The sequence below is a fragment of the Coturnix japonica genome, chromosome 4 (assembly GCF_001577835.2).
Source record: "Coturnix japonica isolate 7356 chromosome 4, Coturnix japonica 2.1, whole genome shotgun sequence".
NCBI classification, from domain to species: Eukaryota; Metazoa; Chordata; class Aves; order Galliformes; family Phasianidae; genus Coturnix; species Coturnix japonica.
In genome coordinates, this window is record NC_029519.1 from 59,075,663 (window position 1) to 59,147,751 (window position 72,089).

The 72,089-nt window shown below is 40.3% G+C and overlaps 1 protein-coding gene and 1 long non-coding RNA gene across 3 annotated transcripts; one reads left to right on the forward strand and one right to left on the reverse strand.

The window, feature by feature from the left end:
* Positions 1 to 5,410: 5,410 nt before the first annotated feature.
* Positions 5,411 to 8,639, reverse strand: LOC107313757. Of its 2 annotated transcripts, none has more exons than XR_001555174.2 (4): positions 8,544 to 8,639; positions 7,734 to 7,856; positions 6,424 to 6,532; positions 5,411 to 5,682 (listed from the first exon to the last, which is right to left on the reverse strand). It is a non-coding gene; the product is annotated as an uncharacterized LOC107313757 (long non-coding RNA). The 2 variants fall into 2 exon arrangements; XR_001555175.2 differs by having other exon boundaries at positions 6,424 to 6,529; positions 8,544 to 8,638.
* Positions 8,640 to 8,690: 51 nt separating this feature from the next.
* Positions 8,691 to 35,224, forward strand: CHIC2 (cysteine rich hydrophobic domain 2). Its single transcript, XM_015862339.2, has 6 exons — positions 8,691 to 8,951; positions 15,799 to 15,853; positions 16,001 to 16,156; positions 25,125 to 25,181; positions 25,348 to 25,407; positions 28,210 to 35,224. Exons 1-6 carry the CDS (start codon positions 8,833 to 8,835, stop codon positions 28,258 to 28,260), a joined length of 498 nt encoding a protein of 165 aa, XP_015717825.1. The 5' UTR covers positions 8,691 to 8,832; the 3' UTR covers positions 28,261 to 35,224.
* Positions 35,225 to 72,089: the final 36,865 nt, after the last annotated feature.

Genomic DNA, 72,089 nt, shown 5'->3' on the forward strand with positions numbered 1-72,089 from the left:
TTCCCTTCTCTGCCTGCAGGGTTAAATTTCTTTAACTTAATGATCTTTTTCTCCCGCTGTTTCTTCTTCTTATTATTATTGTTAATAGTAGTAGTAACCTTCATTAAATACTTAAAGGGAGCTTATAAAAAAAGATGAAGACCAACTTTTTACATGGTCTGATAGTGATAGGACAAGATAGTTTTAAACTAAAAGAGGGAAAAGTTAAATTAGATGTTAGGAGGAAATTCTTTACTCAGAGGGTGCTGTGGCTGCCCCTCCCTGGAGGCATTCAAGGCCAGGCTGGATGGGGCACTGGGCAATATGACCTGCTGGGTAGCAGCCCCATCCACGATAGGCAGATGGAACTGGGTGAGTTTAAGTTCCTTCTAACCCAGGCCATTTTATGAGTCTACAGTTCTGTGATTCTTGGCTTAGACTTGTGAGGCTTTGCCATGTCCTTAACTACATGGGGCAACACCGGGCCAGACTTCAGTCTGAGTCCTAGTTTCAGGAAGGACCTTTATTTAGAGCTCTTGCAGCTAAAATTGTTACCTGCCACAGATGACTGAACACAGCATCCATGACCGGAATTGGTTTTTACACTGACGTATCACAAAGTAACACAGGAGTGCTACAATTTATTATGATAGGGACAAAGAATACAAGCTTCTATTCTTTTGTCAATTATCCTATTTCATTTCTGTTCTTGAAATTACACCCTCAAGCATTTAAACCCTTGGAAGTCATGCTTAGGTTGAAGCGTTCTGTTTGGGAGTGACAAAAAAGTGGTCTTTTGAATTTTCTACCAGAGGTAATGCTACTTTTCTTAGATAGACAGGCAGGAATGAACATTAAGCATGGATTGTGAGGAAAAATTGAGGTAATAAAACTTACTATGGTAATGCAGGATCTGCCTTTCCACAGACTGAATATTGTATGAATATTGAGTTCAACTCATCCACACTGAACAAATCAAATGGTGTTCATTTTTTATGTTTATTTTTAGTTTTGGTGTTCTTCTGGAATACAAATGTGGATGAGGGGTAGTTCAAGAACTGCAAAGCAATGGAGGAATTTCCTAGAGGAGATATGGTGCTACCCCTGCAGGCACAGAATATACAGGGGAACACAACAAACAATGGATGTCCTTGAATGCTACTCTCAGAGACAGCTGAATTAGTTGTAATTCTTGCTGTGACCAGTAGGACTACTGCATTCACAACAGAGTATAAAACTACTCACATTCATAGTCTTGGCTATACTTTTTGCTTTACATTACTCATTATAAGGAAAAGTCAGAATCTGTGGAGGGTGGTACATTGTACTGGAATGAAGGGGTGAAATGATAGAGAAGTAAAGAGATAGAAGTGCAATTACAAAGCAAATGTAACCACTGGCACATTAATCCAAGGTTATGAAACATCAGTGTGGCATGGCCAAATGATGAGTGAATGCAATTACACAGCATAAGCAGCAGTATAATTCCACTGAAGTCACTGCATGGGAAAACCTTGTCTGTCGGAGGGTAGAGCTTTGGATGCCCATATTCAGGAAGGACTAAATGAGAACAAGTCTAGAGAATAGCATGAGGAGTATGAGTGGAATGTGAACCCTCAAGATGCACAGAGAATGGATTATTTAGGAAAATGAAGGCTTGGAGTAGGTGTGCTTTTTGCATACCTCAGGGAAGTATGTACTCATGAGGGAGAAGAACTGTTCCATCTAAAGAAGTTTGAAAAAGGAACAAAAACGTGTGTTACATGAAGCAGAGTCTTAGTAAAGTACGGGCTAGAGGCACTCAGCCTCTCACTGCAAGGAAAAATGGGCCTTCTTACAGAAGCACACAATATGAGTGTGTGGAAATGGAACCCAAATTCAGATTTTTATTAAAACAATATGAGGAATTTTTGCACAGCTTGTCTCTTTTTATTTATGACAAATATATTTTCCAAGCTTGTATTCAAAGCTTTCTCTTTGAAAAACCCTAGAAACAAAGGATTTTCTGAAAATGGAAGATTTTCCATAGGTATACTAGCTCAAAGACTCAAAGACTGTTTATTCTGCTACAGAATTGAGGTGACACTGAAACCTAATGGAAAAACATTCAATAGCAGAAGTTTATGAGATTCAGAGCTCTGCTTTAGTGGTAAGAAAAGAGACTGAAATGGAAAAATATACAGTGTGAAGCTTCTAAAAAAGAAAGAAGTACTAGAACCTAAACCATAGAAGGGAAATTGGAAGAATTACCCAACTTCTATTGTAAAGCATGAGAGATGAGAATAACTTGCAACTCGAAAAGTGTTTTCCTTTCAGAGCAAGAGAGATATTGGAAAAATAATTGCCTGTCTTTGCGATCCTGTTCTTTCTTTGGCTCCAGTTCATTTTTGGCTGCTGGTAGCCTTGCGCTGGCCATCAAACTTGTTGTAGCAGATACATACTTCCTTGATGAATGTTTGAAAGAGTGAAGGACTGTCCATGTGATTCAAAGGCAGTTTTAATCAGATTTGTAAATCTTGGTATGACACTGAAACAGAGTTGTTTTCTGTCTCCAAAGAGAGGAGAGTAACAATTCCAGCCTGCAGTAGAGAATAAAAAAATAGTAATACTGGTCACTTTGTACTCAATGGACAACTTTTACCAGAATCTACCTGAGGGCAGAATAGCCTGTAGAAATTCTTAACCACAAAGGAATGGGGAAGCTGCATTAGGGTTCCTTTGCATTAACAGTTTTTAAAGTTCAATTGATCAGATTCAACGGACTTTGCAATTCTGAAAAGATCACTTGTGAAGCAATTCCTAGAACAAGAGCATCTATTTTTTTTCTTCTTGGTTTTAGAGCGATTATTGGTCAAGACTGATACTATCATAGAGAAAAAAATATTTCCTTGGAAGCACAAAAGACACTATTCAAAGATGATCAGAAATAAAGTTGTCCTATCTGAAACAGAAATGCTAGGAATATGTCTTTGCTTGTGTGCAGAAGGTATGAACATGTTAGTATATCCAAATATCAGTGAACGTTAAAGTGCTTACAGAAAATTGTTATTCATGTTTTGAGGACTTTACATGAAAGCCATCCTTCCTTATTCTCTTTAGATCAACATTTGTCACAGTAATTAATGAGGAAGTAATTATAATGTAATTTGTCAGAATAATCTGACAGGCAAAGAATTATGTTCTCAATCCTAAAAGAATACGCAGTTCTAGTTTTCCGACTGATTGGGTAGATGTGGGTGGCATAGCAGAAGGTATTTGCCCTTAAGCAGGATAAAAATGTTGGCACTTTCTATTCTCAAGCAAAAATGGGCAGAGTCATTGTCTAACTCTCTTAAATATGTCATAATAATGCATTTCATCTTAACAGATTAGTAAATCTGATATTTGAATCTTCATATAAAAGTTATTTCATGGTATAGTGAAGATTTACAGCTCACTTGCAGTAGTTAGGTAGTCATCGCTATTTATTGTAGCCAGACTCTGCTCCTTTATATGGTGAGTAAACAACTTAGGCATTCAGCCATGTGTACTAAGAGAAAAATACTGTCCTTGAAATAAACACAAGCTGTCAGGTGAGGCTTTAATGGAGGTAAAACCAGTAAAACTAGGTAAAATAAAGATGATGTTCAATGGGATATGAGTAATCACATCATTAACAGCTAGAAAATCCTCAAGTTTGTCTTTGCCTTTTCTGGTCCTTTTAAAGCTGCACCTTTACTCAAATAACAGCATCTGCATCTCTAACAGCACAGAGAATCTGGCCCTCAGTAATCCTTGGAACTTGTTTTCAACAGTGCCAACAATACTCTTCTATAAGGTGATCTTCAGAAGAAAAGTCAGGTACTGCACATTTGCCATTTGTGCATCTTAAGGACCTTCATCTTACTGGTCTGTTTGTACTTCTAAATGGATTTGCTGTTTGTATTCAGCAGACTTCACACTTCTGTACCTGCAGTGTGAAAATATGCCATCAGTTTCAGTGCTATATCCATCTCACCAAATGACAAATGAAGACTTTGTGTTTTTTTTCTGCTTGACTGATGTGATTGTTATCAATAAATACATTAAAAAATAAATAACCAAGAAGTATAGCATCAGATTTTCCTATTGATGGGAAGGGGTGAAACATGACCACATATATTTCCTACATCAGCAGGTTCTACTGAAGATTAAAAAAATAAAAGAAGTCATGTCTAAAAATATTCAAGAACTTATCTTGGCTGCCGGTTATGTGGAATATAAGGAAGTCTTTAACTTTAGAGTATTCCAAATTCTTTTTGGATTAGCAAATTCTGCCTTCAATAATGTGTTGTCATGTATTTCTTGAAGGAGCAGAAACATTCAGCTGCACCTCTCCAGTTTTAGCAGACTTGAAACTGCAAGAACCCTATTATTCACTTTGATATATGTAGGCTGCACCAAAAGTAAAGCTTTCATAATGTAACACAAATCTGATTCTCATTTTGTTTTGTTGAAACTCCAGAGGTCAAGGTGACTGATACCATAGTCCTACATTGTCAGTCAGGTTTGTGGATAGCAATGAGACAGAGGAGCCAACTCAGAGAGGAGAGGCTGTGTGGCAAGGGAAAGGCTCGTGTGAGAGGTGGTCTATATAATAAGTACAGCACGAAATGAAGTGAACATCTTCAGAAGTCTGCTACAGTCCTACGGCTTTTCTCAACTCCCTGTGTAGCATCAAGTGCTGTATATTATGGTCCACTATTTCTACCTTATCTCTGACTTCATGCCCTGTCCTCCTCTGCTTGCTCTCTTCCCTTGCTATCGCCATCCACCTTTGTTTTTCCTCTTACTACCTCTTTTCCCTTAATTAATCAGAGAAAGTAAAAGAGAAGTTGTTCTTGTCAGCTTTGCTTTGCTGTTTAGTGGTAGGAGTTCAAAGAACAAGGTTACCACTGCACCCGCTGCTCTTTCTTTGATTTTTCACTTTTGAGTGGGAGTTTCCTTCAGGAGCTGAACACCACACTAATTAACAAAGGAAAAGACAGGGAGAAACAAGCCAGCGTGTATGGCAGCAATGAGGCAAATGAAACAGAGATGTTAGGGAAACAGAGGGAGGGATAAATGGCAAAGGGGAAAGTGGGAAAGAAGCACAGAACCAGGAGAGGAGCAAGCAGTAAAGAAAGGAGAGGGAAATAAATATATCAGGCAGAAAAAGATGAAGAGAGGGAGCTGGTATAATGAGCTGCCAATAAATAAATAAATAAAGGGGGAAAAAATAGCAGCAACAGTTAAGAAGCCCCTTAGATTGCAGTATGTGGCTCTTACAGGGCAGCTCTTGAGGGCAGTTCGTACTTTGGTCAAACTGATTTGTGTGTGGCACCAGTTCCATCCCACTGAACAGGCAGGTGCAGAAAACAAATTAATGGGGCAGGGAAATCCTGCTTGAAACAACAGCAAAGCACTTCTCAAGTTGAACTTTAAACCCACCATCTTTTATTTAGATATCAAGAGAATAAGTGGCTTAAAAATACAATCAGTACAAGACTGGCAATATTCATATTGTTCCTTGTAAAAGGACAATGCACTGTTGATAGGAGAGGTATCTCACCATTTTGGGCAAGTAAATGTGGTGATAAGGAGGCACAGATGGGCTCTATTCTGGCCGAGCAAGTGTCTCATGGCTGACAGTGAGTGGCTGCCAGGGGTCCAGCAGTGAAGGTGTGACTACTTGTGTGATATCCACTGAAAGACAGGAGAGAGGCCCAACGTAAGTCCTTCTGCAGCATGTGCTGGGACACCAAGATCATGAACCATGGAATCTGCTGCCTCTAAAGGCAGTCCATTACGTGTCTGGGAAAGATTTCTGGCAAATGAGACAAAGAGACATAGCAACCTGGTGGTTAAGGCATAACATTTCTGCCTAACTGCCAAACTTTAGGCTAGCTGTTCCTATGTGAGATGATGGAAAAGTTCCTTAAACCAAACCTTTCAGAGGTGGTTGCTATCTGTATGTACTTTGTGAGATGCTGAAGTAGCTGGTGCTCACTACCCTTTAGTCACACGCTACAGAACGCAGTGTGCTGAAACATCATGGCCATCTCAGCCTAGGAACTTGCTACTACAGTTCAATATTTGTCACAGCTTTTCCTCTGTTCAGGTAACCATAGAAAACAGGTAATGTATACTTCATATGATGAGCAAGTATTCTGGGACTATTTTTTCCTGCTCTTGTCTCAAACCTATTGAGATAGCAAACCAAGCTTGCCACAGTATGCAACACAGGGACTGCAGACCTCAAACAGGACAGCTGGCTTGTGTAGGTCTACTATAAGAACTCATATGTAGTGTTGGTAAATCCACTCCTGAAAAACCATTTCCAGCACGGTGCTGCACTGCATTAACTCCAGTTATCTGGCTGCTACAGTGAAACAGCCATTTGAAAAGAAAAACAAGAAAAAAGAAAAAGAAAACAAGAAAAGTTACCCAATTCATTTGTGGAGTGAACTCGCATATGAAGCTTCACTGAAACCAGTGGGTTTTCACTAGCTTTTGCCAATATGAAACTTGGCCAGTTTTCCCAGTTTTAGGACTGCTAGGTAGAAGCAATTAGTCATCAGTATCACAAACTCCAGTTTCTACGTGCGAGACATACACAAGAACATTCACTAGATAAAAATACAAAACACAAACAACAGAACGACCCACACATAAGGATACTATTATGAAAGCAAGAAATTACTCAGCGGGAAATTTGTGTTATTCTGCAGAATCTTGTTATTTGGTAAGTGAAACCTGTTACAAGTAGGTCATGACATAGAAATACAGTTTTCCAGTGTGACAGTGACAGATAATACATTATTTTTTCCCCTCTGTGGCAAATGTAGAGTTCTCTCTTCACTTAAATAATATAAAACAAACTAAAACCAGGTTCATCCCCTGAAAGTTTCTGAAGAAGTTTTCCATGTCCCCATATCTGTATTATCTACCCATGACCCATGAGTTTCCTGCCCAATACAAATATCTTTCTCCTCATTTAAATATCACGTAGCCAAAAACAACTCAGTGCTGCCTTCCTCTGCCTTCACAGCAGCCAAGAGCTCACCTGCTGTTTGGGCTGTCACAGTCTCACTGGCTTTGCTTTAGGTTTTGAAGTCGGTATAAGGCCTGGTCCTGTTTAATATCTTTATTGGTGGTCTGGATGAGGGGATTGAGTGCACCCTCAGTAGTTTGCAAATAACACCAAGTTGGGAGGAAGTGTGGAACCATCTGAAGGTAGGGAGGTCCTACAGAGTGATCTGTTTAGGCTGGATTGATGGCCTGAGGCCAATTGTATGAGGCTCAGCAAGACCACAGGCCCAGTCCCACATTTAGATTCACAACAGCACCATGCATTGTTTCAGGCTTGGGGCAGAGTGGCTGAAACAATGCATGGAGGAAAAGGATCTAGGGGTGTTAACTGACAGCTGGCTGAACACAAGCCAGCAGTATGCACAACTACCCAAAGAGGCCAATGGCATTCTGGCTTGTATCAGAAATAGTGCAGCCAGCAGGAGAAGAGAGGTGATCATCCCTCTGTACTCTGCACTAGTGAGGCCACACCTTGAGTAGTGTGTTCAGTTTTGAGCTGCTCACTACAGGAAAAACAGGTTCTGGATTGTGTCCAGAGAACAGCAACGAAGCTGTGAAGGGTCTGGAGCAAAAGGGAAAGTTCAGGTTGGACATTAGGAAAGAATTATTCTCAGAAAGAGTGGTTACGCATTGGAATGGGCTGCTCAGGGAGGTCAGGGACTCACCATCCCCAGAGGTGTTCAGGGAATGTGTAGATGTAGCATTTACAGACATGGTTAGTGGGCACAGTGATGATGGGCTGACAGCTGGACCAGATGGTTTTTGAGGTCTTTTCCAACCTTAATAAACTGTGGAATGAGAATCTCAACTCGCTTTCAGGGATTCATGGTTTATTTTAACATGCATTATCCAAAAAGGACCATTCTCCTGCAATCTCTCTGCTTTGCCCTCCACGCACAGAGGACCGGACAGGCTCCCAGAAGGCTGCAGTACTCAGACACACTCACCGCACCAATACGTTTTGGGCTGACAATAGCAGGACACGGGGAAATGGTTTTAAGTTAAAAGAGGGAAGATTTAGGTTGGATGTTAGGGGGAAGTTCTTCACTAGGAGAGTGGTTAGGCCCTGGAACAGGCTGCCCAGGGAGGTTGTGGATGCCCCGTCCTTGGAGGTGTTCAAGACCAGGTTGGATGAGGCCCTGGGCAACCTGATCTAGTAAATGTGGATGTTTGGTGGCCCTGCCAGGCAGGGGGTTGAAACTACATGATCCTTGAGGTCCCTTCCAACCCGGGTCATTCTGTGATTCTGTGATTCTGTTTTGCACATCCCCCATGCGAGCAGCAAAGCAGCCATTGCTGGAGACCACCTTCCTCACAGAGACCTCAGCTAAGCCATTAGTCCCAACAGACACCGGTCGGTTGACAGCAGACCCCCAACCCGCCTCACTACTTCTGCGGACACCCCATAACAGAGCACAGACACACACTTAACACCCACCCAACCCCACTCGGCCGTACCGCCCCCCGTTACCCACCAGCGCAGCGCCCGCCCCCGCCGCCCATGGCGTGTTCCCGTGCGTTGCGGGGCGTGGCGTGCTGCCGGCCGGATGTTGTTGTTGTTGTTCCTGCCCCGCCTCTCGCCCCCTCCCCCCGCGGAGGGTGACGGGCGCTTCCTCGCCCGTAGCCGCGGTCTCGCAGCCGCCGTCTCCCCGCGGGCCTGCGGCCGCCCGCTCCGACCCCGGGACCTGGGGCCTCCCGCGGCCCTCCCCAGCCCGGCCCGCCGCCTCGGCTTCTCGCTTCGACCTTCCCCTCCCGGGCCCGGCCATGGCGGACTTCGACGAGATCTACGAAGAGGAGGAGGACGAGGAACGGGCGCTGGAGGAGCAGCTCCTCAAGTATTCTCCCGACCCGGTGGTGGTGCGCGGATCCGGCCATGTCACCGTGTAAGGGCCGCGCCGGGGCCTGCGCGCTGGGGGCGGGGGGAGGCCGGGGACGGGCGGCGGGCCGAGCTGCGGACGGCAACCGGAGCTGCTGCCGCTGCCTCGGTGCTGCTGCCCCGCTGCCGGCCTGGGCCCCGTGGGGGTCGCTTGGGGCTCGCAGGGAACTGCGGGAGGCGAGGAAGATGCGGGGCTGTGAGTAAGAGAGGAATGCGAAGCACGGGTCCTAAGCGCTGAGGTGTCAGGAAGTCAGGTGCGTGGGGCTGCGTGGGATCAGGAACTCGCTGCCGAGCTGTCTGCCTGCCCGCTGCACACCCGCCGTCCACCCCCGAGGGCTCTCGGGGGGCAGGAGGAGCCCCTGGGACACGCGGGTACGTGTGCGGTCGCGTTGGGTTGCGGTGGGTGCACGTGGTTTCACTTTGTCTGACACGGGAGTCGCTGCGAGTTTTGGTTTGCAAATATCCCCGGCGCTAACGCTGTGAGTTGGTGTGGGGCTCCTCAATAATTAAACAACTGAGGGTGGCTTCCCTCCAGTCGCTTCCATCGGGCTCGCGCTGTTGAGGCATAGGGTTGTCAGCTGTGATGTACAGCTTCAAATACTGAAATAACAACGTAGAGAAAGCACCGTGCGACAGACTTTATGTAGATACTTCTGTTTGTGTGCGTATACATTTAAAAAAGTATATTTTAACTGTTCAACAGGACTAGCCTGGCAGCAGAAGCATCAGAGTTGAAGGTCTTGTGTTCTTCTACTCTGACTCCTGTGACCTCTGCTGATTTCCAGATACTGACTCGTCCAGAAATCTGGGTTTAACTTCAGAATAGTTTGGTGGCGCTTTGATTCATCACTGCTATAATTGATTGATATTATGAAATGCTGACGACGAGGTGGTGCAGATTGTCAGCTGGCTATAAACAGGAAACAAGATGTGATAGACAGAGTGGTTTGGAAGCTTGGGAGGGTGTGGAGTGGGCAGGAGGCTGTGAAGCCCTCTGAAGGAAAACATATCCAAAATATTCAGTGGCTGACTTTGTATTTCAGTTCAGGGTGATCAGGAAGTTTTTGTTATCCAGTGGCTGTTTGCCATCTGTGAAAATAAGCTGGTAGCCTTCATTTTTCTTTCTGGTGAGCGATCAAGGACATTGATGGTTGTCTTATTGACAGATGGAAGTGTATCAAGAGCTGAAATTGAGGCAAACTCTGGTTTCTTCTCCAGTACATGAAGACCAGTTGTGCATGATCTGTTCGTAAAGTCATGAGGAAGCTTGCATACCATGTCTGTGACTGGTATGGACTTTGTGGCTGAAGGATAGCTGCCTCATTAATTGTTTATTAATGGTCACCGGTTCATTATAACTGTAATACCTTCCTCAAAATATTAGTTCTGTAGCTTCTGGATGAGTAAAGAAGTGTGAGCGTGGACCTCCAACATCATGCAATTGGATTTTAATGAACTTTGTTTATTGTACTGGGCACACAAACAGTTCCCTGAATAGTGGTAACCACTTTCACCTTCCTACAGCCTATAACATTTTTCTTAGTGATGGAGAAGCTTATTACTAGTACTTAGATCACTGTCAGGACATTCACTCGTTGAATTTAAGAAACAGGACAAGGTGTACATGTCTAATCAGTTTGTTCTGCCTGGCATAAAAGCATGTATGTGCTTTGAAGGCCTGGCCAAAAAGTAAAATAAAAATCAGTGGTTAAATAAAGTGAATGCTGGGTTGGTCTGTCTCTGACTCTGCTGTTTAAAGAGGTACTGACTGCTTTTGCTGTGTGTGTACTTAAATAGAAGCTCTCTTCTTCATTGACCTTTGTCATATCCTCTGATCTTCTATAGGAGTCATAATGTTTTGTTTGAAATACGTCACTTCTATGACTACAGATTTATGTCAGGAAGGCATTTACTATGACTCGATTTCATCCAACAGACAGTGGAAGTGTGTGAGAGTCCTTTCTAAGCTGAGTAGTTTAAAGAGAGTCAAAAGAATATATTATATTGTATATATAAGTATATGTATCCTGGTACTCAGTAGTAGTATTTGAGGTGGCAAGTTGGACATGTGCCTTCACAGCCCAGAAAGCCAACCTTATCCTAGGCTGCATCAACAGGAGTGCAGCCAGCAGGGGGAAGGAGGGTGATCCTGCCCCTCTGATCTGCACTTGGTGAGGCCTCTTCTGTGGAGTACTGTGTCCACATGTGGAGTTCTCAGTGCAGGAAGGACATGGACCTGGAGTGTGTCTACAGGATGGCCACAAATATGATCCGAGGGATGGAACACCTCCCCTGTGAGGAAAGGCTGAGAGATCTGGAGCTGTTCAGTCTGGAGAAGAGAAGGCTCTGGAGTGACCAGATAGCTGCCTTTCATTCTCTAAAAGGGGGCCATGAGAAAGAAGGGAACATTCTCTAGCAGGGTCTGTTGCGATAGAACAAGGGGAAATGGGTTCAAACTAAAACGGGGGAGATGTAGATTGGTTATAAGGAAGAAGTTTTCTACAATAAGGGTAGTGAAGCACTGGAAAAGGTTTCCCAGAGATTTGGATGCAGTGTCCTTAGACACATTCAAGGTCAGGCTGGATGGGGCTCTGAGCAACCCGATCTAGCTGTGTAGGTGTCCTTGTTCATTGCAGTTGGACTACATGACCTTTAAGGGTCCCTTCCAACTATGATTCTGTGATAGATAAGAAGAATGGAAAAAATGGTTCAGTGTCTCAATAACAGACGACAAAGAGGAGGGAGATAATGGCTATCAATTTTATGTGTTAGGAAGATCAGAGCTGCAGCCTGAGAAAAGGTGTGTTGGCTGAGCCCTATACTGTAGTTTCTGTCCTTTGAAGATTCCGCCTCTCACCATTTCTTTCTCCCCACTGTAAACAAGGGAGGAACTCAGCCGTGCCTTTCAAGCAGAGACATGTTTAAGAAACACTTTTTCAGGTTCCAGGAAGGTTAAAGGAAGTGCTCGTTTGTGAGGTGAGCGTGCATATATTGAAAACATGGAGGTCGTGGTATGAAAAGAGGAAGGGCATAGAGCAGGCAGGGGAATGTATGCTTTACTGAGGATGGAGCATAGTACAAAAGACATGTAGTGCTAAATGAGGACAGCTGTCTGAGAAGTGCAGCTCCAGGATTTTACTTCACATGTTTGATTTTAAGGCAGTTTTTGCTGCTTTTCCCAGAGCTCCTGTATCATTACAGTGAAACTGTAGAAGTGTCATGTGTAGTTCCTAATCTTTTAATTTCCAAATTACAGCGTGCAGTCAACAGTGATAACACTGGGATTGTATCACTTACTTACCAGAGCATTTGAAGTATGGAGTCATCATTTTTTACCACCTACATGTGGCAACTGTAAAATAGAAAGCTCAGAATGCTATTGGTAGCTGGTGAGCTTTGATGTTTCAGTTTGGCTATCCCAACATATATTAAATGTTGCCACAAATCTTGAATAATGAATTTTAGTCTCATTTGCTTGTGGCTTTACCAAAGTGCATCTGTATTGGTCAGAAGTTTCCATGCTGGAAAGCCACTTTTGAAGCAATTTACAATCACACTGAGGCAATGTGACCGTTTCCAAATAGAAGAGTGGGGAAGAATATTTTGTTTACTATAAATACTGATGTTTCATTCTAAAAGACTCCAGTAACTCTGGAGCTTTCGAGTTGGGTTGTCTTTGTCAGGCAGATGTGCTGTAATCTCCATGAATATTGGCTTGTGTTTGAAGCTGTGAGTATTTAAATACTTCTGGATCATACATTTACAAAAAAAACCCCTTGTTTTTATTCTGCTGTTTTCCCAACCAAACTTCAGCATGAGACTGCAGTTATGTTGTTTTGTGATTTCACTGGGAACATGGGAACATAAGCTTTTGCTTTACTTGCTCGTGCCTTGAGGTAAAGACTTCCCTTAGCATTGCAGGTAGAGGAACAGCTGAAATTCTTTCATCTCTTGATGCAAGGCTCAGCCTTACTTCTGTTTGAGGACCAAGAGTTGCTTTGGATGGATTTATCCTTACAGCTGGCCACTCCTTTATTGTATTAGTTCACATTTAATCTTTTCTGGGTGTTGAAGTATCAGGTACATAAGATTGCTTTATGATTCATTCTTTGAAGATGAGATGTTTTAGAGGAAGCATGTCCCTGTTGAGTAGATGAACTTACAATGTAGTAGCGTGGTGTCACCAGGCTCGGCTGCATATGAAATATGTGTGGATATGTGAGGTTTTTTTTTTCAGCACTTAGTTTCGTCTTCAGCCTACTGGCAGTTTAAGTAGCTTAACTAATAAGACATGATGCTTCTGACATAACCTTTGCCTGGGTACTAGGTTTCACTCAAGATTTTGGGGAAATGTAGGAAGGTCTTCCTGCCATGGAATATTCCACAGAACTTTCAGTTGTAAAGTTGTATTTCCAATAAGTGTGTGTGTTATGTCTTGAAATGGTTAACTTGCCTTACATTTTTCTAGCTAAGTTTCTGTTCTTCAGTTTTGAGGGATTTCTACTTAAAATGTTCCACTGTGTTAGATGACTTAGGTGTAAGTTAAGGTACTGTATGCTGTCAGTGGCAGGGGTATGACTTATCTAACTTCTGAAGAACATATGTAGGGGTTACAGAATCACAGAATGACCCAGGTTGGAAGGAACCTCAAGGATCATGTAGTTCCACCCCCCCTGCCTGGCAGGGCCACCAAACATACACCTTTACTAGATCAGGTTGCCCAGGGCCCCGTCCAACCTGGTCTTGTACACCTCCAAGGACGGGGCATCCACAACCTCCCTGGGCAGCCTGTTCCAGGGCCTAACCACTCTCCTAGTGAAGAAAGGGTTACCTATGACATCCAATTGATAAGCCATCTATCCTGGCATGATTTTGCAAACTGTGGCAGTGGACGTTGCTGTTTGAAGGCTGTGTGAAACCCTAGCTTTCCTGGCATCTGTTTGCCCTATAGTCTCTGGCATCTGCAGCTGTGTATGGGTAATATAGACTTTGACATTTTTTTTCCTTTAGTGCTTGTTTGACTGGGAACTTGTCTAATCTGCCTTAAAAATCTGTTGGCACAGTCTGCCTCTATAATCTCAAGTGAAAATAAACCCAGGAATTTGCTACTTGCAGTTTAAAGAAGCTCTTGCCTTATCTGTTTAAAGCCAGTCTCCTGCCAGCTTCATCCCTCTGTTGTGGGATTTGGTGATTAATGGTTGATCATTCACCTTAACCACTCCTTTCTTGAATCTTTGTGCTTCAATCCCATAACCCCTTCAGCCTTCTGTTTTCCAAGTTAATGTCAGCCTCATGGTCTTATAAGGCAGCTGTTCTACTCCCTTAGTTATATCAGTCTTTCTTCTCCCTGCTTTCTCTTAACTCCAAGTTCTCCATGAGATGTGGATGCCAGAAGAGCAACCAGTACTGAACATGTGGGTGTACAAGGGTTTTATGAAGAGTCAACATGATACCCTGTGTTGTGGTCTTAATTGTCTAGCTAATGATTCCTAGTCTTCCCATGCCACTTCTTGTGGCAGCTGCTATTTAATTCATGTTTTAAGAGAATCATGCCTTGAGAGCTCTAGTTGCCAAACTAAGTTGAGCATCATATAAGCATAGTTTAGTTTAGCTTTCCCAAGATTCAGCACCTCTGATTTAAGTTCACGTACCACTTTTTGCCCACTTGGTTTTGTGCAGTCTGTCTGCATTGACCTCTCCATTGGTGAAGCACTGAACTGCTCATTGACCATTTACATACTTGGACACACTTGTCCATTGGCAAGCAGAGCATTCAGTTTAGTAAAAAAAAAAAGATTGTCTGAGGAATACCTTGCTGCTCAATCAGTGTGTTCTCTAATAATTTCTTTAAAATTGTCGTATATCAGCACTTGAGTTACCTTGAGCACAACTGAGCTGTGTAATTGGTCTTGTTGTCAACACTGAAGTCTTGCATAGTTTAATTTCTGATTTGGTGTGTAGTATCTGCTGGTAAGTCTGCATTGGTTTGTATTCAGGGAGTTGGTAATTGCAAATTAAATTTGACCTGAGTGTTGTTTTCCAAATTAGTAACCTGTCATATGGTTTTGTTATCACCTTTTTCAGACTGTATAGTCCCTAAGCTACAACCCAGACTGAATGCCAGAAAGCATTCAAGTTTTCTTTGAGGTGTTTCCATTCATGAACCCTGTCAGCCAACTGTAAGATAGAAAACAAACAGGATTTTCAGTCTTCTTGTTTTTTTGAAGACAAGGTGACACTCATTACTTCCATGACCTAGAACAGCCAGTAATCCTAGTTCATCTAAGACTTTTTCATAGCTTTCAATTCTCAATTGATATGGATGTTTGTTTGTTTCAAGTTAGCACTTAAACCACATTTAGTAAGTTTCAGAACACAAAATACAATCTAACTAGTTATTGTTATTATTTCTGAATAAGCAAGGTGTTACTGAACCCATTTCTATGCTTAGACCAATTTGGTGTTACTCTGCTTAGATCCTGCTAAATGAGCTTCTCTTCAAGATGCGTATGTACTGGGTGGAGTGGGAGGATTTGTACTGTCTTGTTACCTTTCCTCCTTTAAATTCTTCTCCTTTTTCATATTTGATACAGTTGCTTATAAAGATTTTGCTGAGTTTAAGGAAGAGTCTGCAAATGTCAAGGGAACTTTAAAAGAGACTGGAGGCAAGATGAATTCCAGACTGTTTATAATTGCATATTTCTGTCTGGTAGGATGGTAATTACCTTTAGGAAATACTTTTTTTTTTTTTTTTTTTTTTTTTTTTTTTTTCTTAAATTGATGCTGTTCTTAGGGTTCATATCAGGTATTCATAGCTTTCTGATTCTGGTATGAATATCATTTTGTTTTTTCAGGTTTGGACTAAGCAACAAATTTGAAGCAGAATTTCCTTCATCTTTAACTGGAAAGGTGAGTATCTGAACAGCATCAACAACAAAAAAATAGAATTTGATTTAAGACTTTTGCTATTAAAAAAGCAAAAGCTTAAGTCATGGTCCATTCACAGAGTAATAAATCACACTGTTGTGGTAATAGGTAGTTTGTTTTTTCTTGTAGGTTGCTCCTGAGGAATTTAAAGCCAGCATCAGTAGAGTTAACAGTTGTCTTAAGAAGAACCTTCCAGTTAATGTACGATGGCTACTTTGTGGATGCCTTTGCTGCTGCTGCACTTTAGGTTGTAGTATGTGGCCAGTTATCTGCCTCAGTAAAAGAGTAAGTTGAACTATTCTTATTTTTGTAAGTCAGAATTGTATTGGCTTTGCTCCTTTATTTTTCCTCTTTTTTCTCATATCCTCTTTTTTCTTGGCAGCTTTAATAAAATATACTACTGCTTACGTAGATGAGTTTGATTTCATATGTTTTGATCTCTCTTGTCTGTCATACCACTTAAAATAGGCACCAGTCAGAATGCTGAGCTTACAACTCTGTGACTCGTAGTTTAGCACAGTGTCTCTGCTAGAGCCATGTGCTGTACAGCACTTACTGTTAAAGTAATAACTGTGCATTTTTAATAGCTTCTCTGTGATTCTGTTAGGAATCATCAGAATTGGGCATTGACTGTTGTGAAAGGTATTTATGAGTAGTTTCTAGTTATACTGTGACCTAAGTAGCCATATGCTTGCATTTACAAATGAATTTTTTAAAGATTGTTTTACCTTTCTTCCAAGCTGGAGATGAGTAAGGTATTTTTTTCTTGCACTGACAGCTAGAAATTAGTGTTTTGTCTGAGTCTGCAACACTTGGTGTGTTGTTCATAACAAAAGCTTTTTGCATGTGCCTAATTTTTTACCTCCCTAATCCCATTGCAAGTAATTTTGCAACCCTCCCCATCTCTTCTGTTCTCACATGTGTAAAAATTTTGGCTAATCCCATTTCACTTATTTGCAAGAAGTCTCTGTGCATTGCCATCCTCTTCTTGTATTGGCACTGTAAATCTTTCCAGTTCACGGTGATGCTTGTGTGTAATCCATCTTGTGTAATACCCGTTAATGCTGCAAATCATTGTACTGTACACTGAGCGCTATCGTGCTTTTCTTTACTGAGGACCTCATTTTACACAGTCAGTAAATCAATGCTCTAAAATTGACAGTGATTGTATGCTTCTGCAATGTGAGCTTATAATTTTATTTGCTCATCTTTTCAATACTGATCAAGCATTTGCAGATGAAGGCTTCTGCACAAATGCACACCTGCTTGAGCAAGTGGTGTTGCTAAAACCAGAAGTTGTGCAAGCTCCTTTTGTAGTTTTAGTATTGGTATTACCATTATATGTTATAAAAGCTATGTCTGAACTCCTGAAACTCCCATGTACTGAAAGCAAACAAACAGAAAAGAATAGAGCAGATTTCTTTTGTCCAATTTTTTGTGTAAATCTTAACAAATACTCTCTTGAAGGGATTACTTTAAATTAGTTTTAAATGTATGTAGATTAACCTGCTGGTAATATTGGAGTCCTTGGAAAGATACAGTTGTCAGTTTGAATTATTTCAAGCCCTTGGTTTTGTACCTTTAAGCTGTTACGAACTAGTGAGTTTCCTGTAGGATGACTGTATATCCATATCCTGAAAGTCTACTGCAGGAAATCAGCTGATTCATTCAACAGATAAATTGGTGCCCTAACCAGCTTGCAGAGATAACTATTTTCTGTTCCAGTCTAGCTCTGTTTGTTAAAAACACAAGGGAAACTCACATCTCTACTGTCCCTGTGTAACTTCAAAGCCGAAAGCTTCTGATGTTCTTAAGTTTTGTCCCTCTTCTCAAGTAATGAGCTGTTGTAGCAGAATGTAACATGGTCATAAAAGTAAAGCTGCTTTTGGGAGGACGAGGCTGATGCCCCTTAATCCAGCACTGAAAGTCACTACTAGTAATCAACTTCTTAATTCATTGTTTAATAGTCAGAGAAAAGGTAAGGGCTCATAGTATCTGGAGCCAGGAAACAGAGTTTCAGTCTGAGGAAAGAGGTTCTGTGTATGAACCTAGTGAAGCAACAGAGGAGTGCTTCAGTTGAAGTTAGCTTGGGATGGGAGTTATGGCAAGCTCTCTTCCTGAAGGATAAATCTGGAAACAATGTATGGATGCCCTGTTCAGAAGAAATTACTTAAGGAATTCCATACTTTTTCCTGCACTGAAGATGAGTGATTCATGCTGGATTTACAAGCTTAAACCCCAGTGAAATTAAAGGTAGGACTCAGCTGCCTGAACATTGTGTTGTGCCACTGTGAGTGGTGTAGTGGCACTAGAATTTATGCCTATAGCCTTTTTGATAGCACTGAATACATTTGTTCAGGCTGTTTGATTATTGCTGTGGAATAAAAATCCTTTAAGTCAGATGTTGTGGCAACATCATTTGTCTGTATCAGCAGCACAACATATAGATGTCTGCTTAGAGGATTATTGTCTATCAGGTGAAGACCTGTGAACTCAGTCGGGTGAGCTGATGACTATAATATAGAGGAGAGTTAATTAACTAGCAAGTACAGGAGTGCTTTCCCAAATTGAACTCTTAATCCTGGAACTGGCTGAGGAAGACTTGAAATGAAAACAGCAATTTCAGAGTTTTGAATAATAATAAATAAACAGTAATTCTCTTGTTTTTTTTTTCTTTGCTGCTCACAATGACTTTTTGAATTCTAATATGTGAATGCAGTCACAAATGTAACATATTTTGAAGCTACACACTTCGAATGGTTGCTTATATAACAAGCATATATGCTTATTTTTGTGCATTTATGTGAAAATTAAGTTATGGATTTGTCTTGTTAAATCAAGTCCTTCAAACTAGGCATTTTTTAAATCATAGGCATTTGCAAGCCTGATTGTTAGTTTTATCACTTTAATGTATTTCCATACAGTGAAAGCTTTCCCTTCACTGTGTTTTTCTTCTCATTACTTTGCTCAGCGTAGGCTCTGAAATCTTTGTACAGTATTGTTTCCTTTCTTCTTTTGCAGTGAGATATTAGAGAAAAAGCCTGGTACTCTTCACCAGTAGACTGTTTAATTTGATTTAGTATCTTACTGCCTCTTTCCTTTAATGTGGTCTTGATTGGATTTAGATGAATAAAAGCTGCAAGAAAATTTCAGGAAGTACAGTCCCTTATTTGCAGATCTAGATCATCAGTGATCTTCAGCAGTTGTACATAGATTGTACCATCCTTCCTGGGACAATATCCATGTTATACAGATGGACAATAAGTCACTGAGGTTTTTTTTCTTTGAATCAAAAGAATGACTTAGTGAGCTGTAAGTCAAAAATCCCTACAGGCTGAGATGCCCATTTGAAGCCACTTTTTCAAATTAATTGACAGTTTTCAGTACAAGTGCTGTTGTTCTTGATGTGTAAATGGGGTAAATGTTTTCAACAGAAACAGTAACAGTGAAAACTATTATAAAATACCATATCTCTAGATTTCTTAATAGCTAATATGCTGCATGGAAATTGTGTGCTTCATAAGGTTCATGGGCAGTCTCTCAAAATGAGTAGAATGAGAGATTTAAGAGCAGTCTGCACTAGTACTTTCAAGAGCTGCTTGTTTGTTTTTGAATTCAAACAAAGCTGATGAATGCTGCTTAAACCCTGTTATTAATTGTCACTAACATAGCAATTTACATCTTCAGAGTGCTGTATAAACATAAGCTAATTACAACTTCCAAACTGCTGATTAAATTAAACGTACAGTAGAGACGCAGGATTAAATTTATGGGTGATAGCAATAAAGCGTATCAGTTCTGTTTATTGTTGCTATTAATATATTTCATTTATTTTCAAAATCGAAGGAAAAAAAAAGATTTTCTTCTCTACATACCTGCCAGGAACTTGAGACGGGAGATGCTCTGATATGAGAATAATTTTCCAAATTGTTTCAAGGGACAATCATATAAAACATATTAATAAGTGAAACCTGGGAGTGTTCCTAGGAATTAGAGCTTTATAATTTGTACTTGTAGGAAGGTTCGTGGCAGGCGTTGGTCCTGTATTGTGTAACAATTTCTAGGCATTATCAGGGTGCTCCAGACACTATGGGTGGTTCAGAAAATGAAAACTTACTAATGGAGATGTCAGCTCTTCCCTGCCAGCTGGCTTCAACTGAATGGGAAAGTTTCTGGGCACAGCTTCATTTCCTCATACAGTTGTAACCTGAGATCGTTGAGTTTCTCCACCTACACTGGCTTTGAACTATATTCTGTAGCATGTTACTAGATACTTTGGCAGATTCTGTTCTGTTCTCATCCCTGCTGTGGTCAGTTCTACCTTCCACATTCTGTGCGGCCCTTCTTGTGATGGTGTCATTCAGCAGGTGGGTAAATGCCTTCCTCGTGTCCAGAAATGAATCTATTTGGAGGGATGGAGATTTGTGGGTTTAATGACAGATTCAGAGCTGGAATTTCATCTTGGTATGAAAGAATTAAAAGTCCTTATTTACCAATTCAAGTTTGGGGTAACAATATTAGTTATCATCTTGATGCTTCAGGGATTGAGTCAATATCTGTCTGTCCAGGAAATGTGTTTTTCCATATCAGTTAGGCCTTCTCAGGGGAATACTGCTAGTTTTGCCAAGGTCAAGACTTTTCACTATAAGGCTTCTCCACAGTACGATGTTTCCAGCAGAAATGCTGTGTTTGTTTCCAGGTATTATTCTGTCCATGTAGTATGGGTTTCAGTCACTTTCTTGCACAGATGCTGCAGTGGCTTCTGATATAAGCCTGCTTAAGCTTGTCTTTAGAAAGAATTATCTTAGCTGCTAACAGGAGAGGTGATGCAAGATACACTTACGTGGTCTAACAGACACCTTTTTAAACATCTATAAAGATACTTGTACTTCAGTTATGTATGTATTGATATTTTCATGCCATTAATATAATATTTAAAACTGTTTAGATTTCTTTCACAGTCCACAGTTACAAACTCTACAGAAGGCATTTTAGTACTAGAAGCAACATGCTACTTAGTGATGCTATCTGCAGTATCAAGACCTCCTCCATCTAAGCTCCACCCATAGAATGTTTTTACATTTTTCACACAAAGGTGATTAATCAATATTGATATTGCCTGAGCATAACTATATACTCACACTTTTTTTCAAACTCTTTCTGAAAGTATTGAATCTCTGAAATAATTTGTTTGTGACAGAGGTAGTTCGGGGATGTTCTCTCTTGCTGAAAGCAAGCATATGACTATGTGACTTGGTTAGCTTGGAACTTTATAGGTCCCTATTAGGGGTGATAACAAAATTACTTGAGTGTGAATTTTGCAGACCAGTGTGTCTTTGTCTGGAAAATTAATAGACTCTTACTTCAATCATTGTTTTTTCTTTGAATGAAGGGAGATAGTGGAGTTCAGAGTTCTGATAGGATTCTAAGCTGATTTTCCTTGAGTTGTATTTGAAATTTGGGCTGTATGACCATCAACAAAAAGCTTTTTGAATTGGTCTCCTTGTGTTGTGAAATTTGAGCTTAAAGTATGTTTATTTTTTTCAGTGCAATATTCGTGATTTTTAATACTTGACTGTGTTAAAGTCTTGTATTTGAAAGTCTCCTTGTGCAGCTTATGGGGCTAGCATGTAAAGGGAACTTCTGCTGTTTCCAGACAGCTGTGAATAAAGTTGGTGATGATGAATAGTGTTGTTACTGTTTGCACTGTTTCTCCACTTAAAGCAAAGGAGTTACTCAAACAAGCACAACTTTGGTTATCACATAAGACCTTTTGTTTAGTATTATGCTAGTCATTCACTGGGTTACAGCATGAGATGAGGGAGCTTTGGCTCATTTGCTGGTACTGCTTGATGCAATGTGTATGTTCTGGGTCAGGCACTGCAAGGAGCCTTATATCTGTACAGCCTCACAGTCCATGACTGCATCTGGAACTGCAACCTAACATCACTAGACACAGTGAAGGCATAAGAGGAAGCTCTTGCAGTTGATAGTACAAGTGGTGCTTTGTTTGTAACAATTACTTCCTTTTTGTGTGTGTGTGTGAAGAGTTCATAGTTAGTTTTTCTGATACTTTTCATGTTCCGGGCAAGAGTTTATCTAATTGAGAGCAACACAGATTGGTAAATACTCATTCTGACTTGGGCTTTTTTGGTAGTCTGAATTTCCAAAGAATACAGTCATACATTAACATCTTTAAACATCTTGAAAGTCATTTTATAGAGATTCTTTCATTAAAGGCTGCATCTAGACTGAAGAGCTCTATGTCACAAAAACACTTAGACAACATTAAACGCTGTCTGCTATTTTACAGAATATGTTACAAAGTAAACCTTCACATCATTGCTATTCTAAAAACTATATTTGAATTGCAGTTTAATATTTGATTAGATATTAATGTGTTTTCTAAGAAAAAATGTAAAAGCTGGATAGTGTTAGATCTTTTTAATAAGCAAGTCTCTCTTCCACTTAATTTGTGCTTTTGTTGTGGCTAACAAATAATTTGCTGTATAGGTTTTTCTGTACACCATTGACAGAATATATAAGCTTGTCATCCTAGTGTGTTGGAAATGCTACACTCAAATCAAGTGTTCCTTTCTGGTTTTGTATATCCTCACCTGCTCCTCACTGTAAATCATTGAGATGTCAAGAGCAGTGATTAATTAAGCTGCACGTGCAAGTGCTTTTTTTCACCTGTCAAGTAGGAAGAAAACTTACTATAGTGAATTGTGTGATGCTGCTTAATTCATTTCTTTTTATTCCAAGCACTGAGATTTGCAAAAATAATTTACATTCTAATTTTCATTAACATTCTACTATATGTAATGTGGTGTGATTTGAGACTTGTGTGTCTCCCAGTTTATACTCCAGGATGGTTTGGATGTACATCCTTGGGAACACAAATTATCATGGTCACAAGGCTGCGTGTGTTTTTATCTAATGCTGCTCAAATGACTTTAAACTGGGTTCCTATTTAAGACAACCAATTAATACTACATAACTACCTATCAGTTTCTTATTTATGTGTATGCATTGTAATATATTTGTAATTTTATTGGAGTTTGAAAAGCTTAGATGTTTTTCACACTCTTTTGGGCAAACAATGAAATTAAATTGTATAGTGATCTTAATCTATTATTAAGAGGTCCCGGCGAGGAAGATTACAAGGTAGATTCAGGTTTTGAATCGGTTTTGCCATTGGTTTAGCAGCGGGTGGGCAGGCAGATGCCTGCTCAGAGTAGAACCTATTGCCATTTTTCACCATTGATAGAGTAGCCTTTCAGAGTCAATGAGCTCTGTCAATGTGAGCTTGTCAAGGCTACAACTTCATAGACCTGAGAGGCGGTTTGAGAGGTCAGCCCTTTTCAGGTTTGCTGTGATGCAAATGAACTTTAATGCTTAAACAACTATTGGAATTTTTATGTCTGCTCCTTGTTCTTTTTTCTTCACAAAGTCATTGACGAGACATTCAGTGCTTTTTAAATTGGAAGTTGCATTGTGCTAAAGACCTAGTACAGATTTACGGAGGGCTGAAAGCAGTTAGATCATGTTCTTTTCATGGTGCGATTAGAATCAAATCGATTTCCCTACAGCCTTCAGCATTCAGATGGCAATTTTAACAAAGCTTGGGGGCTAGACAAGGGACAAAACGACTGAACTGAATGTTAATTACACTCTGCAGCCTTATTTTCTTTTGATTTGGAGCTGACTGGCAACTAAATTAACAAAAGTGTGACCATAACTGCTGCCCTATTTTCATTTAAAAGGAGAGCAGACTCTAAAAGGCTATCTTTACAAAGAAACAAGTGAGGTCTACTGATTATTGTTAAAGGGCACTGTCTTTAAAAACATAATAATAACAATAACCCCCAAAACGCTCAATTCCAAACTGAAGTGATAAATTAGTCGCTGGCACCTCCACCTTTGGATAATTCCTTGACTTACGCTTTTTAAAATACAGAATAATAAAAATTCAGTTTAATGAGTATTTATGGATGGCAATGATCTAATTTTTAATCACGTGACCTCAGTCCGTGCTCAGACGTGCTTCCCTGTAGCCACCACAATATTGTGTCGGAGAGTAACTGGAGTTTTTAAAGCAGAAAATGTTGTTATATGATGGGAAATGAATAATTTGTTGTCTGATTTTTAGTTTGCTCAGACATTCTTGTTTGCCAGGACAGCATTTAGCTTGATTTGTTAAGGTTCATTTACAGTACTTGTATTTTGTAGTAATAGCAGCAAGATGCTTTCTCATCCCTTCCCCTCACCCCTCTGTGCCTTGTAAGGAAGCTGCAGCTGCACTAAGTTGTATTTGATCCTTGTCATTGCTCCGTCCTTTTGCACCTGCAGCTCTGTTGGTCTCATCTTAACACCTGGCACCATGAATTATCCTCTATTTATTCATAGTCAGTAGCAAATCCCATTTAGAGCTAAGCAGTATATATTCTGGCAGTCAAATGACCATAAATGTCAGAATGTATTTCTCAAATGTAAATACAACAGAATAATTATATTCAAAATGCCGTGAAACTTTACAGCGCAGAAAGTCCTTTAATGCTCGTGTGTGTGGTTTGAAAAAGCTGCGAAGAAACAGATTTTGGAATTCTCTATCTGAAGTGTCAGCTGTGGAAAAGACAGGCATTCAAACTTGGCTTTAGAATCCTAAATACTGGGTTTGCTCTTTATACAAATCATAGGCTTTCTAACATTCGCTTCTGTTGAGTTACTGAAACTTCTTGCGTTTTGGATTCGCTCCCTAAAATCTGAGTATAAAAGTAACAACTCCTTTTTTGTTTGCTTTAATAGACTACTGCATGTTTGTACTCAACCTATGACACTGTAAAATACTGTTTGCAACTTTAGTCTGCTGAAATGCTGACCTTCTAAGAAGCAGCGTTTAGACCGCTGGTACTTCTGAGCTACGCTCCTGCATTTATACTTAGGTCACGTTAAAGTTTCTGTAACAGGTTTTGAAGCTGTAACTGCTACGAAGGTGAATATATGCGAACAGATTTTGTTCCAAACTGGTTATATCTTTCTACACTGTTTTGTCAATAGTTACTTGTGTGTCAAAAAAAGCAGTTTTCCCCACTGGTTACTTTTTAAAACCAGGGAAGTTTTGGTAGTGCTGCAGACCACCCTGTACTCAGTCACTGTCCTGTACCTCTCTCCTTTTCACACAAAAGCAGCTGCAAAACAAAGTTTTTCTAAAACCACTCAAGAGTAAAATTCTTTCTCATTTGTCTTCCAGACACGAAGATCGATTGAGAAGTTATTAGAATGGGAAAACAATAGGTTATACCACAAGGTGAGTGCCGCAGGGAGCAGCTTCGTACTGTTGGAGTTTGAATTGCACAGTATGGAAACAGATGCTTTTGTTGAACGAAAAATATGAAAGGTGGACAAATGGGCCAGTCTGTGTGCTGCAATAAAATACAGCTCATTTTTCTTCTTTTTCTTTCCTCCTTGTCTAGCTGTGCTTGCATTGGAGACTAAGCAAAAGGAAATGTGAAACGAATAACATGATGGAATATGTAAGTTAAAGGGCTGTTTTGTGAGTTTCTCTATTAAATGATCATTTATTTTGCTTCTGATCTTATTCTTTTCGTGATTATTAATCAGTAAAGGTGTCAGGAGCTTAATCGCCTTGAGTGCAAGGATTTTCTACGGTTCACAGATGCATGGTTTCATGTGCAGGACTGATTTATAAAGTTATGAATGACTTGAAAACAAGGCTTCACTGTGTTCTAAAAAATAATAAATTAATTGCCAAGATAAAATAGCTCAAACATGAGCTGATGGAGTGTGAAATTTTAGATGCTGTATAAAGAATAATCACAACTTTGGTTACGCAGCAAGTCAGATATGGCTGTTTTATATGATGCTAATCAAGTCTAAAAGTATGGAAGAAGACCTTTCAATTAAGCTGTTGGAGCTTAAGAAACCTTTAGCCTTTTTGGGTTTTAACTGCCCCTTATCTCAAATGTCCTGAGAGTGTCTTTATCTCAAATCAACATCACTATAATATTTTTAAGTTTAGCTTTTAATTTAGTTTAATTTTAGCTTTTAAGTTTAGTTTTTAATTTAAAATTAAAACTCCAGTCTTTGGCTGAGACCACGTAAGCCTTTTGAAGATCTGCACAGTGATAAGTTTTATGTATAATGTATCGTGTCCTATGTAGAATTTCAGTTTGTTTAGCTGGCAGTATTCCTGCGAGTTCTTGATGCTGTTAATGTTTCCATTCTAAAAATCTCTTGGAGGTGGACAAAGGGTACTAGATAGGGTGAAATTAAGCTGTTAAAATGTAAGGTTTATCTGAATTTGCACAGTTTTGTTTAACCCTGTAGGTGACAAGAGGAGTTAAATATTTTTTTAAATAAAGAATAATCTTTGAGAAATATCTACTGTATTACTTCTAACTTATCCATGATCTTTCATTGAACTTGCATGTTTTTTGAAACAGCAAAGCTATCAGGCATGTAAAATTGATTTTAAACTTGATTAAATAGTAGGAAATTATATTAGCATTTTCCTTTTAGCCTTTTCTATTTTCCTGTTTCTACATTAGATCTGATTTCTAGCCTGAAACATAAGATTTTCAAGTTCCTTTTTCTTCTGCAGAATTGCTCTACTCAGTTCACTGAATAAGCAGACGCTTTGTATCACCTTTTCTACAAAACTTGTTAATTTAGATATATTTGCATAAAGCAAACTTCACAAAGTAAATTGGAGTTTCTCCTGAATTAAGAATTTTACGTCACTGATTTATTTTTCTAAAGAAAAACTTGGTTCTGTCCAATGTTTTGCAGATTCAATTGAAAAAGAACAACAGCAAAAAAAAATCCCTGACATACACACAGATAGTTTTCAAATACTGCGGCTCAGCAGCATTTTAAATGATCATTTATTATGTTAAATATGTTTTAAAATGATTTGAACTGTTTGCATTAATAATATCTAAGAATGGATGTAGAGCTTTGCAGGGTGATAACCTAAGATTTTATTTTCAGTTTGTGATATGGGACATTGAATATGCAAAATATGAATATGTATAATCAGATTTTTAAAGCTTCCTTATATCGTTCTCTCAGTTTCAGTTAAATAATTTGCTAGTCTCTTAAATAAAGAAACTACCCTTAATGTTGTAGTTCTGATTTAATTTTGAATAGTTTTTTGGTTTTTTTTTTTCAAAATAAGTGATTAAATTATGCTTCTGTACACAAAATCTGCAGCTTTGTTTGCTTCACATTCTGCACCCACTTTTGGAGATGCTAAATTGTTTAAGGTTGTCATACTCCCTTGGCATAAGCACCAGACTTTCAGCTGTTCTTTTTGCTCTCTTTTTAAACCTTACCTGAATTTCAGAAGCCCTGAGAGTTCCCCAGCATCCAGTGGTCAACTCATGTCAGTGGGTTTTGAGCTGTTTGCATTGCCTCAGAATATCAAACCACTTCTGAGTATTTCTAATACTATTTACATACCATTCAATTTTATTCAAAAGACTTGGCCTCAAGTCATATCAGAGACATTTTTTCTTTTGTTGTGTTCAGTATGTAATCAGGCAATCAGATAATTTATTTATACCCTAAGCAGCCAAATTCTATTATTCTTTTGATAAAAAATGTTTAGAAATCCTTTTTTTAACTCGGTAGAAGACCAAGCTCCCCTTTCAAGTAAATGAAATCTTTAGTTATATTACTAAATGTGTTCATTTTTTACTAGTACAACCATTGTGGTATTTGGTAGTCTCATGAAGAATGAAAATGTGCACTTAAACTCTTGGAGCTTTCTATTTAAATATAAAACAAGGTAACTGCTTGAATTGCGTTTCTGACCTTACAGAACTGGGTCTGTATAGTTAAAATTTGAATAGGGACCTGAAGCATAATCATACAGAAACATCAGTTATGTTTCCTGTTAAATACTTGCAGCTTTGTTTGATATGCACATTTTTCAGTGGTCGATATGAATTTCTACATGAGTTTCGAAGTGTAGACTTGCTTTTAGAATCCTATACTGAGTGGAAATTATTTCTAAGAGAATTACATACGTAATTGAAAGTAAATGTTGAACACAGTTTTGGTTCTTTCAGTTTGTTAAAATGTGTTTAGTGTTAGCAGACAGATTTCTGTTTCCTCTTGGTTCTTTACTAGTTAGGATTTTCTTCCTCCAAAACATTGTGTTTAACTTGATTTTCATACCTGGTGGAAGTATTATTACCTAGTTGACTTCAAAATAAAACCAAACACCACCACCAACAGAAAGTGAATTATCGTTGTTATTTATCACAGAGTTGCTACTGTCATTTAATAATTTCTTTTTTCTTTTTGTGCAGGTCATCCTTATAGAATTTTTACCAAAGACACCGATTTTTCGACCAGATTAGCATTCGATTTATTTTTAGAGACTTATTCAAGTATGTTGTCTTTCCAATGGTGCCTTGCTTGGTGCTCTCCTGGTGGTGACATAGCATTGGTTCTACAGACTCTTGTGGTGTTTCCATTCTTTCATTTTTTGTTTTATTTTTGTTTGTCCATTTGTTTTAAGAGCATGTTCAAAGTGCATTTGGTCAAACTCTGCAAAGTCATTTCATGCAAATGTTAACTACTACTTAAGTTATTACTTTTACTACTTCTGTTTGTTAATGTATCTTGATTTTCAGAGAGTCTTTTATGTGTGCGCGCGTGTGTACATATATTACTATAAATACACAGCTGAAAATGTTCTACAAGTGAGCAGGTATTTTTTTTTACCCCAAAATAACAGAACTGTTCGATTGTACATTGTGCAAGTCCTTTTCATTATTAGTTTATGTGCTGAAATACCATCAAAGATCTACCTAAACTTTTGTCAGTGACTAGTCAGTTGTAAATAGTTTTGTTTCTTTTTGGATATTGGCTAGCTTCTTCCAACAAAAGAGGGTAATAAAGTTCCTTTTGAAATTGTGCTTTTTGGAACTCATATGCCATTGCATTAGTAGGAATCTCTGCTTTTCATGAAGAAATCCTGTCAGCTGGTTCTGAAGAAGTTCTAAACTGAGAAGAAAAAAAGCGATATAGATTTACTTTACTCATAATAGAAAATGGTTGAGAGAATTGCATGCATCCAATTAGTAGAATTCAAGATTTCAACAATATATTAGTATATATAAACCAATATTTTACATTGGTTTACAATGTAGCAGTTTTAATTCAGGCTAATGCCATGTATCATTTTCTTTGTGTTGTTTACCAGATACAGTACACAGGGGTGCAGAAGGAATTGTTATACTGATTTTTTTTTTTTCTCCAAGCAGATCTTTCAGGGTTCTTTTTATTTTTTTCATTTTTCATTTTATTTTAAGCCACATAAGCCGAAAAAAAGTTATTGGGCTAATCTTGAATAGGACAATTCTGGACACAAGTGCAGGTGCCACGTATCAGAAGTAATCAAAGCAAGGTATGCTGGTCAGCAGTGTAAATTTATGTTCTATAATCATGTACTGCACCCTTCTGCTCATTGCTTTTGGTTTACAAAGCTTTCTGCACAGTATAAAGACGTTTTTTTGTTTTTTTTTTAAACTGGATGTATGATATATGCTTGGGTCAGGCCAGTTGTATTTTATTTCCTCTGCTTGTATCTTAGTTGTACATATCTTCACACATAGCTTTTCTAAATTGCTACTCAATCATATTTTGAAGTTTCCTTTATGTATCTAAAATTACTGTACATGAACATTAATGTAAGCTATGAATATCTTCCTTGTACAGTTGTGGTAGCAAGCAATAATGTGAATATATGAAAAACAAATATTATACTCTGCTTAATATTTGTATGAATGAGAAGTTGATACCACTACAAGAGTAATTTTCTCTTTTTAATCTTTTAAATACAAGTTTTATTTCAAGGTAATATATTACAGGTACCTTGATGCTGTGAACTATTTTTCTATGTCTTCAAAATATTTATTCTCTGTAAAATATTCTCTAGTGAGTATTATGTTCCTAAATGTTTGATAGTGGGAGTGGTCTAGGAAGTTTTAAGTTTTCTTAAGTTCGTATCCCTGCATCAGCTTTCCCAAACCATCCATTGCTCAGCTTTTGTCTGAATTCCCGCTGTTTACTTTGAAAGTAGCTCAGCTCTGCTTTTCATACAAGCCTACAAATGTTTCTTTGATTTGACTGAAGGTGATTTTGTCATTAACAAGGATCACTTTTGTGCTGTCTAGGTCTTCTGGGGCCCACAGTGGTTTCTCTCCAAAGAAACTAGTTACAATGTTTATTTCTATTTTCATTTTAAATCAGTTACAGCCTCTTCTTTAATACAAATCTGGTCTGCAGCACTCCTCACGCTTAGAAGTATTGTTGTAATCTTGGACCAATTTCAGCCTGTGGAGGAGGACAGAAGCTTAACGTTAATGGCAGCTGAGGCTCTGGAGGTTGGGAATTGCAGGGATGAGGTGGAAAATGAACCAAAATAATAACTAGTGTTAAATATTGGTGACCAGAAATGCATATTGATTTCTTGAAGTCTCAGTTTTCAATAAAATGAATATTGAATATGCCATGCCTATACTTTATTATCAGTGTTCTCAGTTGACAGTGCTGGCAGATTTATTGAGTGGATGCAGTTTTTTACTGTTAGTTTTTTAGTTCAGATGTGTAAGTTGGCAATGGCTTGTAATAAGCTCATAGCTGTACTGGGCTGGGTGTCAGCCAATGACCTTAGTTTGTTTCCCAAACTTCCCATACTATATTCTAGAACACTGTGACTGCCTTGCCAAACCTACTGATTTTTCAAGCTAATTTGAGATTGGTATGTGCTGAAACAAGTGCAGTGAATGCAGTCTGACTTAAAGATTAGCAGAGAACATCTTGTCAGTAAAAATACCACATAAGCAGCAGTGCTTTCTAAGAACTCATCTATTTTAGGTGCATCTGCTGTTAGGTATTTCTGTATTTTCCCTATCAGTTACTCTCTGAGAATTCTATTTGTAGAGGGCCCAAAGTAGGGCTTTGAGCAAACAAAAACCTAAATCCCACAGTAAAGGTGATAGACTAGTTGCCTTTTAAAAAATTTCTTATTTATATCTCTGAGCATACTAGACAGAAAACTTGAAAAAGTGCATTAACATATAGGTGAGTTTTGCTCAGAAGCATTACTCCCTGTTGAGGTAGTACCCTTGTCTAGTAAGAATGTTTCCAAGCATTTTAGCACAATTCCTTTCCATTCAGTAATTATAATAACAAAAATTGAACTGAGGAAAAACTTCAGTAAATTTCCTACTTAAAGCCTGCAATCAACAGGATTTTTCTTTTTTTTTTAATGTAAAATATTTAGATTTTATTTTGATGCTGGTAAGAATACATATTTTACCTTATTTTTGTCCAACTGACCAGAGTTGAAATTGTTTGACCAGATCAGCTGTAGTAGAACTTATAAGACATAGGCTGTTCTTTGCTAAAATAATTATTACATTAGACTAACCTATTCAGCTTCTAGTAACTCAGCAATTCCTACAGATCTTATCTATTCCGAATTTCCTTCAATAGTGAAATTTAGATAGCTACTTGATATTAATCATTTAACAAATGATTGTTGCTAATTATGTCTATTTCACCTTTAGCCTGAGTAACTACTGGTAGAAGCATCATTGACTCCCTGTGAAAGCTAATTATTGTTTGTAGGTATAGTGGCCTTCAGCTAGTCATTAAAGAGTTATTCTGTAACATAATAATAATAATATTCTTTTAGTGGTAGCTAGAAATAAATTTGGGGCAGAAGGGATTTCTTTCTGACCATACATAAGAATTCTGTAGAGTTTATCTCTTGATAAATAATTATCATGTGAAGTTTAAACTGGGATTAGCAAATTTCACCAGAAATCAAAATGTTTGGAAATAGGTTATATCGTGTAATAGTTTTAATAGGCTGTGTATGCAAATCCAAAAACAACTGTAGCAAATCTATAATTTCTTACAATATGGAAAACCAGGTGAAGTATATTATAAGAGCTTATTTACAGTACTTGGATGTAAGCTAAAATCTGGAAATTCATTTGTTAAGTGATACTTTCATTTTGTAACTCTCAAGACTGTGTTCTAAAAAAACACATTCTTTCTGAGTAACTTGCTTACTTAAAGTCAGTTTTCATTCAAGTCATTATCTAGCCCCAAAGGTTGTAAGGGAGAACTTTAGAACACAATTTGTAACTGCTTGGAAGGCAGAAGTCAAAGAGAAAGAACTTGTGTTCGTTCCCTCCTCCCAGCCCCCATCCCAGAGTCTTAATTTTAAATGAATCCCCTTGTTTTGGGAGCCCTAGCTTATAGTTTTTGAGCAGCTGGCAATAATGCAAATTGTCCACCAAAAAGCCCACCATTTGAATTCTGAATGATTTAGAGATCACTTTAATTGAAGAGGCAAAAGACTTGTTAAGCAAAGAAAATCCCTGGTTCTTTTAAGTTCTTTAAGCACTGCTGTTGAGTAATTAAAAGAAGGATCATGATGACCCTACATTTGGTCAAAATCTAGATGATTTCATGTAAAGGAAATGCTCAATTAGAGAGGTCTCAGAGCCCCAAATGTCTGTATTCACAGTAGCAATTTATTAATGAAGGGCAAGAGGAGCTGGCTGCTTTGTATTCATGACTAAAATAATTTATGTTATTCTTCAGCTACCTTGCTTACAAAAATAAAGCATTTTAAAAATGCAGTCTGTATTTGTCACCACTAATTTGCTGTTATTTCCGTGCTGCTTCTTCCTAAAGCCACATTGCATTTCCGTTACGAACAACTAAGTGTAATGGTGGTTATAATGCCTTTAATAGCCATATTGTAGGTAGAAATATATTAACTACTCAGGGACTAATAGGAAATAGGAAAATGGAGTTTATAAGCTGAATGCCTATCTGCATGAAGGCTCACTTGCAAGTGGCACCCCGGAAAACTTCTGATTGTATTATGCATGACCATTGTGAATGTTACCAATATATGGCAACGAGAGCTCTATTTACCCTGTATTATTAGGCTGTTGAATGTTATAGTATGTTGAATAAGGATAAATGAACTTTTTTTTTGCTGATTTGGACAGAGTGATTATTTCTAACGGTGCTACCTTCTTCATTACTGTGCTTGTTCTTTCTGTGAAGTTCACTCTTCAGGCTGGATGAATCATGAAGTGCTGGTAATGAGGAAACTGTCATTCATAGGGAAGTAGAAACATTTCAGGGGGGAGAAGTACTCGAAAGCAAACACTTTCAATGCAAACAAAAAGACCACCAACAAAAACCCCAACCAAACCCAGCATCCTGCATTTGTTCTTTGGTTACAGGTATCCATTCAGGCTGTTTTGCTCATAACAGCGTTCGGTAGTTGGTTAATTTCTTAATCTTATATCTCAATGGTGTTTCAGTCAGCGTGGGCTGAATTAGAAATTATTCTTGCACATTGTTAAAGAGGTGTCCCTGTATGAAACTTTGCCTCTTGACACTTGTTCAGATGTGCTTATCTCCACCACGTGGCATTTGGATAATGCGTCTTCTAGTAACGAAATGTTATTGTGCTTATTAGAAATTCTTCTGCTTCAATTAGCTCGTTAATATTTCATTAAGATTTATTGTCTTGAAAGAGATTAATAAATGCTTGACTCTTGAAAACACAACAGACCATTAGGAGAAATTAAATGGAGTGTAGGAGAAGTGACATACGAAAGACTGAACACCAGGTTTAGGTTTGAAATTGTGTGTATTGGAAAACAGTTCTGAACCATATGAAATGACATTAAATAATGAAAGTGAAGTAAAGGCTAGTAGTCCATGTCAATAATTACATGGAGTGTCTTCATTACTATTGTAGCTTTGTTACAACAAGCGTGCTGTTATGCAGATAGGGAAACAAACATACTTTGTAACTCAGCGTCTTTTGATTTAAAATATCCAGACCAAAAAGAAGTTGGTGGTGAGAGCTGCACAGTGAGTCCAGCCCAGTCTTTTCCTGGGTTGGGGCCTGTAATGCACGGCTGATGGCTTCCAAAGAAAATTCTTGACTTGCCCAGACAGCTCCAGTCATGTGACAGTATATCTAAGGGCTGCATCCAGTGAGGGTAGCTTAAGTTCAGGTAAGTAAAAGACACCTTTGTAGTTAGCTTGCTTTTAGTTCTATGCAGAAGGGAACCATTAATAAATGCTCATTTTTGTAGGGCAGATCTTAGAAGATATGCCGAAACAGGCTTTCTCTCCTCATTTACATCACTGATAGTTAATTTGCCTCATGCTGGAAACTAAGTAATTAGCTGATGTTTTTTTTTGTTTGTTTGTTTTTTGTTTTTTTTTCTGTTACAGAGCTTTAGGTTTGTGAATCCATTTTTTTGTGATCACGCTTAGAAATTAAGCGAAACAAAAGTCAGATGCAATATAGCTCTTAGTTTTAATGTCTCTGTTTAAACGAATTTAATTGTACCAGTGCACACGTCTCACTCATTAACTGTAAATATCACTGCTCCTCTGCACTTGCAACAGGCTTTCTAACTTGTTGGGATATTCAGTGTGTTAATTGCGTGGTAATTTTGCCAATGAGTGGCTTGGTTCAGTGAGGTAACAAGGAAATGCAGGGCAGTTAGAGATCTGGAAAGTGTAACCCGATTCTTATTTCTGTAGGAGACTGAATATAGCAAATACTAATTCCAAACATAAAAGGAACAATAAACGTAAAAATGGTGCCTGAACGTTGTGTGCTAAACTAGCCCGACGTAATTCATTTTGTTTTAAAAGGTTGCAGACTGTGCTTGGGAAGAGCTTCTTAAACATGAAAAGCAGTAGCAGAAAGTGAGTCACTTAAGGGGTGGTAGCTTTCAAGGTGGCAGATGTTTAAATAGAAGAGATATTTTGCATCTATGCTAGGTCTATGAAACAGAAAATGCATAAGCAATAATTTAGCACGGAACTGGATGTGAAGAAGCTGCTATTTATACGGACTCAGTGATAATGCCTGCAGAGGGTTCCCTTTAAATGAAGTGTTTAGGAAGTTGGGGTTGCTGTGATTTTTGCTATTGTAACATTCCTCTTCGGATATTTGAAGTCTGGATGAGAGTCTGAAAGCTTAGAGGCCAGCACTGTGCTCACAGGGCTTTGGAGAGAGAAGATAGGAAGAAAGGGACTTCTTTTTAAGGCTGCACAATTGTAAATACACATATTTAAGACTATTTAACCACGAAAATTACTGAAGTTAATCTACTGTCGAATTATAGGATATTATTTAATACATCAACATTGTTTTTCCTGACCTGACCCAGAATTGGAATGGACTCCAATATAATTTTTTAAGTGTTTCTTAAGTTGTCTGTATTACAAACAAATAAAATGTTTGTTAATTTACCTGCTAAGCCTTAACTATTTTTTGCCTGTGTAGTAGTTTGGTTGGGGGGGAAACAAAAAGAAAAGAGAATGTGTACATAAATGTGAGGTATTTCAGTGTTCTCTCCTAATTTCTACTCAGTGTTGGTTGGGTTGGGGTTGGGGGGAGAAGGAAATGGTAATTTAGTGATCTAGCTGTAATCCAAGAGTCACCCAACCCGGAGGAATTGCCTGCCTTAAAACGTTCGGGCTGGCATTAAATCTGCTTTTGGAGTTATTCAAGCTTTTCACACCGTAGTGCCAGTACGAGCAGTTGTGTGTGTTACCGTCGTGGCTGGGTGATTATGGTGAAGCTGTTTGCTCTCTTTTAACGTGCTATTTCTCTCCTCATGTACTTCCCATCTCGTTAAAGCAGACACCCTTGTGAATATAAGGGAATCACTCCATCCATGTAATTCCAATATGTGGAGGGCTCCGACGCAAGCAGACCTGAGCCCAGCAAGCAGAATGTGCATCCCGCGCTCTGGGGCTTGGTGTTGTTTATAAGGAGCTGGCATTTTCTCCTGCATGCAGAACACTTTATAGCTCTTGGGTTATTCGAGTGTAGCGATCTTAGCAGCCTCCTAATACCGTGGATGTATGATATGTGCGTGTATGATTTATGTGCGTGTCTGCGCCAGCGTGCACCAAACCGAGTGCGTGCGGGAGGGTGCTCAGCCAGGGGCTGTGAAGCGTTCCGTGTTGTAATTTGGCCTTGCAAAGCGGTATGATACAATGTTGCTGAGCAGAAAAGCGCACGATAGATTTAATGTAGCCAATTGTGTACTTTTGAAAAAAAGAGTAACTGTTCGGTGTGAGTTAATTTTGGATTTTTTCAGCATCTCTCTTTTAGGCTTTGTGCTGCATTCTTCTAGACAAATGCGTATTCCATGTGGGCCACTGTTCTGCTAAATGCTCTCAGTTCTCCTTTTGCAATCAAGATTATGTTGCTAAGGAGATTTTGCTTTTATTGGTGCCATTGATTTGTGTTAATACGTTTTGAATACCTCTCGGTATTCTTCCGTAGACAAGGCCAAAAGAAAAACTTCCCTGAGTTTCCCGATTTACATTACAAATGGAGCGGTGGTGTAATGAAGCCGATATAAAGTGGGCAGTTGAAAGGGAACTAAAGAAGGGCACTCAAGTGAGAAATGAAGAAATGTGCCGAGAGCGGTCTGCGGCCGCCTTCGGCCCAGCTGCAGGAGCTGGCTCAGGACAGCGGCCGGGCAGCGCGGAGCCCGTGCCTCGTCCCCGCGGACCACCCAGTCGCTGCGGAGGGCTCCCCGGATTACCCTGGAGCTTCCGACCACGGCGGGGCCGGCGGGCGGCCACAAAGCGGGGCCCCCCCGGGCCCCTTCCCAGCGCCCCGCCGATGGGGAGCGGGGCCCCGGCCCTGCGGAAGCGCTGCGGGCTTCTCTCGTTCCGCACCCAGCGCGAGGAGGGGAAGGGGCGGGGGGCGTTCGCACATCGGACGCGTCTCAGCCGGAGCTCAGACAAAAACCGAGTTTCGACAAAAACAAAAGCAAGCCATTCCCCCTTCCCCAACGACAAGCTTCCTTCGTGCTCGGAGGTGGTTCTGTCCGAGAACGGCCCCAGAAGGGCATCGGGCTTACCATCCCTGTGTGCCTGGACAAGGCCTCTTCAGATGCTCTCCTTCCAGGTTACGTGGGAGGACTCAAAGACCTGGTCATTTTGTATATGAGGAGGATGAAGATTCACATCCCAAACACAACGAGAGTGCCCATCCCTTCCAAGCAGAAATCTCCAGCCTGTGGTGACCTCAGGCCCACCCGATGTCAGGTTGATGCAGCTGCGTGAAGGGCCTTGGCTGAGCAATGTCTGTGTTTGCCAAAGCAATAGTGGCCGAGCTGCAGGCATTTAGAGGTAAGATCTGTGCTGCACAGCATCCTGTTGTCACAGGAAGTCCCATCCCATGTACCCAGGCCAGAGCTGGGAAGGTTGCTGGTTTGGACACCTCATTTGGGTTGTACTTCTCCCCTGATTCACTGGCTAGGTGGTGGTAGCAGAAAAGTGCAGCCTCCTGCATTTGACCTTTAGAGAATGTCATGTATGTAATGAGTTTTGCTTGAAGATCTGGATCATAGAATCAGGGAATGGTCTGGGTTGAAAAGGACCTCAAAGATCATCTAGTTTCAGCCCCCTGCTATGTGCAGGGTCACCAACCACCAGACCAGGCTGCCCAGAGCCACATCCAGCCTTGTCTTGAAAGCCTCCAATGATGGGGCATCCACAGCCTCTCTGAACAGTCTTGGATAATTAATGAAATGACACTGAAAGACATAATGGTAGCTACTGTATCCTAATTCTGTAAGTGTTATTTCAGCATAGCATCATACTTGCAATTTTGTGCTGTTCTGTATTAGCATCACAGTTCTAAGTGAAATCCATTGTGGTGTTCCATGAGTCTATCCCTAAAGACATTGTCTTTCATATCCTTTTCCATACCTTTTCCAATAAACTCTATGTAAAAGGCTGGATTTTATATGAGATAATGAGTTTTGAGGTTAATGAGGATAGGGCCCAGCATTCCTACTGTATTGTGTGCCATTGAGTATACAGTAGAAATAAATTAAGAGAGGCAGACAATGTTTTAAAATCCTCTTTCATTTAGGCATTTTGTTTAGCATTCAGAACACAGCCACATTACATGATTAGCTGATTTTAATGAGTGTCCTCTAATCAGTTAAAAGGGTGTGTGGAAAACCTAAAAAGATTACTTTACATTTTCAGAGACAGTCTGTTTACATTGTTATACCTCAGCTAAGAGGATATTTGGCATGTATGATGCATCTAAGAAAAAAAATGTGGAAGGCCAAAGAAACCTTGAAGACAATCGGATCCAGCCCATTCTCCCTTTCCCCATAATGCAAGCTCTGATGACTTAGTATTTTAATTAATGTCAACCCTTACCATCAGTGCTCATGGGAGCAATCATTAAACCAACACAAAAACATTTTAAATGGCTGGCAACCTACCAGATACTGAGCTAAGCATTCCCATGGTAGAGTGGACAGTTTCACAGCCAATTCTGCTCTGGATTAAATACATTCTCCACTAGTACTGCCCTGAAAACCTATTATTTTCATACTAAACAATACAATATGGTTTCTAAGTTCTATTTTAAAGTGTTTTTATATTTACTTCCCAATGCTGGTATCGATGTTATTTATATTGGTGTGGCTGAATTTCACTTTGTTGCTACTAAGACTTGTTTTTCTTTTTCCTCCTTTCCCCCCATTCTGGTTTCCTTGCTGCTAAACCAAAACCATAGTTTTTTTCCCTCCCAGATAATTCACATGATCAGGCACAGCCTAAACCAGCTCTGAAAATCGCTGGCTGAGTCATTTTTTTAAAACAGGATGACTTATTTATGTATGTTTGGTTTTGCAAGGTAGGAAGTTGGGCACATTTCTGTCTATCCCATGGGTACTCTGCCCTCCTTGCAGCTGTGATATTTGTTTACCAAGTATACCAAGCAGTGTGATCTTTCCAGTTCCTCGAAGGCTTTTTCCTCACTCCTATCTTCCGTGTTTCCTGTTTGCTCAAATGGTTTAAACATGCAGCTCAATGACAGGCTGTTAGTGCTGACTGGAGCCACACATAATGCAGCCACATGTTGTGTGAGCTTCACAACTTGTCTGATAATTCGCCTCAGGCCTGACCTGAAATACCCTTGCTATTCTCATTCTTGGCCCTTACTGAGAGGAGGAGACACTCTTGTCTGCTTGGTGAGTGTTGGGGAGGTCCAGATCCCTAGATGTGATGTCAGAGCCCTCAGCGAATCTGCCCAAGGAAGGAAAGAAGATGAAGCCAATGGTGTGGAGTGAGGAAAGGGAGGAGGGCAGTGCTCATCCCTCTTCTGTGCTGTGCATGGGGTGGGAAAACTCACCAATGTGGCATTGGGTGCTGGTGTATATTTTCCATGGAGAGGCTACATGCTGCAAGGAAGGAAGCCCAGGTGGGCAGATGGGGAGGACAGCATTCTCCAGTCTTTTTGTCAAGAGTTGCTGATGGCACTTAAACGGATATGAAAAGGAGGGAGATTTTGGTTGGCGTCAGTTGGCTCAAAAAGGGCCGTGCATCTGAGACCAAACCAAGGATAACAGAAAACACAGTGGAACGTTGCGGCTCTGAGAATTTACTCATTAGAAGAAATGCTTGTTGGACAGCAAATAAATGAGCCTGGAGGAATCCAAAAGACAGAAAGTAACAAGAAGAGTGCAGGTACACTGCTATCCAGCAAAAGGCATTAGTTGGTGAACTGGATTTCAAGTGATGAGGTAATTTGCAATACAAGTACTCACAGTATATTGAGCTGTAGGATTGATGGGTTGACAGGGCTGGTCAGGGAGTGGAAATACAGGAAATCTAAAAGGCCATGGAAGCCCCAGCAAGAAACAGTGCTAAAATAGTCTGTAAGGTCAAGAGCAGACTGGAAAGGGGGAACAAGAAAGTTTTGGGAGGGTGGAATTTAGGGAGAGCATGTAAATTGAAGGGTAGGGAAAAGCAGTGGATTTTGAGCAAGGGGGGACAAATAGCGCACACATGCAAAGAGTAAGTAAAAAAATAAAAAGTAAGGAGGAAATTCCAAAGACCAGAAAGGAAAGGATTTAGAGGTGAAATGGAGAGAGTTATGTGAATTAAAACCATGGGGAGAAAAGTGACGTGGTCACAAAGAAAAGGGCAAAAAAAATGGAGTGTGGTCTCTTGTCATGAGCAACAACGCATAGTTTGTATATGGTCTCTTTGGGAATATTTCAAAGCCTTCAAAACATGGACAGCCTTGGAAACTTGGAAGACCGTGGTCACAATCTGTGTTTCAGTGTATTCATTTTATAGGAAAAATGGGGACAATCGTTACTATTCCCAACTGATGAATAAACTTCATATGCATGTCTTTTGTTGTTGCTTTTTTTAAAATTCCTGGGAATCTTGTCACCATGAAATGCATCAGATATTGTGTCCCGTCTATCTCAGACATCAAGACCCACAACACACTCCTGTGTTGTTTTCAGATCCTTGTCCAGCATTTCTTCATTCACTGTTTGAATTCCCCGATGTGGGGAGATAGAGTGGCAGAAGGGAGGAGAGGCATTTACATTTCCTAAGTTACTGCAAACAGATTTCCCTGTTAAACTGTGTCTTTCCTTGAGGATGAAGGGCTGTTTTCAAACACACTGTAAGGATCTAATCACTTTTGGATTTTTTTTCCTTTCTTTCAGTTTATGACCCATAGTACAAATACATGTTGTAAAATCTGTGGTTACCACAATGTCCAGAAAGTCTCTGGCAAAGTCATCATCTGTTACATGAAGGTGAAATCTGTTGCAGACAGATTTCTCTAGCTGAGGCGTGTAATTACACCAACAGAATTTTCATGCAGATTTCTCCCCCAGGAATAATGAAGAAATATACAGAATTTAGTACGCCACGTCAGACCGCTGGCTCAGGACAGTTGTTCAGAGGATCGAAAAGAACTGGGGCTGGGCAGATAAAGGCAGTTTAAAGTTGATGCACTTACACATGTGACAAAGATCTCGTCTCTTCTTGTAATTCGACTATGAAGCGTCTGGTGCTCTCATTTACATAGCAAATAGAGGTTCTTATTTATAGAGCAAAGCTGAGAAGTTCAAATTAGGCTAGCAAACATTTTTCTGTGTGTTATACAAATACATGTGTTAGGGTTGGACCTTGTTCCAAAGAACGTGCAAGTAGTTAAACAAGAGAGGCAAACAACACCTGATATGAGCATGGTATCCTCTTAGTTCCCTTAGAAATAATGATGCTTCTTCACCATTTACTCCTGCTTGTTTCAAGTGTGCCAAAGCTAGCGCTGCCTGTCACTGCTACTGCATACCAAGCATCTCTGTCACCCTCACAGCAAGGGTTTACTTTGGGATCTGTGTGTTAATCAGCAGGATCTTTCTGCGGTGTTCTTTTCTTTTCTGTTTTTTGTTGATTTTTTTTCCTTCCTTCTAAGAAGCAATTATCTTTCTCAGGTCTAGTATGAATAAAGTGAAAGAGGAAAGAGACAGAACAGCTGACACAAAAAGCTCAGGACAGTTTGTTTTTCTTCTCCGAATGCGAGGCGTCTCACCCCTGAGAAGTTTTGCTTCTTTCTAGCAAAGTACAGATCTCTTGCTTTTCCCCATTCAGGTTAGTTGAATGTTAAAACTGATTTGCAAAGATCCTTTTTTTCTTCTTCTGTGGTCAGCAGAGAACTGACTCAGCATCCCAACAACAATGCATTTAGAGCGGGCATTAGTTTTGAAAATGTTGATTCAACTCCATGAGAGACCATGGCAACAAAGATAGGATGAAGACCTTTGAAGAAACCTTTGAATACTGTTTAGAAGGAGTAGAATGGATAGGAAAACAGAGGGAAGGAGAGTAGGATTCATTTGCTTCTTAGCGATGCTACCGTTTTAAGGGGCAGTACTAATTCCTATAATAGATTTCACTCCTGGGCAAAGAATGCTAGCGAAAAGCCTCAAATGAGCGCCACTTCCCATTGAGATAATGTCTAAGGTTGTAGGGAGGCTTTTTTTCCCCGTGTTTGTTTTGACAAGTAGATTCTTTTGCTTTATCTCTCTTAAACAAGAGAAGTTTTAAGGCTTAAAGATTTGAGCCCTCTGAGAAATCAAAACTTCAGCCTTTGAGATTGCGCTAAGTATATTTACTCAAGATTTATGACAAATCCCACAGAAGGAAGGAGAATGCTTAATACAATTCAAATAGGCTGGAACTTACCATCTAAATAAGGACTAATCTATTGCCCGCCTGTGCTTCCCTAGGAAGAGACAGCACCACTCTTGGTGTAAAACAATAGGGGACTTCAGGGAAATAGAAAGTCTGAGAATCCTCAATATCTATTCAGTGGTTGTCTCCTTTTAACTGACATTTCAAAAGTTATGCCCGCTCATGATAAGTGCAGTTTTGGGGTTTTGCAACTTTCATTCTTTTTATGATTTTCTGTCCGTGCTAAGGAATTTCTATAATACCCTATCTGCTCTAACTATAAAAGTGGAAGAATTTTGATCAAAGGAGGCTATTTTAACAGCTGTCTTTTAAGGCAGCACGCGCAGATCTCTTGGCAGCTTCAGCTATTAGGTTTAGAAGAAAACAGAAGTCTTTGCATGTCTGAGGTGTCAAAAATATTGAATACATTGTCTTTCCTTTGGGATCTCAAAGCCACGGTCAGGCAATAAAAAAGCCCTGCAGCAGGAACCCTTGATTTAGTTCAAAGAGATTGGGATGATTGCTTTTGTGTGGTGTTTTGTTTTCCAAAAGTGTTCGTAACCTGCCCTATCCAGCTCTTTGTTGGCAGAAATAGAATTTTATTTTCTTGGATAAATATGGTCTGGGATTAGTTACAGGAGAAAAGCAGGGCCCGTTGCTCTTTTTGCTGAAGCAGAGAAGAGGGACTCCCCTCCCATTACCTTTTCACAGCCAGGGGAAATGAACACTTCCATTATGCTGGACAATGAGGAGCAGGAGGAGCAGGTGGTGACTGCTACTAATCAGGAAGTTAAGTAATAGCAGTACTTGAGCACTTTCTAAAGAATTACTGTTTATGGGAAGATTTCTCCTCTATCTGGGCACCACTGGAAAGAAAACAGAGAAAGAAAGATGAAAAGGTGCCTATTAGTAAAAGATTTTCCATCCCCTCCCCAGCTCCTCACACACACATACACGCACTGCCCACTGCCCTCCCTCTCCTGCCCCAAATGTTCAAACTACTCCAGCAGACAACTGGTAAACCCGTAAGAACAGATCCTTCACTTAATCCCATCCCTGATCCTTCACAAACTAAAAAGTCCAGCTAGAGTCTAGGCACAACCTGCTGCTTGGCTGACTTGACACACTTAGACATCTAAGCCCTTGACCTGCAACCACGCTTTTTTTGGCTTGAAGGAAAAGAAAGCTATTATTGACATTTTCATATATTACCTGAGAGATACCCATAAGGCCTGAATTTATTGAAGAGAAACAACTGTGCATCCCAACCATTCTCTGTAAGGTATCACAGTGCTAATGTGCCATTATAGAAGTTTTGTCTGGTTGACTGCCAAATCTCATCATCTTCACAGTTGACTTGAGGAGTTTTCCACATCTTCAAATGTGAGCGACACTGTTTCAAACCTTTCCTTTATCTATCTCTTGCAGCTTTTTCTAGTCTCAGGTCAAAAATGACACATCGCTCAGATGCACAAATGTAAAAGTAAATCAGATTTGATACACAAATCAAATACTGAGCTTTAGAACTGCCAAACTCATGAGCTCCATCAGAATCCCAGCATCCCACAGGCTGCCCTGAGATCCCAAGGGGATTCAGAGCCAGGACCCAGCAAGCTGTCCCATGGAATTTGCTGCTTTTTGTGTGGAGAGAAGAGAGAGTAAGTAGTGGACTCACTGTGACTTAGCACTGCCCCACTCCCACTGAGGAGAGGCTAGGGCATGTATTTCATACACCTTCTTGAATTTAACCACAGGTCACAGCTATCTCAAGTATATTAGGAGCTCTTGTTTGAGGTTACCTTTTTAGATGGTACTCCGTGGGGCTGATATTTTTTTTTAATTCTTGAATCAATACAGCACGTGCCAATCCTTCATGTCATGAACCACATTTTTGCAGGTCATGCCTCTGAACTAATGTGATTTCTGCGAATTAATTGTGACCCTGGGCTTTGCTGTGCTGCCAGCATGGCCTGGAAGCAAAAAGGACTGTCCTACAGATCACCAAGCACAAAGCTCTCTACATCTGCCACAACTCCTCCAGGACAAAACCTTCTTTTAAATACTGTTTGCTCCAGCCATTTTAGTGCCACTGTTTGCTTTCTTATGTGTTGACATTATGGCTTAGCTTCCCCCGAACATTTTTGTCTGAAAGATCATTATTTTCTTTTCCAAGAGGCCCATGAACAGACTGATTGTGCTTCATCAATCTTAAATTTTGACTGTCGGCCAATTGCTTCCTAATCTAAAGCCAATCAAAATTTAAGAAGATTCAGAAAACAGTGAAAGAGGAGCACATCCACTTAAAACCCAACCCTTTGTCGTTGTTGTTCCATTTTGTCTCAGATTCTATAATGATGGCTTTCAGCATCTTGGCTCCCCTCACAAGCCCTTGTTTAAAGCACAGTGCTGCACCCACCCTTCCCCAGGACTGGGGCACAAGCACATCGTTGTGCTGCTCAGAGTTTGCATTCCAACCCATGCTGGTTCCTGATTCCCATCTCAGGAACTACTGTCAAGAGAGGTACCTTCTATAGCTCCCTTTAGGAGGGTGACTTCTTACACCGTCTAATAGTGATGGAACAAGGGAGAATGGCTTTAAACTGAAAGAGGGTAAATTTAGGTTAGATGTTAGGAAATAAATTCTCTGCTCAAAGGATGGTGAAGCAGTGGCACAGCTGCCCAGAGAAGCTGTGGATGGCCCATCCCTGGAGGCACTCAAGGCCTGATTGGATGGGGCCTTGGGCAGACTGAGTTGGTGAGTGGCAGTCCTGCCCACAGCAGAGGGTTAGAACTGCTTGGGCTTTAGGGTCCTTTCCAACCCAAGCCATACAATTGAAACATTTTCCAAGCCAAGTTCTATGATATGATTCTGTATGTGTGTGTAAGGACTTCTTTTTCACAGCTACTGATTATCATAGCATGACTTGGAAAAGCTGTAGAAAGGCTGTGTGTTTTGGTAGATGTTTGGTTTTGCTTGTTTTAATGGACTAAAGATAAATCAATTTATTGGTTTCAGATATTTTATGATTAAGACTCACCTAGCTGCATGCCTGGGAGCTAATAAATTCCATTGGTGCACAAAATAACTCAGGTCCAATGCTGCATTGATTCTCGGGACCAAAATTATTCACGCTTTAACAACTTTGACATCAAGATGATACCTCAAGGATGAATTTGATGAAGTTTCCATTAAAAAAAAGGGGGAAGTTCAGCAGAAATCATAAGAAGAAATGTAAAATCCTAGAGATGTATCTCAGATTTTCAGGCTGAGCTGCTTTTCTGATTGTGGGATCTACATCATCTGAACAGGTATAGGTGAGGTTGCTGCTTGCATGAGCTTGCCTCTGTGGTCATCAGGAAACACTGCACATTGGAGGGTGGGCAGGGAAATTCCTGGTTTACAGGGATGCCTCTTCAGGCTCACACTGGCACCTGAAAGATACACTGCAAGTGTTTTTAGTCAATTTTTGTTCCAAACTAAGACAAAAATGATGACAGCTGTGATTCTGTATTTGTGAAGACCTCTTTAAATATCCAGTATTTCCGTGCAGTTCATTTAAGAACAAAAGCTTTGGAAAATATTATTTTTTGACTGTTTAGAGGCTTCTTGTCTTCTCTGTGTCAATGGTTTGGAAGGTATTTTGGCTTCAGAGTTAGAAAAACAAACAGCAAAAGGGAGATTCTGCTCATGTAAATGTATTAGGACTTTCACCATATTCCTTATACATAAGAAAAGAGCTTGGCAACAGGCAGAAGACAAACATTACTAGCAGTTTACCAATTAACAGTGCTAATAATGAATGCTGTTATTACTACAGCCGTTGAAGGTGACAACACATGCTGCTGGGGTTCACTTTGGGGGCCGTAATAGAGGGATCTGTGTTTACTCTGTGCTAAGTGTGTGAATAGAGGCAAGCCAAAAGGGCAGCTAGTAGACAGCTTTGTCTCTGATAAATCAAGCTCTGTACACAGAAGGTGGGCACGCATGCTGAAGCAGTGGACTCAAGGTGGAAAACTACTTTTCAGAAACCAGCTTAAAGCATATGACTGCATCTATGTCCCTTGGGAGAGGAAAGAAGAACTACTTCCCACTGCTTCTTTTCTGCCAAACTCTGAATGAAAAACATTGCCCAGGGCAGGTGCCAGTGTCCAGAGGAGGATTTCCAGACTGTGAGCCTCAGCCTCAGGGAAGGGAGATGACCCAGAGGGGTCTGCATTTCTTCAGTGTTCCAACAGTGCTGCCTTTGGTTTCTCTCTGGTCAGTGCACTGGCAGCTGCAGACTCTGTTCAGGTACTCCTAACTCTCTCTTTACAATGTGTTAGACTATTTTCTGCAGGAAATATGGTGTCTTATTCAGGAATGTAGCTCTGGAAAGCATAAACTAGAAGTTATGAGTGGCAATGAAGAGTATAATCCTTGTGGTTCAGGCCAAAAGCCAAGGGAGATGTACTGTGACTGTGCATGGCTTGTTCTAGGAAATCAGGCTAACCCCTCCTATTTTTTCTTAGTGTTGACAATAGCTAAATGTAGAATAAAAGAAGAGTACAAAATACCAAGAAAAGTAAAAAATGGGTGAACTCAGTTGTAGTTTAATTTTCAGCAAAATGAATATGGATGGCCTCAAAGTATCTCCTAAATAAGTATTATTATTTTTATATATTTAAAATAATAGTTTGTAGAATGCTGTCTAAAAGTGCTAAGCTGAAAAGAGGACTAAATTTATAAAGTACTTAAGACCAAATTATATAGGTCTGAAAAGAACACAGGAAGAGACAGTGTTTGGACTTGATGATCTTGGCGGTCTGTTCCAATCTTAGCGATTTTATGTTCCTCTGATTTTTTCATAGAATTAATCAACCTCAATCAGTGTTAAGGATAACTATTTTTCCAGTAATGGAGCAGTGTGTAACATTATCAGATCTTGTATAGAGAAGTCAGAAAAACTGGAGGCACAGAAAGGCTGGGTTTGTTTTCTTTGGAAGAGTCAGCTTTAGCGTATCTTAGGCAGCAAACAGCGGGGTAGTTGGGCTCTTGTTCACTTCTTTCACTGTGCTCTCACCCTCCTGCAAGAACTCTTTCCTCCTCTTACCTATTGCTGTCTCTCAGGCCGTTGTCATCACCTTTACAAAAGCTTCTTTAAACACAGCAACTTTATTTAGGAAAAAAAACAGCTTTATTTAGTATGAAAAATCTTGGCTTTATTTAGCATTGTGCAAAGAACAAAATATCATTTTAGATGTAGTTTAGGTGGTTATGAGTCTGGCATATCTGATACTGATGTACAATATGATGGGGAGAGTGCTCTCATTAGGATCCAGACATTAAGAAAAATTAATGTGTGAATCATCCACCTACAACCTTAATTGAACTGAAAGGTTACTAGGCTGCACAAACCACCAGCATCGTCTAAAGAAGGGAAAAGAAACAAATGTTTAAGTCATTGAGCATCCCACACACACTCCACTCGTTAGTTCCACTCAGCCTGTACTAACATTGCAGTTGTGCATCAGTGATGTGCTGTGACCATCTGGCTTCCCTTGGAAGGACATGTGGACAGCTTATCTTCAAAGATACAGCACTAACAGCTGTATCAGGCTGAAGAATGGAAAATAGATCTAAGTTCATCTTCTTCCATGAAGGACCAAATGACCTGCATTTGGCAGTGCTGTTTTAAATGAAGGCACTTAGGTTAGATCTTCATATACCTCCCTGTCTCTTTGTAAAATGTGCTATACATCTGATTTTAGTTTAAAAACACCAGTTATAGAGTGCATCCATAGGACATACTGGCAGATGGATATTCTTTCCTTAGCTAATGAAAATGAGGAATACTCTGTAAGATTAAAGTTAGAAAAATTACCCATTATAGACCATATGATCTTTAGCCTTCTCTTCCTAGTAAACACTAAATAATTACTGTGAGATGTTTACGACTGTCCTTTAACTCTTGCAAAGTTACATCCACAGAATTAAAAAAGCAGCTTTGGATAGAAACGTAGAATTTCCTTCTCAAATCAAGGTCATACATCCCATTTAGTTCTGAGAGGTATTGCATTGCTTCCTAAATTACTCAGTGTCTTTACTTCCTGCTTACCTGTTGTGAAACTAATGTGTTCCAGAAAAGTCAGAGTGACTTGAGCATCTGAATTCCTGCAGAGAGTGTGGGGGTGAAGTACTTTTTAATTGTTTTGACTCTGCAAATGATATGAAACCAAGGACATGGTGAAAAGACTCCCTATCAAAATGTGTGCTGCTTCATTCATCACAAGAAGGGATCGTGAATCATACATACAAACTGAGATTTGATTCTTTCTGTCTCTTGACTGTTGTATTATTTTTCCCCATTCATTTTCTGTGAAACAGGAAATTACTTGTCTTCTCCCTTAAGAGAACACCTTCACATAATCTGCTTTGTTAAACGACTCCTAAAGATTAATTCTCTTTGTGAAAGCCTATCCACAGGGAAGATGCTGAGTGTACACTTGCCACTAGTAAAGTACAAGGGACATGCAGAATTGTCCACTAAATATTATAAAATAAAAGCGAGAAATGATTTTCACTTTTTAAAGGGCAGTTCCACTGTTACCTGCATATAAATGAGAGTGGTATACTATGGTACTGAATAGGTCACAGTGCAGGGAGCTTGCAGTGGTTTTACAATTTCTGGTCAGACTTCCTACAGAAATGTGCATGCATCTGTATAAATGTCCTTTGTAAAATGATCTTTCCAGTGTCAAACTTCCAAGGAGACATTATTCAGGCAAGATCACTCCCTGCACCTAACCAAGAGACAGAAAAACGAGGAGATGGGCATTCATAACACTTTGCTAATTGATTCCTTTTATCTTAAGGCATTCTCTTTCTTCTAAGCGCCAGTATGAGCAGCGTGCATGGCAACTACAGATGTATGACAGTGCGCTGGAAAGATAAAGGGCAGGTAGAAAAAATTCCTCTGATCTTTTCTTATCCCTCCATCTGTAGGGTGCCCTGGATAAGCAAATGGAATAAACAAGACATGCAGATCCACATCCAGAGCAGCTTTCTGGAGGCATGGCTGTCACCAGGCCCTGCTGGCACTTCCCAAAGGAACCACCACTAGCTTGCACATCCAAATGCAGTATCTTCTGCTGTGTTGACACACATGGTTTTTTTTGGTTTGTTTTCTTTTTAGAGGACACTATCCTCCAACCCTTCAGCAACTAACCACAGGGCCTTGCAGAGAAACAGATCAAATGTCACATTGGCAGCTTAAACACACACCTTTCTCCCACATCACTTGTCCTCCCACTGCCCCCAAGCCCAATTGGTTATATAAACCCTAAGATCATTCCACTCCTAGTTTACTTCTTAAATCATAGACTAGCTTACTTTGGACAGAACCTAGAAGATTCTTAAAGACCTCCCACCATGTACAGGGTTAACAACCATTAGATCAGTAAAAGCTAACTGGGAACTGAACTCAGCTGCACCTCATTCCTGAGGTAATTGCAGGCATTTCTACAGCTGCTTCAGGGATGTCTGATGCTTCAAATGTGTAGTGGTAGGGTAGTGCTTGTTTTCTAAACTTAGGCTTATTGCTAGCATAACTATGGTTGGTTTTCTTACTGATGCTGACAGGATGAAAATACCTTGGTGCTAAATGCTGTTTCTTTCACAGGAAGAGACTCTTCATGTCTGCAGCAGACACTGAAGGTACAGGTTTTATTTTCAAGTGTGTTGCTAATTTGTAATTAGACACATATGGTACATTCATTAGGAGTTAACTTGAAAATTTTTTTTATCATTTGACTTACTTTTGCAAGCTTTTGATCGTGGTGTAGAGACAGCAAAGAAGAAGAAATTGAACCCTTGCTCTGAATGCTTCTGAAAGTACTTTAAGCTGTTTGGTGTGATGTTTTATTTCATGTCAGTGTTTTAGATTTAGAAGTTATATCTAGCAGTCCAGGCAATATTCAGTAGCTTTGACCATAATGTCAGTAGCTTTTATTTTTCTTCTGTGTAACTCACAACAGTCCCTGATAGTGTGGAGTTCTGCAGCACTGCTACAAACTGTATTTCATGCACTTGGAAGGCCAGGATCTTGGGGACTGAAGGCTGTAAATATAGACGGAATGCAAAAGGCACATTTGAGCTTCTAAGCGGTTCTGCGTGAGAAATGACTCATCCTTTGCTAATTTAGAATATATGTTGTAGGGTTCTATATCTTTGCTCAGCAGAAGTCTTAGCTGTAGACTCCTTAAAGCTGGAAGGGACCTCTGAAGGTCATCTAGTCCAAATTCCCCTGCAATGAACAGGGGTATGCACAGCTAAATCAGGTAGCCCAGGGCCTGGTCCAGATTCAACTTGAAAGTCTCCTGGTATGGGGCATCCATGGCATCCACTGCATCTCTGGGCAACCTCACCATCCCCACTGTAAGAGACTTCTTCCTTATATTCAACTTATATCTACTCTCTTTAATCTTGAAACCATTTTGCCTTGTTCTATCACAATGAATCTGGCTAAAGAGTCTGTCCCCATTTTTCCTTGTAGCTCCCCTTTAGATGCTGAAACACCACTATCAGGTCACTTTGGAGCCTTCTCCAGGCTGAACAGCCCCAGCTATTTCAGCCTGTCCTCATAGCAGAGATGTTCCATCCCTTAGATAATTTTTGTGGCCACCTTCTGGGTGGATTCGAACAGTTCCTTGTTTGTCCTGTACTGAGGACTTCACATCCGGATGCGGTACTCCAGATGAGATCTCACTAGCACAGAGTAGAGGAGCAGGATCACCTCCTTCTACCTACTGGCCACACTTCTTTTGATGAAGCCCAGGATACATCTTTGTCCACCTAGAAATGATTCTGTACATCCCCGAGAGTATGCTTTGTTCTTCCCTCAACAATTGTGAATGCTGTCTGGCAGCATCTTCAGTCACTGTGTGGGAACTTGCTCCTCGTCAGTATTTGTATGCTACTTGAAAAGGTAAAAGAAAATTAATTCTTCAGCAGAGAAATGGTTGTTTTCTATGAAAGAAATGAAAGAAGCACTTTCATTTGAACACAACACACTTGTTTCTTACATGCTGAAGTTGGTGCAAACAGTGGTAATTTCACTGCAATATGTATGTTGCTCACAACATAATTTAGCACTCACATTTCTCTTCTAGTTGATTATATAATTGTATTTAATGTTTAAGGTAATAAAATACATTTTAAAATCTCTTATATGTTTATCCAATGTTTGTCAGTACTGCAAAAAACAGTGATTATATTTTAGTTTTACTATAGTCACAGGGTAAAGTGCTCCATAGGGATAGCTAGAACAACTTATTACTTACTGTCTGCGCATCTGTGTGAGCTGCACATCTTGAAGGAAAAGGCTTCCCTTCCCCAGACACATGGCTCTGTACATGTTAGGCAAATTCACCGCTGGGGAGAAAAGGGAATTCATCTCCAGTATCAAAATGGAAGCAGTCAGGTTCTCAGGCACAGTGTGCATCTGATCAGTGAGTAATTCTTGAGTAAACCTCTACTTGGAAATATTACAGATAAAGCCTTTCAAAAAAAGAAAAAGGAAAAAAAAAAAAAAAAGAGAGTATTCTTTCTTCTATTCTCCTATTTTTGGGATAAAGTACTCTCATGTGTGTCAAGAGATCCATTTCTAGGTGGACCTCCTGAAGTTATTCCAGTATAATTCACTTCCAACTTATATAATACATTAAAATATCTCATCTGCTAGTCTCTGTCCAAACTGACCCAGAGATGCATACTGAGGACTGCTTTATAAGGAAAACTTGGTTGAGCACAGAGAAACAGATGTTTCCTGCCTAGGAGCATGAAGCTTATTAGTGTGTTGGAAAGCCATCTACAGTTGATGGAAGGACATCCAGGATTGCAGTTGCTATGATATTTTTCCCCAAGCAGTTTCAGGACTAAAGATTTTGATTGTTAGCAGCTTTAGAGAGGAACTAGCGTCCATTGTGGATGCGATTGCAAAAGCAGACTGAGAAGGAGAGAGGATGATGGCTGGCTCAGGAAAGGGTAGTGAGTGACTCCAAGATGAGGGCGTTGGTCTCAATTACTGTCAGTCCTGGGGGATGCTGCATGGCATGGCTGCATGAGTGTAGGGCTGCAGAGATGCATTGGTTTCCCTGTCCTGAGGTACTCTGGAAGTCCTTGAAAACCCAGATTTAGGAGTTCAATGGCCACAGAAACAGTTTAAATAAAGAAGAGAGGGGGAACAAAAGGACTACAGTTTTCCAGAATGTGGCACTGCTGTGTGTCGTATTTCCTTCTGCTTAACACAACCTCCATGTGCATAACGAGGGTTAAAAATATGCATATTCCACTCACCCAGGGAGGGCCTTTTTCTATTTGTCCTCCAGCATCTTGGAATGCATGGAAGAATATTCAGTGTTTCTCAGGAAATACAGAAAAAGTTAACAAAGCAAAGAGACATGGAGCTACATGTGGCAAGAGGCTTGTGTTGCGGGTGTGTTTTTGACTATTTCTCAATTTTGTTGCATGAATAACTTCAGAAAGCTGATTGTCTATGTGGTATAGAAACTACAGATTTAATTAGGTTTTTTTTGTTTTGTATTTGTTTTACAGAGACAAATGTTACTTCAGATAACTCCAGTGACAGAACAGGGCAGAAGAGTGATGGGTTCAGGAATGGTAAGTCTCGGGTTCATTAGTACTGTATGCAAACACAGTGACTCATGCAGTCTGCAGCTCTTGCTTAGAGGAATCATACAGGCGGCTGTTGGCTGGAAACTGAAAAATTAATAGAAAGCTAGTGGGCAGATCAGCACCCTGTAATCACTGCTTGAACTGATTTCTAATGAGTTTAGGATTTCTGTCAATCTTCTCTTCCCACAAGGCTTCCTGAAAGAGACTGTGCAAAATGAAACCAAGGAAGGAAAAAGCGTACTGAAAGACTATGAGTGTGCGCAAGGCCTTCTGCATAGTGGTTGGTGATGTGGTGTGTGATGATATTTGGAAAATGCTCAAAAAAGTGTGATAGTGGCTTTAGTGTAGGATCTCCTTTGAGAACAAGAAGTAATTTGAGCATTGTGTATAAATTTAGTCAGGAGAAATACTCTTTCACTTTTTCTAAAACATTCAGGTAATTATTGCTTTCATTGATTTGTGGTCACATTCTTTTAAGAGCTGAGTATTAGATATCTGATGAAACTGCATAACACGCCTGTATTACATAGAAAATAAGTCTGACTTAGGAACGAGGATAGCATTGCTTCATTTTTACCCATGAATGCTGAGGTGTGTATGCTTTAGGTGTGCTACACTGCATGAAGAAGAGGTCACAGTTGGGAAGCTGCTTAGCAGGATTAGGAGACTGGGAAACTGTTGTTTTTAGACTCAAGTTTTCTGTTTTTTCAGTGTTTTGTATGAGGGAGAAAACTGGAAATGAATTGAACGCGAGGGATTCATGAAGAGAGGAGGCTGTTCTTGATATCCTAATGGGGCTGGTGGAGTTTCATGAATTACATGGTTTCACTTGCTAGATTTTCTGGGGAAGGCCAACACAGATGAATGTGCTTTTAATGGGTTGCATCTCTCTGTGATCCTGTGACCCCAAAGCCTCCCAGCTCTGTATGAAGGAGAAGGCTGCCTCTGATTGAGATGATCTGTGCAGCTTCGGAACAGTACTCTCTGCAGATTTGTTCTTTCAGCTATCACATACCAGATGAGAGCAGATGAAGCCTCTTTCATGTTAAGGAATAAGATGAGGTCTGGAGAAGCTAGCAGGTGGCTTGATAAGAGAATACAGACCATTATTTCTAGGCCTGGCTTTTCAGTAGTGTGGTGAGCTACTGGATCCAGTAGATAGCAGTTCTTAATTTAGTACAATAATTGTGAATTTGAAATGATGCAGATATACTTCTTGTTTTTTTGTTTTTTTTTTGTTTTTTTTTTTTTGTTTGTTTGTTTTTTTGTTTGTTTTTTTAATGGCTCACAAATCCCTAAAGGAAAATAGGGGAAAGATCACTCTGTTGGCTTCCATTTCCAAACATTAAGATATTGCTGTGATTACACAATGTCTTCTTTTCAAAACAGTCACAGTAGATCTATTACAGACTATTTTCTGCTCCTGGTTTTCTTCAGGTCAGTGACTGAAGGGATATCAGTGGCCTGTGTTGGGGAAGGCTCAAAGGTCTCCTGTATTTGCTTGAAAGTTGCTTTCTACTATTCATAGGGGTTCCCATGGTATGTAATATTAGCATGGACAATGTAGCTGCTGCCTTGAAGATTCAGTGGTGGCTCATTTGTGAAAGTCATCCTTTTCCACCCATGGTCAGGATAATTCCAGTGCTCTCTCTGGGCTTGGCTCTGCTCTCATTTCCCAGGATGGGGCAATTCTTCTTCAGTTACATCAGATCTTGTTTCTGGCTACTGGTTCCTGAAGTTTCTTCAGTATTTGTCATGTTTGCACATAAGACTGCAGATGGGAATAATGTTTTGAATTCTTAAGTTTTCCAGTGATTCTTCTACTAACACATTTGCCTTGGCACAGTGAGCACACACAGATAGAAGGAAAAACTCCCTAAGTTATCTGCCTGAATTCCCAGTGCACACTGAGGTTTGCCTGATTCCGGTTCAGCGTGGTGGCAGAGGTCCCACACTGGGCACTGACAATGGAATGGGTGAGGCTGCTGCCTGGAGCGATGCTCAGCCCTATGTGGTGGCTGACATCCAGCATCTTTGTACCCAGACTGGGTACAGGGGTGGTAGCCAGCACCACCCAGCCCAACATGCACAGCCAAGGGCGGGGAGCTCCTCCAGCAGCTGTGGGAGTGTGCTGTCAAGCACAAAGGCAGTAATGGGAGGAGGTAGGGCTGTCATGCAGAAACTTTACTTTCTGAGTGCTATCAGGGAACAAAGTTAATTTCATATGCTGCATAGAGCATGTGAAATCTGTAGAGCCATCAGAGCTCTGGCCACTTAAAATGATATCAGTTCTGCATTACTTAGGAATAGTTTATGCATGCACCCGGGTGTGTTACACTTATGACAGTTTTATAAGCCTTTCAACAAATTACTGCAATTAAAGGAAAACAACTGCCACTTAATGTAGTATTAAAACTGCAAAATTATTCCAATACTTATCATAATTACGGCGACATGAAATTATTTCTGTTTGGTTTTGTTTCTTTGTAAACGAGATTTAAGTATTGTATCCCATGAAGATGGCATATCTAACTGCGTGACTACCAGGTGCATGGATTCTGTTTGTGTGCTAATCCCTTGCTGGCTCTGAGCTCTTTGGCAGCCAGGCATTTCCTGGGGTGAAGGAAATAACAGGCAGCTGTCTCCTTGGTTCCAATGAAAAATGAGATATGGCAGATAATGTCTGTCTTCTTCAAGACGTGCTTCTTACAGATCTCCCAGCTTACTCAAGTAACTGCTCCCAGCGTATTGCTCATGGAGAACCTGGATGGACTTCAGGAAGTAAATTTGCATGCTGTTCGCTGCAGAAGAGGCATTGTGCAGTACTTTGCACTATAAACACTTTCAAGTACTATTTAAATGGGAAAATGGTGGTTAAGTTGTTGGAGATGGGGCTGTTTATTTCCCATACTGCTGATTTATTTATTTATTTATTTTTCCCACTAAATTTTATCTGTGCAGTAAGAACAGCCCTTTCTGGATTCTGACTTTCCACCTCTAGCCCAGTCATCTTGTCACCTTAGGAACTGAAAATGAAGGGCATATTTAATCATGTGTTGAGTTTTCTGGATGTTTCTTGGCTTATTGACTTGTTGGATTCCATTTATTTGTAATGGAAGTTAATGCTCAGAGTGGTACGAAGCTGTCTGTGCCGGGATGAGTTTTGCCTGTCATTCTTGTTCAAGTTTTCCTCCTCTTGAACCTCCCATGTGAAGTAGGTCACTTCCAGATTTAATTAGTGCAGTTTAAACTTTGAAATCTCTGTATGGATGTTAAGTACTATGAGAAGACAGTATTTCAAATGGTGAAGCATTCTGTAGCAGCCATTGCATAAAGCTTGTCATTTGATGTTGCATGGAATCAATCCTTTGATGTATGGATATTAAGTAGCTAATCCTGATTACAAAACTTCTTTGCAGATAAATCCATTCATTTAGGAAAGAGCAATCTCTGTATCTCCACTTTCCTCCTTAGATGCAGGTCTTGTAAGCCAGAGAAGAATGATTTATTTGCAAAATATGTGTTTCTACATCACAGTTCATTCGACCTTTTTATATCTCTTTAAACTTAACTATATTGTTTAGGTCTGAGATGAACTAGTGATGCCTTGTCACTAGGCTGTAATGTGTGATTTTAGCAAACTTACATCCATATCCAGCTTATTCTTGTATCAGCGCTTCCAGTGTTTGCACTTTTGCCAACTTACAGCCCTTCTCTGTGCAACGTGTAGGGTGGAGCTCACTATCCTTCTGAGCTATAGTGGTGTGATACCTGAAGGCTGAAAAGCTCTCATATTAACAGTGTTGGCTAATTCAGCAGCAAAGCAATTATCCCCTTTGGAGATGAAGACCTGTCTTCAGATGGAATTAACTTATCTTTCCCTAACATGTATTTGATATTGCCCTAGAAAGCTAAGAGAAAAAAAATTAAACAATATGGGGTTGCTTCATCTAAAGTTTTAGGACTATTCCTCTTTACTTAATTTCTTCCAGTGTTGGTTAGCCAATACTTCTTTTTTCCATTCAATCCAAAAAAACCTTGTGAGTATACCTATGGGCAGGATACAAATCAAAAGAGGGAAGGGGTGGGCTTTGAGCCAGATCTGATAAATGAGTGGAGAAGAGAAGCAGGAAGGACTTGCCAGCTACTGAAGTTCTTGGAGCTGATTTAATACTGATGTCAGGCACTCCTTCAAATGTGGGCAAACAGCCCATAATGTAAACTCTGGGGATGGAACTGAAATTGGTGGTCACTTGCATGTCTTGCGGCATAAAAGCAAACTTGTGGTTAAAGCTTCTGTCAGGGGATTAAGAAGGTCTAAAGTTGAAAGCAATGATCTTCTAGGAAAAAATAACAAGCATGCTCTTAGTAGAAAACTTGTATAGCTGTTCTCTTAAACGCTGGCAGTGTGTGCAATCACCTTATAATGAATGGGTCAAACCCATGGGTGGTGTGGGGCCTCTCTCTAGGCTTCAGTGCAGCAATACAGATTTAAGACAGCACAGTCCACTGCATACCCTCCTGACGTGGTCTAGGGAAAACTTAAGCTCTGTAATACTACAGCAGCAATTTGCCTTCTCTGAGAGTATCCTTGTCTGATCAGTGACTGGAAGCCGGAGTCATTTCTGGATAGGGAAGACTTCTGATAGTAGCTGCCTGGTTTCCAATGAGGATGGGAAGGCGACAGTGGTAACTTGCTGCCTCTAAGACTTGAGGTACATTACTTCCTCACACAGTATGGGCAGCCCCTTGAATTCTGTTTCTGCATGTGGCTCAACTGGGAAATTGAAACTGACACATATTAATTTGTTTCCGTTTTGTTTTGCAAAGGAGCTGAGGTGCATCTCTTGGGGGGGAAAAGAAAAAGTATGGAGCTGTCTGATCTTTGATTCATGTATGAAATGGTCATGGAAATCCCAGATACCTCAAACTTGCTTGTCTTACAGCAGTAGAAAAGTTAAATGGAGGTTCTGGTCCTCGGTTCCCCAGCTGAAATTTTCTGGAGTGTTACTAACACTGCTAAATGGGGGGGACAAGCCAGGAGCAGCGCAGATAGACTTCTCAGGCATAGCACTCTCAGAAGAGGAGCTGACATCTATGGTGATGTCAGTTTTGAGACTGAGATACATAGAATGAGTTTTTCCTGGTTTTTAATTTCTCCAAGCCACTCATGCATAGGTGCTTGTCATAGTTTACCTTGCTGAAATGTTTTTTTAGTATCCTATCAAATTAACCAGGAAGGGTGTGTGAGCCTATTGGTTTGTTTATACCATGGTTCTCCAGCTCTTATGAAATAGCCAACACGTCTTAGCTTGTTTGCACAACTTCCAGATGGGAAGAGGAGATTTGAAGAAACTCTAATGTACTAAAATACATGGATGTAGTTTCAAAAATCACAGCCAAGCTTCCACAGAAGCAATTCTCTTTCTTTTAACAGTAGACTTTTCTAGGATATTCATGCAAAACCTGAACAACGTTCTCCCAGTTTCTTTTTCCAAGATCAAATGTTTTGACATCAGCTGAGTCTCACAGCTGTAAGAGGAAGCTGAGATAAAGTCAGATGACTTCACCTACTCTTACGGAAGAGAGCTTTCCATTGTGTATCAGAATATTGCATGTGTGTTGTGAGAAGTTGTGATATTGATGCCATAAAATTTCCAGTGCCAAAGCATGTTCTCAAGGTTGAAATTCAGCCAAAACAGACAGCAGCCTGGTGCCCTAACCAGCAGCATGCCACCCATTGCCTTCACTAGTCAGTGGGTTAAGCTTCAGTCCAAGACTGCACCTGCAAAAGCAGCATCATCTGCCATTGCATCATGTTGCTTGGCAATGTGCAGAGGGCAGAATGCTTATCTGGGGAAACAGCTGTGTTTAGCAATGCCCACAAACCTCTGAGGAGATGCCTGACCCAGCAGCACCTTGTTTAGTTTGCGGGTGCTTAGATCGCTGCATCAACAACCCTGAAGTTCTGGTGAGCAGTGCTCACTTGAATTGACTTGGCTGCCTGTTTCCAGCTGTTGACTGCATTAGAAAAATGGAAAAATTATGGATGCTTTCCAAATATTACTTATCCATGTAAGACATTGTTCTTGTTGCCAAAAAGATGTACTGGGATCATGAATAGAGAGATTATCTGTGTGAATGTGATGGGAGGCCTCCACAAACTAGTGTTTTTTTTAATTAAGATGCTGTCTACACTCTGTAAAATGTTAGCAAATACCCCTATTATAAAATAAACTTGGTTATTAATGTACTGTATTGCAGGGATGCTGATAGATAATACACAGAATTCACTGATAAGACATTGCTGTTTGGTGTTGTTAGGTCTTAGTTTTTCATGATCCTCTCTGTGGACTATCCAGCTATAAGAATATTCATTATGCAGCAGAACTACACAAATGCTCTCTTGACCAGAAATGAAACTTCTATTAATCCCTAATGAATTTAGCATTTTGCCTTCTACAAAGGGATGCTTTCTGTTTGCTTTTGTTTACTGGCATTTGTAGAGACAAAACACATCAACACGTGCAGGAAGTTACAAAATGATCCCATGTTTTGATTCCAACCCACTTTAAAAACAAATTAAAAAACAATCTTGCAGATTCTCGGGAGCATGCAGACCTATGCTTTTCTGTCAAGCAGATTCAGAGGTCTTTTATCTCAGGCCTTAACATATCTGCTTGCTAGGTACTGGAGTCTGGGAGAAAAGGCATCACCTTTGAAGGCTTTTTGAGGGGTTGGTTCTGCTCTGGCCCCCATAGAGTTTTCTAGGAAGATGTCCTTCACCCTTTCAAATACTGTCTTGTTACTTGTTACCCTAAATTGCCACTTTCCAGTTGATGTAAGATAGAAATAGTGCTCATGGGAAATTGTTGGGGTGGTGTTTCACAGAAGTAGTTGTTCCATTTCAGTTCTCCTGTTATTCCTATTCAATTAGCTGGTTTTAGCATCAAAAGTGTCATGAAATCACAAGGACAAATTTATCTGTCCATGTGACTCCTAACACACAGAGCTGTCTGATTTCTGGCAGTGGAACTTCTAGGCTGGCTGATTGTTGCTTAAAAATGTCAGTAACAAAAAGAGGATGTCATGAGAGAAGGGTGGGCCTTCTGACTTCTGGTCCTTCAGCCCCATACCTTTCTTTAAGGGTAAAGTAAAGCAGAATAAGGAAAACTGGGGGGGTTGAGTCTCCATGCAGGATGCAGTGCTTCCCTGGGTCACTCAGTAATTAGCTCACCAGATGCAGAACTACATGGGTTATGTCAGTATAAGATTCTCAGATGTGTTTTTTCCCCCTTTATGTTCACCACATTGAGAATTAACAAGCTAGGTCTATCAATTCTGATGCTGATAAATGTTCAAAATCATTATGATATGTTTTGTACAACCCTGCAGTACTTCAAAGCAAACCAGCTGGGGTGTTTAATCAACAAACTCGCGCATAGATAAAGTCCATGGTCCCTAACTACAGCTTCTGAGAGCTAGTTGTATTCAGTGTGTGCATGACAACTTGGGCTCTGGCTAATGCTGATGGAGCTCTGTGTGGAGAGCTGATATGTCAGTCTTGTGTCCCTGCTTTTCATCTGAGAGCAGGTAGTGAAGAATACTTGTAAGACTATGGAAAGCATTTGATTTTCTCAGATGCTTTGCAGTAAGAGAATAAGGGAGTAGAGTTGTAACCCATCTACTTGATGTTGCTGTTAAAGTTCTCAAGAATTTCTAAACAGGTGGACTCATCCAGACAGGCCTGGAGACAAGCTGCAAGTAACGTTTGATATGGCTGTTCTGTACTGCTGTAGTATTGCTGTGTCCTTTGATTACCTGAGATGACTAACGAGACCATTGAGGAATACAAAAATAGCATGTATAGCTCTATATTACATCACTCCACCAGCAGAGTAGAGGCTGTGATCTGGATCTGAACACAGGATCTGTCATGTCTCTGTTACTTTCATCAACTGCCCCTCAATTAACTGTATGCTATATCCAGCATGTGTGCATATATGTGTCACTGAGCAGAAAGTGGAAAGAATGAATTGCATTTCCACCTCAATTAGTTTTGCCAGTAAGGCTGATATAATCCCCTGAAATTCAGGATCTGAGATACAGTACAGATTGTATCAACTTTAAGTAATTTTGCTGCTATAATGAAATCTGGCTATTGGAATAAAGTCTCAAAGCAGTATTGAACTATTTATTAAATAATATCTATCCCCCAGTGATGAATTCATTTTCAGTTATAACAAGGCTTTGTGAAGTATAATGAAAAATACAGTGCCACGCATAGTAAACTAGCCTCTGTTTTCTTTGACAGCACGCCAGTTCCTCAGCTGCAGTACTACTATGCTATTCATCTCCATAAAGAGCTCTTTCGAAAGTATTATTAAACAGCAGGAAGGAATGGTGTATGACAGCTTCATTAGTCACTACAAGCCAAACCTGGCTGCTTTCTGCTGGGGATTATTAGCACATTCCAAAACATCCCTGGGTTGATGGCATCCAACTTTTTTTCTTTTTCCCTTCAACATTATGGAATGCGGCCAAATCTCAGTTTGAAAATCCTGCTATCAAGTCCTCTCTGGGCTGGGTTAGGCTGTATTTGTGAAGAGAACCTGGACTCCCTCCTTGGTCGTAAGAGTTCAGAAGCAATGAAATAGGTGATTTGAAATATGCAGACACAGGAAATTATTTTGTAGAAGTGCAGAATGTGATCTTCCCAAGATAGCAAATGTCTATCCCATGTTACTACATCCTCTGGGTACCAGATACATAACTTTAAGAACTTTGTGTTTGTGTTCACAAAAGGTGCATCCAGAAGTCAAGATGATTTAAGGATGCTCATGGTCTCGCTGAGATTAGTAAATATGGGGATTTGGGCTAGCATGGCATTTCAGGCTCTGTGTTGCCCTGAGATCAATTCTATTCTAAGTGAGATACTTCTGAATCTTCCTTAATGGGGGCATAAGCTGCAGGATAAGCATGATATGCAGAACTGAGCGCTTGTATAAGTCTGTTGCTTGATTTATTGCTCTTCTGAAATTATCCTAGGCTGTTTATAAAGTGAATAAACTGACTAAAGAAAAGTAAAATTAACAAAATCAGTGAGAATCTGGATGTGGCATGAATGCTTTAGCTAGCTTTGATTCCAAGAAAGCACTGTCTAAAATTGAGCTCCTTGGTACTGAAGCTTCACTGAGCAGCAGAGTCCACGAAGTTGATGGAACTCCTATTAAAAACACTGTATACAAAGAAGTATTTTACTGTCCATGTGTTTCTAATTTCCTGTATATTTGTAAAAATAATCTCTTAATGCATGGTTATTTATGCTTTTCTACCCACATGGAACAAAAAATTTTACAGGTAATACCATTCATAATTAGCAGAGAGCCAACAAATGTGTGGTGCTTGAGTGATGATGACTTAATGTACACTTGTGAGCTCAGCCAAACCCCTGGTTTGACTAAGCCAACTCATGGTGATGAGATGGTAGAGGAGCGTGCTTCTATGTGCTTTTGATAACCCTGACTGTTACTATCTCTCTGGAACCCTCCTGCTACCAGTAACAGCTGAGATCCTTCTAAGTGAATCACAGGAGTCAATTCTCTTCCAACTTTTTTAAAAAAAATTTATATATTTGGTCTGAGAGTCAGCTTTTGTGACTTCTGGGGGGCTCTTCTTTGTTAGTGTTATTACAGCGACAGCCTTGAAGTCAATGTGAACTGGCCTACGTGCCTCATAGAGGGCTTATGGGTAGCAATAGCAGCAAAGCTACAACTGAAAAGCTGTGGGATTACTGTATAGGATTAAGACAAACAAAACGTCCTTGAGCAGGATAGGTTTACAGCTGCCCATTGGGAGCCCTTTTCTCTGAGAACAGGTAACAAAACCCAAAGTGACTGTCAGCAATGGGCTACCAGCTCTCCTAGGTGCTAATCCAAACTAATGGTCCTCCTTTCTGGTAGTGTTTGAGTTTTCATGCATGTGATCCTATGATGAGGATGTGGTTCCTTACTGACCATTTTGCAGTTCTCAACTCAGACAGGGGTCCCATCTTTGCTGAAAGCTGCCTTTCAGGCAGAGCAGGAGGAGCTGCAGTTTCTTAGCTTTCCATCTTCTCTACAGGGCTTTCTCCTTGATCCCTGATAGGGTACAAAGCAGTTGACATGGCCTGGGGAGAGGTGAGCCTTGCAGGTTTAAGAGCAAGGAAGAAAGGGGTGAACACATGATGAAAGCCTCCTGATCTGGCCTGCAGCTCAAAGATATACATTCTAGTTCAATGTGCTGTCAACTGCAAGGTGGTGGAAGTTAAACATTGACTGTGGAATACAAGATACTTTCCCCTATGCACTGGATTTGTTAGTATCTGTTCTGGCTTCCCTGAGTGCATAAAATCCAACACTTGTTGAAAGACAGCATTTACTTCCAGTGAGAATAATACTCAGCTATTGAAGAAGATGCTTCCCACTTTTGAATGACTGCCTGTTACCTCCATCTCTCACGGCAGTTTCCAATTCTACAAGTACTCCAGCAGCAACAACACACTTCTGTACCAAAACTTCATACTCGTTTCTCCCCTTATGACTCTGCAATTAATTTATTCACTGAACTTCCATTTGTAAATCTGTTTTCTATGCCTTGCCCATTTGTTCTTGATGTTGGGCCTCACTAAACATAGCTGGGAAGCCAAGAAAGGGAAGAATGTTTGATATTTTCATACTGTTTTCAGAGCTACCTCTTCCAGCGAGCTCAACTAAAAAACTGATTCAAAAGTATCAGATCCTTTTCTAATCCTCTTTGATAAAGGTATCATCTATTGTTGATATTATTTGTCAAACCCCTGCAGACTCAGAAAATTGTCTTGATTTATGCTTTCAAGTTTGTCTAGGACTAAAAATTCTTCATTTATGAAAAATTAGAAAATTTCTTTTGAGGTAAAAGGGAATCCCTAACATGCATGAAATAAATTAAAATTCTCAAAAAACCCCCAATCATTTTACCAAATGGAGTGTTAATTATGTAACCATTCTTATTCAGTGGGAGGAAATATGCTTATTAATATTTCCTTAGATAGCGTGAGTTCACAGCAGCTTCCCCAGCAAGAACAGAAAAGTCATGTATGCATTAAATGTAATCCTAGTCCAGAAGTTTTAGTGGACTCAGTGCCCTCGTGCCACAGCTTTTGCAGGTGTGATGGTTAAATTAAGATTCCTATCATTCCCTTGTTATGGTGCCATGGGGAAAATCTAGGTTTGGAGCTAAATATTTCTGAATAGTTTTAAGAGGAGATCGATGGGACTCTGGAGAGCAGTGAAATGCAGCAGGGACTGTGCATACCTGTGAGGAGGGGAAGAGCACAGAAGACTGAGATAACAGGTGACTTTAGTGATGTTAGGGAAAAGATTAATTGTTTTCTAGCATTATAAAGGTAGATAGAGGTGTGGCAGTGGGTTTCCACTGGGTATTTTACTCATTTCTGCTTCAGAATCTGCTGGTCTTAGAGATCAGCAGAATCTGTATGGACTTCGAAGGTGTTTCCAGTCTGTCATACTGCAAATCTCTCTCCATCACAGTATTTGCTCTCTATCTGCATCACTTGAGTCTCAGGTTAGCTTGGATGTGGTCTTGGGCAACCTCATCTAGTGGCCACCCTTCCCCACAGCAGGGGGTCAAAACTGGATGAGTTTTAAGGTCCCTTCTAACCTAAGCCATTCTATGATTCTGTGACTTAATAGTAGTGTAATACTGTGCTTGCAAAGAGAACTGTTGAAATCTTTCACTATCAAGATCTCAATCTGCATAGGTGCAATTGTTCTAGACTTGAGTAAGAAGACCATAGACTAGATTACTTTTAAAAATTGACAAGAAACAATGCTAGAAGCCTTGGCTGAGGAGAATCTTGCTTCATTCCAGATACTTGACAACAAAACTGAGCTGGGCTTATAAAGGAAGGAAGTGCTAATTCAATGAAGGATTTTTTTTTCCCCCACTTTCTGAATGTATGTAGGTTGAGTTTGGACTTGAAATAATTTCTTACAAAGATTTTGCCTGTCTTGGTTTTTGTAACATTACCTACCATGCTGGCCTTTTGACTTGCCTATTAGCTGAAGTGCCTTAAATGCATCTGTGTTATCAAATTACAACAGCTATGAACTAATTTTGGAGCAAACTAATTGCTCAAACAAGCAAGTTGTTGCTGAAAAGCAGAATACTTTGAAGATCTGCCATCCCTTCATTTGTATTTTAAGACAATCAGCACTTACATGGCTGAAAGCATTTTATCCAGGTTATGGGGTTAACTGGCTGTATGTGGTTTGGACTTGCTGCATCACATCTTTCAGATCTCCCTCTCATGGTTGAAAAATCTGTTGAGGTGCTGAATTAGTTGGGCATGTGGCCAGCCTGTGACTGCCATAACCGGCCTTATGTTTGGTCTTGTAAGATTATCTGGGCTAACAGAGCCCTGCACAGTCATCTAACAATCTGATCTCCCCTCCAATGTCCATATTACACAGATATTTTCTAGTATATGGAGCAGAAAATCTACACTTCTGCATAATGTAGTTGATAATTTCTGAACAATTTCCTCTCCATCAGTTGTAAAGCTGGCCAAGAATGCAGTGACATCTATTTATTTTGAGATGGCTTAGGATGAGGGTGAGGCCAGAGCAGTAGTGTTCTGTTGACAGTGTAGAAAATGAAGACTTGAGTATAGTGTATTAAAGTCTTTGTTTCTAATAAGTTCTGCCAGTGCTTCATATGATCTTTCTGAGTAGAGAATGATAAATGCAACATTTGAAGTGTAGGCCCAGTATCTATGTAGAAGAATAAGCTCTTCAAGGCAGAAATGGCTTCTTTAGCCAAAGTTACCTCCCAAATGAGACTGCAGGGCTACTGTGCAGAAGGATGCCAGCCATCTGCTCTTCAACTGGCAAGTGCTGACTGTGTTTCAGGAGCTGAAAGTTGCTCCCATGTGGTTCATTTCTTCCCTGGCAAAAAAAGAGGGCTGCTCTACAGTTTGATTCTAAACAATGGGAAGAATAATGGGAACTACAAAACCAACAGTCAGAGGAGCTCTGTTTCCCTCCCTCAGCTCAGTTCCTAGCTTCAGACATTACAATGCAACAAAAAAGCACATCAGAAATGGTGGAGTTCAGGAAATGCACCGCATGGCACTTGTTTGAAGGTACCAAAGGGTAGACCATGACTGCACCAAGTGGGTGCTGTCCCTAAAATGGGTACATGTTGCTTCACTCTTAAGTTTCTTTCAGCCTTGGAATCACTGGTGTAAGGTCAGTGATTGTGAGCATACAAATGGTGAGATCTGTAAGATCAGATTCACTTTGGGGACCTGGGGCAATCTTGTGTAACTCCGGAGTGGCTGAATACGCTACATTTCCCATCGGAGCCTCATATGACAGAGGGAGCCCCATTGCTTGCCCAACATACTGAATCACTAATGTGCTTATGATCTATGCAAGCTCTTCTAAAACTTTTTAAACAAAGATACGTACACCTTTATCTCTTTCTCCTAACTCTTACGCTTTGTATTTTGGCTATTTATTGCACAGTTTAAGTGTTTGCTTTAAAGAAAATGTAATTCTATGTCTCCCCAAAGACTTGCTGTTCCCCATAAACATTGCCTAAAAACATCTGCTTCCCTCATATGGATCTCATAATTTGTGCCTTGGATTTCATCCAGTGCTCTGTGGAAAAGTGATGCCTTCCAGAGACAGAAACCTGATTATGAGAAACCTTGTGGTCAATAGTGAGTGCCTTTGTTGTAACTGATTTTAAAATGAAACAGGGATGGGAGAAGCGGTTTTTATGAAATGTTTCTTGCAGAGATTTGCCACACTCTGTCTTTAGGCAGACACAGAACGGTAGTTTCATGGGACTGTTCTGACTCTGGGGTTCTGACCCTTCCAATTTCAGCAGTGTATGACAAATGCATAGGCCTTGGAGATAACCATGTTCATGAAGTTTCACCAGAGTTGGTGAGTGGGGGAAGAAAAGAACTTTTCCCTCCAGGCTGCCTGACGGAGGTGTGAAGTTGCTCAGCATCAGAAAGTCTATGCAGCAGAGATATCTTGCAAAAAATGAGAATTAAGCATGCTTTAACCTGACACAAAATAGCAAATTACAGGATGATGGGCTTCTTCTGTTCTGGTGTCAATGGAATTAATGGGAAATGTAGAACCTACAGGCTCCAGTGCTAAGTCCTGCACCAGATGGGAGCAGTGCAGCTAGTAGGAGATGGGATGGACCTTTTCCTACTTTCAGTGCACAGGTTCTCTTTCCTCTGCCACTTACATTTGCAAATACAGCCTGGGAAGGAGTGTAATGCTCATTACTGTGTCTGCTAAGGATTAGAGCCTTTGCGCAGAGCTGCATGAAGTGCCTACAGCCCTCTGCCCTAGGACAGAGCTGTAAAGTGTCTGGGTCTGAATGGGATCATTTTATACTACTGTAATTTAAATCTGCACAACAGAAAGTCAAGACTACTTGGCTAAATGTGCAATTACTCAAGGACTTTACTGGCTTCAGCTCTGCTTAGTTTAACTTTGCTTCATGATTGCAGTGGAGCTCAGGACATACAAATGATCTGTGCTCTCTCTATCAACTCCTAAATATGTTGCAAGACTTCAGAGCTGAGCTGGTCAGTTCTGTGGGAGCAGGAACTCCACTCATATTTCATGCAGTACCAAATACATTGAGAAGAAGAAGGGATCCAAGGTCACCATTGTCTGCCCAGAAAACCTACCTTTGCTCGGAATAGTGCTGTCGCTCCACCCAGCTGTATGTTCACTTGTGACATCCTACACTTCTTGGCTTTTGGTAGCTGTCCACACCCTTCCCTTGTGTTTGTTGTAATCTGTTACATATGTCAGTTTGTTTTTGTATGCATCCTGACCTCAAATAGAAACAGGAAAATCTCTCTCTGGGAATAGCTGTGATGAGGTACATATCCTTTATATCAGTGCTCACGTTCCCCGTTTGTTTGGTTTGGGTTCACCTCTGCAAGCATACATTTTGGTCTTGCCAGGCCTTCAAATTTTTCTTCTTGTATTTTGCCCAAACCAAGGGAGGGGCTTCCCTCTTGAGCAGTGTGTTTTGGATGCTCACACACTGATATGTCCTAATAGCACAGACATCTCACAAGTGTGTCTGAATAAGCTGCCCACCTAAAATGCTGGGATTGAGGCCTCAGCGCTGTGCAAACGTGGATGATGGCAAATATTGACATTGCCTCTTGACTGAGTAAAAGTAACATTTTCTTGTCTTCACTGTCTTAAAATGTTTACCGTTATCATAGTTCCTTATTTCTAGTTCTCCATTTTCTCATCTCCTCCAAGAAATACCCCTCAGGAACTACAACGCAAAATACTTTTTACTCTCATTACCTTCATTTTAATAGAGCTGCTGTTCCTTTGTTCCATCCCTCGTAATCAGACCTCCAGGATGCTCCAGAGAAGTTTATCTGGGCAACAGCCATGGAGCACTAACCCCTTCCCAGCTGTCCCCCACCCCAGAACAGCACAGTCCAGAAAGTATGAGAAGTAATGCCTTGCTTTTGGGACCTCCTGGGTCTGTATCTACTCTGCTGGGAATGGAGCTGCCAAGTTCCAGTCATAGAGTGGAGAGAGGTCAATATTTATGGGGTTTGAGTATTGTTTTATGTCACAGGAAGAAAAATAGGATAGATTATGGTCACTTCCACTGCACAAGAAGCACTGTTAATGTTGGAGTCCAGCAAAGATCTGATTTGTTTACAACGAAACTCTCAGACTTTCTTATTTCTAGGGAATAGGTGTCTGCTATTTTTTAGCCACATGCTTACCAAATGGTACGCTTAGGAAAGAAAGAAAAAACAAATGAAGCAAAACAGGAATACGGCTTGTAGTCTGCCTCTTCAAGTTGCACTGAGGTAAAGCTCTCGCTGGGACAGCAGCCATCACTGGGTGGAGATGTTTTGAGGAGGGAGTCGAAGTAGGCATGGATCAGATGAGGCAACTGCTGCAGTTTGCCTGAAATCCAAACAATGTTTTAAAACTCATGTCCTCCCTTGGAAATTGGGATTGTCATCTGTCTCTGCTAAGAAAACAAGTCTAAGCTTAAAATCCAGCCTTAAGTTCATGCCTGAGTGACCTGCTGGATGCAGTGACTGTCAGTCGTACACCAATGTATTTTGATGGGTTCAGACCTTGCACCATCTTTTCAGCAGCCCACTCCTTTCTCTGCTCAAACCCAACCCAAAGTCTGTTGCCAGGAGGGAGCTGGCCCTGGCTCTGGCTTTGCTGTTGGATGCTGTGCCAGCTGCTGGCAGTGTGTCCATCAAGCAGCATGGCCAGACTGGCAAAACCCAGCATGTGCTCTTTGTGTTCTTCTGCTCACTCACCTGCCTTGTTTATTATTCTTTCTTTATTTAATCATTTATTTTTGTTTCTTTTTTCATCCTTTATGACTATATTCCCTTGAACTGAAGATGCACCAGACAGGAAATGTGTGGTATCGCTGCTCCTGAGCTGCCCTCTCTTGAGTAGCAGCGGCAGTGCTGTGTCTTCCCAAAGTCAGCCAGTGACAGACCCATGGCAGGGGAAGCTTCCTCACCAAGGTCTGGCTCAGTAGCAGTGTTGAGCACAGCCTGAGCTCATCCCAACCCTGCTGTGATGCTGCTAAGGCTGGGGCCAGAGCCCAGGTCCTGACTGAACACCTGGGAAGGGAGCACGCTCATTCTCACAGAAGCACTTGTAGTGTATGGAGAATCCCAGGCAAGTGGATGGCTGGCATGCCACTTGTAGTAGGATAAAACAAGGTTGCTCTGGTTTGATCTTTGTAGGTGTCAAAACTTGCTGCCCAGGCAAGGCAAAGCACAGGATGAAGTCATATAATGATGCAGTGAAACAGATATATTTTAGTTGGGCAACCCACTGGGCATTAGGAAAGAGCAGAACCCTGTATATTTCTTTTTTTTTTTTTTTTTGTAATAGAACCTTATAAATGACATTTCTTTCTTTCTTTTTTGCCAGTCTCCACTTTAGAAAGAGGGGGGGACAATCCTCTGGCTCAGAATGAAAAGGTCAACTCAGATTTGTTTGGAAGAGAAGGCAAAGGCGGTTTATTTGCTTGCTTTTGTTATGTGTTTTGTGTTTTGTTTTTTGCTTTTGTGAGAGTATTGCTCAATATCTAATCTTCTGCAGAACACATAACTTCTGCTTCCTGTGTTATGAAATCCTGGAAACAGAGCTGAGTTTTAAGGAAACCAAGCACGCTTCTGCAAAGGAGATACAGCAAAAGAGCTCCCTCTCTTGTCCATTCGGTGTTCTGGCCATTTTGTGAAGTGTAAAAGGATCAGGTTAAAACCAGGGTGAAACTGGCATTAAATTACATTGAATCGGGGGTTTATCTGGAGTATTCTGCTTTATGTCAGTTTAATTCAGATGTTTGGAAAAAGATGAGCAGAAGACATTGGCACGCAACGCCTAGCTGAAAAAAACCCAACTGTTTTTGATAAAGTACTAAAATACTACTCATGAAATAAGTCGTAAAAACACAGAGGGGGAGATATTCTTCGGCAATATCATTAAGAAAAAAGAAAAATCAACAAAATGTGGTTGTGATGATATTTTTCTCATCGACTTTCATTACAAGTAAAACTGAATTACACTGAGTAAATATGAAAAGAAGCATCTCCTTAACCCTCACTTTCAGAATCAGGTTGAGCTGAATTTAGATGGGACCAAAGTCCAAGGAAAAGACGTGTTTGTAGAAGATATTAAGTCCTGCGCATTTCTAACAGTTATGTAGTGTGTAAAGCTAGGAAGAAATCATTTATGAAAAAAATTATGTTTTCAAAATACCTCCAACAATCTGAAATATGCCGTTCTGTGCACAACTGTAATAAGAGTGGCTTGCTCAGTGTTAAGGCTCTGCTTAATTCATGTCATACCTTATAAAGTCAAGTTGCTACGCTTGTGAGCTCAGTTTTCCCATCAGAAGCCTGCATTTAATAGGGAAATGGCTATCCTAAGAGGACAGTTCATGATACAATACTACTTCCAAGCTGTAAACGTTCACTATGTTTGGGATATGTTTTCTCTTGTAAAGTACAGTTTTCCCCTAGATTTAATGTCCTGATTAACTGCATCACCAGCTTTATAACTTCAGTTAAATTCCTTTGTTTTTTTCCCTACTGAAAATAAGTAGATGATTTTCTTAGAACTTGTATTTGAAAGCTCTGCAGAGAGGACTCTCATGTCTTGGGAGCAGCCGGGTGCTTTTTGTTGGCAGTTCATCTGACACGCCAAAGCAATTGCAGCCGTGTGACAGCCTGTGGCTTCTACCCTACAGTGAGACAGAAACTGAGCAGCACGCAGATCCACCCCTGTTTTTTCCTTGAACTCCCACAGTACTACCTCCTATAGGTTTCCCCCCAGTGTCTCTTCAGCCAAGGGCAGGCTGATGCTTGTGGAGACATTTAACAGCTACAGCTCAGACTGAGATCTGCCAGCCTTATCAAGGGTGGGGATGCTGACTTGGTGCTGAATGACTGTGAGCACCAGTAAATGCATCCCCAGTACTCAAGATAAATGATGTTGCTTTAAAACACTGGGCAGAAAGGTCTTCAAAGTCTGAGATGGGATTAATTAAAGAAAGAAAACAGATCTTCCACCCAGCTTGGTTTCTCACTTTTCTTAAAGAAACATCTCTCTTAAATGAAGATCTGATTGCTCCATGAAAAAAACAAACCCAAAAACTAATTTAATTAAGCCATTTGAAAAGAACGTTCAGGTTTCTTGCTACTTCAGTAAGGCCAGGCACAACAGGGTTTTTTTTCCCATATATTATATATTTCATTCAGCCTTTTCATCTTACAAACACAGATGTTTAATATGGTGCTTCTGCAGCATTTTCAGCTGAAGCAGTGAATTCTGTTACCTTGGTTTTAATGTTGTGCAGGCACTTTTATTGATGAGACAGAGGAGTGTGACCTGGGAAACTGCATGCGCATGAGGAAAAAAAAAAAAGGTTACTTCAGCAAATGCAGAGTGTGCAGAGGTAGCAAAATGCAGAACCTTCCTAGACAGGAAAACAAGTCAGCCTTGCAATGAAAGTAGTAGGAGCTCTCTATGCTTTTTGTAAATATATATATATATATATATATTTAAAATGTTTTAGGGTTTTTTTTTTTTCCTTCTGATTTTCTGTTTAGCTGACCTTCATGCAGAAACGCTAATCAGTCAGGCTTACCACTCGGCCTCTGTGGCACAGAATGGTTGTGGTGGCACAGGATGGTTTTGGTGACACTGTGCCCTGTGCTCACACTTCCTTCTTTTCATTTCAACCTGCATGAGCCACTGTGTAAATAAGGAACAGGAGGCCATGCTGTCTCTTTGCAAAGGTGCTGCTGTGCATGGG

Bases quoted from the DNA above. Each gene is read 5' to 3' on its own strand.
- CHIC2 (XM_015862339.2), top strand. From the start codon at position 8,833: ATGGCGGACTTCGACGAGATCTACGAAGAGGAGGAGGACGAGGAACGG. The intron at 16,157-25,124 runs GTAAGTTGAACT...TTTGTCTTCCAG, and splicing joins TTATCTGCCTCAGTAAAAGA to ACACGAAGATCGATTGAGAA. The intron at 25,182-25,347 runs GTGAGTGCCGCA...CTCCTTGTCTAG, and splicing joins ACAATAGGTTATACCACAAG to CTGTGCTTGCATTGGAGACT.